Consider the following 71,901-nt stretch of genomic DNA (forward strand, 5'->3'; position numbering starts at 1 on the left):
GCTGCAGGGCGGTGGGGGAAGGATTTGGGGGTGAGAGATTTGGGGTGCAGGATGTGGGGGTGCAGAGTTTTGGGAGGCAAGGACCTGGGGGTGCAGGATTTGGGGGTTCAGTGTTTAGGGCAGCACAATCTTGGGGTGCAGGGGTTTGCAGTGAAAGGTTTGGTAGCAGGATTTGGGGTGCAGGATTCTGGGGTGCTGGGTTTGGGGTACAGGATTTGGTGTTGCAGGGATGGGGTTGAAGGGCTTGGGTTTCCAGGCCTTTGAGGTGCAGGATTTGGAGGTGCAAGGTTTGGGAGGGAATTCTTTGGGGTGCAGGTTTAGGGTTCCAGGAGGTGGGGGAAGGACCTTGGGGTGTAGGGTTTGGGGGGGCAGGGTTTTGGGGGAAGGATTTGGGGGTGCAGGGTTTAGGGGTGCAGGATTTAAGGGTGCGGGGGTTTGGGTGAAGGGCTTGGTAGGGCAGGAATTTGGGGTGCAGGGTTTGGGGGTGCAGGGTGTTTGGGGAACGATCTGGGGCTACAGGGTTTGGGGTGCTGGGTTTGGGGGTTAAAGGATTTGCTGGGGCAGGGTTCAGGTGTTCAGGACCTGGGCGTGCAGGCTTTGCGGGTTCAAGGTTCCAGGTGCATTGTTTGGGGGGAGAGGACTTGGGGGTGCAGAGTTTTGGGGTGCAGGGCTTGTGAGAGAGGAATCGGGGGTGCAGGATTTGGGGGTTCAGGGTTTAGGGTAGCAGGATCTTGGGGCGCAGGATATGGGTGTGCAGTGTTTGTGGGTGCAGGGTTTTGGGGTTCAGGATCTGGGGGTGCATGATTTGGGGGCTCAGGGTTTGGGGATGAAGGGTCTTGGGGTGCTGGGCTTTGGGGTGCAGTGTTGGGGGGCAGGTTTTGGGGTGCAGGGTTTAGGAGGGCAGGATTTGCGTGTTCAGGAACTGGGGGTGCAGGATTTTGCGTTGAAGGGCTCTGGGGTGCCGGGGTTGGCCTGCAGGGATTGGGGTGCAGTATTTTGGGGTGCAGGGGTTTGGGGTTCAGGACCTGTGGCTGCAGGGTCTTAGGGAACAGGATTTCAGGGGTGCAGGGGCTTTGGGAGAGGGATTTGGGCTTCAGGGTCTGAGGGGTGCAGGGTTTGGTGGGGAAGGGTTTGGGGGTGCCTGGTTTAGGGTTGCAGGATTTGGGGGTCAAGGGTTTGGATGTGCCAGGGTTTTGGGGGGCAGGATATAGGGGTGCAGGATTTGAGGGTGCAGGGTTGTGGAGTGCAGAGATTTGCAGGTGCAAGATCTGGGATTGTAGGGTTTTGGGGTGCAGGTTTTGGGGAGGAAGGATTTGGGGTGCAGGGTTTAAAGGTTCACGATCTGGAGGTGCAGCGCTTTGGGGTGCAGGGTTATGGGCCTACGGGTTTTGGGAGGGAAGGATCTGGGGGTCAGGGTGCAGGGATCACAGCATGGGGGTGCAGGATTCTGGGGTGCAGGATCTGGGGAGCAGGATATGGGGGAGCAGGGTTTGGGGTGCAGAACCTTGTTGTTTAGGGTTTAGAGGCAGGATTTAGGGGTGCAGGGCTTTGGGGTGCAGGGTTCAGGTGTTCAGGACTTGGGGGTTGGAGGATTTGGGGGTTGGAGGATTTGGGGGTGCAGCGTTGGGTAAGGAAGGATCTGAGGGCGCAGGGTTTGAAGTTTCAGGACCTGGGGTGCAGGATTTGGGGGTACAGGATTAATGGGTGCAGGGTGTTTAGAGAAAGGATTTGGGGGTGCAGGGTTTTGAAGTGCAGGGTTTAAAGGGGCAGGATGTGGGGTGAACGATTTGGGGGTGCACATTTTTGGGGTGTGTAAGATTTGAGAGTGCAGGGATTTGGGGTGAGCGATTTCAGGGTGCCAGGTCTGGGGGGGAAGGATCTGCGGGTGCAGGGTTTGTCAGTGCATTGATTGGGGGTCAGAATTTGAGGGCGCAGGGTTTGTGGGGCAGGATTTTGGGTGCAGGGTTTGGGGAGCAGGATCTGGGGGTGATGGAATTGGTTGACAAGGTTTCGCAGGCCGGCTTTGGGGGAGCAGAGTTCAGGGGTGCAAGGTTTGGGGGACAGGTTTGGACATAAAAGATTCGGGGGCGAATGGTTTGGGGGAACGATTTTGGGGTGAAGGATTTGGGGGTGCAGGATTTGGGGGTGCAGGATTTGGTATTACAGGTTTTGGGGATTCATGGCTTGGGAAGAAGGATTTAGGGGAGCAGGGTTTCAAGATGCAGGATTTGGGGTGCAGTATTTGGGGTTGCATGTTTGGGGGTGCAAGTTGTGGGGCGGCAGGATATCGGGTAGAGGGTTCTGGGCTGCAGGGTTTGGGGGTGCAGGATTTCAACGTGCAGGGTTCTGGGGTGCAGGATCTGGGGGTCCAGGGTTTGGCAGTGCATTGGCTTTGGGGTTTGAAGGATTTGGGGGTGCAGGATTTGGGGGTGCAGGATTTGGGGGTGCAGAGTTAGGGGGCAGGATTTTCAGTGCAGGGCTTCAGGGCACAGAACTTGGTGGTGCAGGATCTGGGGGTGCAGGTTTTCGGTGGGGAATTTGGGGGTGCAGGGTGTTGAGGAAGGATCTGGGGGTGCAATATTTGGGCTTTAAGGGTTTAGGGGGGCAGGATCTGGCAGTGCAGAGTGTGGGGACAGGACCTGGGGGTGCAGTGTTTGGGGTTACAGGTTTTGGGGGTGCAGGGTTGAGGGAATTGTTTGAGGTGCAGGGTTATGAGAGTGCAGGATTTCTGGGTGCAGAGTTTGGGGTGCTGGGTATGGGGCAGCAGGATCTGGGGGTGCAGGTTTTGGGGGTTCATTCCTTTGGGGGGAGGATCTGGGGGTGCAGGGTTTAAGGGTTCAGGATTTGGAGGTGTAGGGTTTTGGGGTACAGGGTTCTGGGTTGAGGTTTTGGGGTGAAAGATTTGGGGGTGCAGTGTTAAGGGGTGGAGGCTTAGAGGTGCAAGATTTGGGGGTGCAGGGTGTTCGTGTGTCTGATTTGGGGGTGCAGGGTCTGGGGGTGCAAGATCCTGGAATTCAGGATCTGGGGCTTCAGGATTTGGGGGTGCACTGTTTGGGGGTGCAGGGTTTAGAAGTCAGGTCTCAGAGTGCAGCGTTTGGGGTGCAGGGGCTTGGGGGGAGATTTAAGGTTGCAGAGTGTGGGGTGCACAGGACTGGGGCTCAGGATTTGGGGGTGCGGGGTTTCAGGGTTCAGGATTTGGAGGTGTGGAGTTTTCGGGTGTAGGGGTTGGGAGTGCAGGGTGGTGGGGGTGAGAGATTTGGGGTGCAAGATTTGGGGGTGCAGAGTTTTGGGAGGCAAGGATCTGGGGCTGCAGGATTTGGGGGTTCAGTGTTTGGGGCAGCACAATCTTGGGGTGCAGGGGTTTGCAGTGAAAGGTTTGGTAGGCAGGATTTGGGGTGCAGGATTCTGGGGTGCTGGGTTTGGGGTACAGGATTTGGTGTTGCAGGGATGGGGTTGAACGGCTTGGGTTTCCAGGCCTTTGAGGTGCAGGATTTGGAGGTGCAAGGTTTGGGAGGGAATTCTTTGGGGTGCAGGGTTTGGGGGCAGGGTTTGGGGGTGTAGGCAACGAGAAGAGAGGAGGTGGAGAGAACAGTGGGGAGGTGGAGGAGCAGGAGTGGAGGTGAATACCAGAGAGAGCGAGTGTGTGCGGATCAGCAGTGATCACCCCAAACCTGCCCCGCAGACACGGCACCCAAAATCCTGCACCCCAAAATACTCTTCCCAAACCTGCACCCCAGATCCTGACCCCAAGCCCTGCACCAAAACCCTGCCCCTCAATCCTGCACCCCCAAATCCTCCACCCCTGATCCTGTCTTCCCAAACCCTGCACCCCAAATCCTGCACCCCCAAATTCGGCCCTACCAAACTCTGCACCCCTAAACCCTACAACTGAAACCTTGCACCCCCTAATCCTGCCCTCCCTACCTTCCTGAACCCCGAAACCTGCACCCCAAACCCTGCATTCCCAAATCCTTCCGTCCTATACCCTACACCCCTAAACCTGCCCCCAAACCCTGCACCCCAAAGAATTCCCTCCCAAACCTTGCACCTCCAAATCCTGCACCTCAAAGGCCTGGAAACCCAAGCCCTTCAACCCCATCCCTGCAACACCAAATCCTGTACCCCAAAACCCAGCACCCCAGAATCCTGCACCCCAAATCCTGCCTACCAAACCTTTCACTGCAAACCCCTGCACCCCAAGAGTGTGCTGCCCTAAACACTGAACCCCCAAATCCTGCAGCCCCAGATCCTTGCCTCCCAAGACTCTGCACCCCCAAATCCTGCACCCAAATCTCTCACCCCCACCACCCTGCACTCCCAACCCCTGCACCCCAAAACTCCACACCTCCAAATCCTGAACCCTGAAACCCCACACCCCCAAATCCTGTGCCCCAGTCCTGTGCACCCCACGCTCTGCAACCTTAAATTTCCCGCCAAGCCCCTGCACCCCAAACGCTGCACTCTGAGACCTGACTTCTAAACCCTGCACCCCCAAACAGTGCACCCCCAAATCCTGAAGCCCCAGATCCTTCCCTCCCATACCCTGCAGCCCCAAATCCTGAATCCCCAGATCCTGAATTCCAGGATCTTGCACCCCCAGACCCTGCACCCCCAAAACCTGTAACCCCAATCGCTGCACCCCCAGGTCCTGTCCCCACACTCTGCACTGCCAGATCCTGCCCCCCTAAACCCTTAAAGCCCAAATATTGCACCCCCAGATCCTTCCTCAACACCCTGCACCCCCAAATTCCCCACCGAAAACCTGCACCCCAGATCCTGCACCACCAAGTTCTGTACCCTGAAACCCTGCACTGAAAATCCTGCCCCCTAACTCTGCACCCCCAAATCCTGCACCCCCAAATCCTGCATCCCTAAACCCTGCACCCCCAAATCCTTCAACCCCCAAAGCCAATGCACTGCCAAACCCTGGACCCCCAGATACTGCACCCCAGAACCCTGAACGTTGAAATCCTGCACCCCCAAACCCTGCACCCCAGAACCCTATACCCGATATCCTGCTGCCCCACAACTTGCACCCCCAAACATGCAACCCCAAATACTGCACCCCAAATCCTGCCTCTTGAAACCCTGCACCCCTAAATCCTTCCTCCCAAGCCATGAATCCCCAAAACTTGTAATACCAAATCCTGCACCCCCAAAATCGTTCCCTCAAACCATTCACCCCCGAATCTTTTATGTCCAAACCTGTCCCCCAAAACCTTGCACCCCTGAACTCTGCTCCCCCAAAGCCGGCCTGCGAAACCTTGTCAACCAATTCCATCACCCCCAGATCCTGCTCCCCAAACCCTGCACCCAAAATCCTGCCCCACAAACCCTGCGCCCTCAGATCCTTCCTTACCCAACCCTGCACCCCCAAATCTTCCAACCCCCAAGTCCTGAACACCTGAACCCTGCACCCCCAACTCCTCACCCCAAAGCCCTGCACCCCCAAATCCTGCCTCTAAACCCTAAACAACAAGGTTCTGCACCCCAGATCCTGCTCCCCAGATCCTGCACCCCAGAATCCTGCACCCCCATACTGTGATCCCTGCACCCTGCACCCCCAGATCCTTCCCTCCCAAAACCCGTAGCCCGATAACCCTGCACCCCAAAGCGCTGCACCTCCAGATCGTGAACCTTTAAACCCTGCACCCCAAATCCTTCCTCCCCAAAACCTGCACCCCAAAACCCTACAATCCCAGATCTTGCACCTGCAAATCTCTGCACTCCACAACCCTGCACCCTCAAATCCTGCACCCCTATATCCTGCCCCCCAAAACCCTGGCACCTCCAAACCCTTGATCCCCAGATCCTGCAACCCTAAACCAGGCACCCCAAACCCTTCCCCACCAAACCCTGCACCCCTCAGACCCTGAAGCCCCAATCCCTCTCCCAAAGCCCCTGCACCCCTGAAATCCTGTTCCCTAAGACCCTGCAGCCACAGGTCCTGAACCCCAAACCCCTGCACCCCAAAATACTGCACCCCAATCCCTGCAGGCCAACCCCGGCACCCCAGAGCCCTTCAACGCAAAATCCTGCACCCCCAGTTCCTGAACACGCAAATCCTGCCCTCCTAAACCCTGCACCCCAAAACCTGCCCCCCAACACTGCACCCCAAAGCCCAGCACCCCAAGACCCTTCATCCCCAAACCCTGAGCCCCCAAATCATGCACCCCCAGATCCTGACCCCCAAAACCCTGCATTCACAAACACTGCACACCCATATCCTGCACCCCAAGATCCTGCTACCCTAAACCCTGAACCCCCAAATCCTGCACCCCCGATTCCTCTCTCACAAGCCCTGCACCCCAAAACTCTGCACCCCCAAGTCCTCTCCCCCCAAACAATGCACCTGGAACCTTGAACCCGCAAAGCCTGCACGCCCAGGTCCTGAACACCTGAACCCTGCCCCCGCAAATCCTTTAAACCCCAAACCCAGCACCCCAAACCCTGTACCCCCAGATCGTTCCCCAAACACCCTGCACCCCCAAACCCTGCACCCCAAATTCCTGCCCTGCCAAGCCCTTCACCCAAACCCCCGCACCCTTAAATCCTGCACCCCTAAACCCTGCACCCCCAAATCCTGCACCTCCAGATCCTTCTTTCCTTCCTTCCTTCCTAAAGCCTGCACCCCAAATCGTGCCCTACCAAACCCTTCACCCCAAACCCCTGCACCCCACAGTCTTGCTCCCCCTAATCCTGCCATCCCAAACCCTGCACCCCAAATTCTGCCCCCCAAACCCCGATCCCTGAAACACTGCACCTCCAAACCCTGTACCCCCAAATCCTTCCCCAACACCCTGCACCCCCAAACCCTGCACCCCTAAGCCTGAACCCTAAATCCCTCACCCAAAACCCCTGCAGCCCCAAACCCTGCACCCCAAGATCCTGCTCCCCTAAATCTTGAACACCCAAACCTTGCACCCTCAAACCCTGCACCCCTAAATCCTGCAGCACCAAACCCTGCCCCCCAAATCCTGCACCCCTAAATTCATCCCTACCAAACTTTGCACCCCTAACTCCTGAAATCTCACACCCCCTAATGCTGCCCTCCCAAATCCTGAGCCCTGCACCCCCAAAGCCTGCATTCCCAAACGCAGCACCCCCGGTCCTGAACACCCAAACACTGCACCTCCAAATTAGGCAGCCCCAAACCCAGCACCCCAAAATCCTCCATTCACAAACTCTGCACGCCCCGAACCTGGACCCCCACATGTGCACCCCCAAAACCATGCTCCCCTGAAACGCTGCACTTCAAAACCCTGCACCCCCAAATCCTTCCCCCAAAACCCTGCCCCCCCAAACCCTACACCCCAAGGTCCTTCCCCCACCTCCTGGAACCCCAAACCCTGCACCCCAAAGAATTCCCTCCCAAACCTTGCACCTCCAAATCCTGCACCTCAAAGGCCTGGAAACCCAAGCCCTTCAACCCCATCCCTGCAACACCAAATCCTGTACCCCAAACCTAGCACCCCAGAATCCTGCACCCCAAATCCTGCCTACCAAACCTTTCACTGCAAACCCCTGCACCCCAAGATTGTGCTGCCCCAAACACTGAACCCCCAAATCCTGCAGCCCCAGATCCTTGCCTCCCAAAACTCTGCACCCCCAAATCCTGCACCCCAAATCTCTCACCCCCAAATCCTTCCCCCACCACCCTACACCCTCAGATCCTTCACCCCCATCCCCTGCACCCCAAACCTCCACACCTCCAAATCCTGAACCCTGACACCCCACCCCCCCTCTGCACACCCCCAAATCCTGTGCCCCAGTCCTGTGCACCCCACACTCTGCACCCCAAACGCTGCACTCTTAGACCTGACTTCTAAACCCTGCACCCCCAAATCGTGAAGCCCCAGATCCTTCCCTCCCATACTCTGCAGCCCCAAATCCTGAACCCCCAAATCCTGCACCCCTAATCCTCCACCCTCTTAACATTGCACCCCCAAAACCTGAGCCACCAAATCTTTCACCCCCAAAACCTCCCTCCTCCAAACCCTGCACTTCAAAATGCTGCACCCCCAAATCCTTCTCCCCAACACCCTGCACCCCCAGATCCTGACCCCAAAACCCTGCCCCCCAAATCCTGTACCCCAAAGCCCTGCACTCTCAAATCATACATGCCCAGAACGTGCACCCTAAACTGTGCACCCCAAAATCCTAAACCCCTTAACCCTGCACCCCCAAATCCTCCAGACCCATGTGCCGAACCCAGCACCCCAAAATCTACCCCCCCAAACCTACATCCTCAAATCTGGCACCCCCAGGTCCTGAACAGCCAAAATCTGCACCCCCAAGCCCATAACTCCCAAAACCTGCACCCCCAATTCTGCCTCCCCAGGATCTACAACCCAATCCGTGCTCCACTAAATCCTGCACCCACAAACCCTGGACCCCCAATCCCCTGTACCCCAAATCCTGCCCCCACAAGTTGCACCCTAAAAACCTGCACCCCAAATCCTGTCCTACCCACCCTTCACCCCAAACCCCTTTACCCCAAGATCCTGCTGCCCTAAACCCTGCACCCCCAAATCATCCCTCCCAGCCCTGCGCCCCAAACCCTGTCCCCCTAAGGCCTGACCCCGAAACCCTGCTCCCCAAAACCCTGCTACCCCAAACCTTGTACCCTCAGATCCTACACCCAATATCCTGCAATCCCAAACAATGCACCCCCATATTCTGATCCCTACAGCCTGCACCCCCAGCTCCTGCACCCCCAAAACCTGTACCCCTAAATCCTGCACCCTTCAACCCTGCAGCCCACAACGCTGCACCCCCAACCTCTGCAGCCCCAGTTCCTTAACGCGTGAAACCTGCGCCCCCAAGTCCTGCACCTCAAAACCTTACACCCGGAATCCTGCCCCCCAAACCGTGCACCCCAAAATCAAGGCCCCTCAAACTTGCACTCAAAAGTCCGCACCACAAAATCCTGCCCCCCCAGTTCCTAAAGACATGGAACCTGCACCCCCAAAGCCTCACCCTAAAGCCCTGCAGCCCCAAATCCGGCCCTACCAAACCCTTCAGCCCCGCACCCCACGATCCTCCTACCCTAAACCCCAAGAGCCTGCACCCATAAATCCTGGAGCCCCAGATCCTGCACCCGACACCCTGCACCCCAGAACTCTGCACCTCCAGATCTAAACCCTTCAACCCTGCACCCCAAATCCTCCCCAAAACACTCCACCCCCAACGCCTACAGCCCTGAATCCTGCCCCACAAACCATGCACCCCCAGATCTGTCCCCGAAACTCTGTGCCCCAACAGCATGCACGCTCAAATCCTCCAACCCACATCCTGACCCCCAAATCCCTCACCCCAAAATCCTGCACCCCAATACCCCAGACCACCAAATCTTGCACCTCCAAATCCTGCCCCCTTTAGACCTGCACTTCAAACCCTGCACCCCAATTCCTGCAACCAAACCCTGTACCCCAAATCCTGCAACCAGCCCTTGTACCCCTAAATCCCTGACCTCCACGTCCCGAATCTCCAAACGCAGCAACCCCAAAACCCTGCACCCCCAATCCCTGCACCCCCAAATCATTGTCCTTCAAATCCCACACCCAAAGCTCGTACACCCCAAGATCTTGCACCCCCACACACTGCACCCCAAATCCTGCACCCCCAAATCCTCCAGCCCCATGTCCCAAACCCCAAAACCCTGCACCCTCAAGTCTTGCACCCTAACTCTGCCTCCCCAAGACCTGCATCCCCAAACCCTGCACCACTAAACCCTGCACCCCCAAACCCTGTACCCCAAATCCTGACCCCCACAAGTTGCACCCTAAAAACCTGCACCCCAAATCCTGTCCTACCCAACCCTTCACACCAAACCCCTTCACCCCAAGATCCTGCTGCCCTAAACCCTGCACCCCAAAATCATCCCTCCCAACCCTGCCCCCCAAACCCTGTCCCCGTAAAGCCTGACCCCGAAACCCTGCTCCCCAAAACCCTGCTACCCCCAATCTTGCACCCCCCAACTCTGCACCCCCAGATCCTGCTGCTCCAAACCCTGCACCCCAAATCCTCCAGCCCCACGTACCGATCTCCCAAACCCTGCACCCCAGAACCCTGCACCCCACAACCCCTTCACCCCCAAATCCTGCACCCCCAGCCCTACCCAATAAAATTTCCACCCCCAAACCCTGCCCTACCAAGCCCTCAACCCCAAACCCCTGCACCCCAAGATCCTGCTCTCCTATACCCTGCACCCCCATATCCTCCTTCCCCAAACCCTGCATCCCAAAACACTGCACTCCAAACCACTGCACCCCTAAATCCTGCAACCCCAAATCCTGGCCCCCAAACCCGGCACCCCAAACTCCTGCACCCAAATATCCTACTGCCCTAAACCCTGAACCCCCAAATCCTGCACCCCTGGAACCTGCAACCCCAGACTCTGCAGCCACAAATCAGGCCCCGCAAAATCCTTGCACCCCCAAATCCTGCACCACCTAATCCTCCAACCCCCTAACACAACCCCCTAAACCCTTCTCCCCAGGGTCCATTGTGACACCCTGGGGATCCCCCTTGTCCCCAGGGCCCATTGTGACACCATGGGGGACCCCCTTCTCACTGAGGACCCATTGTGACACCATGGGGACCTCCCCTTGTCCTCAGGGCCCATTGTGACATCCTGGGGACTCCCCTTTGTCCCCAGGGCCCATTGTGGCACCATGGGGACCCCCTTTGTCCCCAGGGCCCATTGTGACAGGGTGGAGATCCCCCTTGTCCCCAGGCCTGTTGTGATGTCCCAGGACTCCCAATTGTCCCCAGGGCCCATTGTGACACCTTGGGGACCCCCCTTGTCCTAAGGGCCCATTGTGACATCCTGGGGACCCCCTTGTCCCCAGTGCCCATAGTGAAGTCCCAGGACCCCCTTTGTCCCCAGGGCCCATTGTGACATCCCAGGACCCCCCTTGTCACTGGGGACCCATTGTAACACTATGGGGACCCCCCTTGTCCCCAGAGCCCATTGTGACATCCTGGGGACCCCCTTTTTCCCCAGGACCCATTGTGGCACCGTTGGGACCCCCTTTGTCACTGGGGCCCATTGTGACGTCCTGGGGACCCCCTTTGTCCCCAGGGCCCATTGTGACGTCCCCGGATCCCCCATTGTCCCCAGAGCCCATTGTGACATCCTGGGAACCCCCATTGTCCACAGGGCCCATTGTGACATTCAGGGGACAGCCTTTGTCCCTAGGGCCCATTGTGACACCGTCGGGACCCCCATTGTCCCCAGGGCCCATTGTGACATCCCAGGACCCCCCATTGTCTCCAGGGCCCATTGTGACATACTGGGGAATCCCCTTTGTCCCCAGGGCCCATTGTGACGTCCCAGGACCCCCCGTCATCCCCAGGGCCCATTGTGTCATCCTGGGGACCTCCTTTGTACCCAGAGCTCATTGTGACATCCTGGGGAACCCTTTGTCCCCAGGGCCCATTGTGACGTCCCAGGACCCCCCTTTGTCCCCAGGGTCCATTGTGAAATCCTGGGGACCCCTCTTTGTCCCCACGGCCCACTGTGAGATCCTGGGGACCCCCTTGTCCCCAGGGCCCATTTTGAAACCGTGGGTATCCCCCTTGTCCCCAGGGCCCATTGTGACATCCTGAGGACCCCCTTTGTCCCCAGGGCCCATTGTGACACCGTGGGGACCCCCTTTGTCCCCAGGGCCCATTGTGACATCCCAGGACCCCCTTTGTCCCCAGCCCCATTGTGACATCCAAGGGACCCCCCTTTGTCCCTAGGGACCATTGTGTCATTCCAGGACCCCCCATTGTCCCCAGAGCCCATTGTGATATCCAGGGCACCATCCTTGATCCGCAGGGCCCATTGTGACGTCCCAGGACCCCCCTTTGTCCCCAGGGCCCATTGTGACATCCCAGGACCCCACTTTATACTGAAGGCCCATTGTGACATCCTGGGGACCCCCTTTGTCCCCAGGGCCCATTGTGACATTCAGGGGACAGCCTTTGTCCCAAGGGCCCATTGTGACACCGTCGGGACCCCTGTTGTCCCCAGAGCCCATTGTGACATCCTGGAAACCCCCTTTGTGCCCAGGGCACATTGTGACCTCCCAGGACCCCACTTTGTCCCCAGGGCCCATTGTGACATCCTCGGGACGCCCCTGGTCCCCAGAGCCCGTTGTGACATCCTGGGGACTCCCCTCTGTCCCCTGGGCCCATTGTGACACCGTGGGGACCCCCTTTGTCCCCAGGGCCCATTGTGACATTTAGGGACCTTCCAGTTGTGCCCAGGGCTCATTGTGACATCCCAAGACCCCCCATTGTCCCCAGGGCCCATTGTGACGTCCCAGGACCCCCCGTCATCCCCAGGGCCCATTGTGACATCCTGGGGACCCCCCTTGTCTCCAGGACCCACCGTGGCACCGTGGGGACCACCCTTGTCACTGGGACCCATTGTAACACTATGGGGATCCCCCCTTGTCCCCAGAGCCCATTGTGACATCCTGGGGACCCCCTTGTTCCCCATGGCCCACTGTGATGTCCCAGGACCCCCCCTTGTCCCCAGAGCCCATTGTGACATCCTGGGGATGCCCTTTTTCCCCAGGACCCATTGTGGCACCATTGGGACCCCCTTTGTCACTGGGGCCCATTGTGACTTCCCAGGACCTCACTTTGTCCCCAGGGCCCATTGTGACTTCTGGGGGATCCCCTTTGTCACCAGGGCCCATTGTGACGTCCCAGGACCCCCCTTTGTCCCCAGGGCCCATTGTGACGTCCCCGGACCCCCCATTGTCCCCAGACCCATTGTGACATCCTGGGGACCCCCTTTGTCCCCAGGGCCCATTGTGACATTCAGGGGACAGCCTTTGTCCCAAGGGCCCATTGTGACACCGTTGGAATCCCCGTTGTCCTCAGAGCCCATTGTGACATCCTGGGAACCCCCTTTGTGCCCAGGGCCCATTGTGACATTTCAGGACCCCACTTTGTCCCCAGGGCCCATTGTGACATCCTGGAGACGCCCTTTGTCCCCAGAGCCCGTTGTGACATCTAAGGACCCCCCAATTGTGCCCAGGGCTCATTGTGACATCCCAGGACCCCCCATTGTCCCCAGGGCCCATTGTGACGTCCCAGGCCCCCTCTTTGTCCCCAGGGCCTATTTTGACATCCTGGGGACCCCCCTTTGTCCCTAGGGCCCGTTGTGACATCCTGGGGACCTCGTTTGTCACTAGGGTCCATTGTGGCACCATGGGGATGCCCTTTGTCCCCAGGACCCATTGTGACATCCTGGGCACCCCCTTTGTCCCCAGGGCCTATTGTGACAGGGTGGGGACTCCCTTTGTCCCTAGGGCCCATTGTGACATCCTGGGGACCTCGTTTGTCCCTAGGGTCCATTGTGGCACCATGGGGACCCCCTTTGTCCCCAGGGCCCATTGTGACATCACAGGACCCCCTTTGTCCCCAGGACCCATTGTGACATCCTGGGCACACCCTTTGTCCCCAGGGCCTATTGTGACAGTGTGGGGACTCCCTTTGTCCCCAGGGTCCATTGTGAAATTCTGGGGACCCCCTTTGTCCCCAGGGCCCATTGTGACATCCTGGGGACCCCACTTTGTTCCCAGGACCCATTGTGATGTCCACAATGGCCCCGTTGTCCCAAGGGGTCATTGTGACATCCTGGGGACCTCCTTTGTCCCCAGGGCCCATTGTGACGTCCCTGGACCCTCCATTTTTCCAAGAGCCCATTGTGACATCCTGGCGACCCTGCTTTTTCCTCAGGGCCCATTGTGGAACCATGGGGAGCCCCTCTGTCTCCAGGGCCCATTGTGACATTTAGGGGACTCATCTTTGTCCCCAGGGCCCATTGTGACATCCCAGGATCCCCCAATTGTCCCCAGGGCCCATTGTGACATCCTCGGGACCCCCCTTTGTCCCCAGGGCCCATTGTGACACCGTGGGTACCCTGCTTGTCCCCAGGGCTCATTGTGACATCCTGGGGACCCCCCGTTGTCCCAGGTCCCATTGTGACATCCCAGGACCCCCCTTTCTCCCCAGGGCCCGTTGTGACATCCTGGGGACCTCGTTTGTCACTAGGGTCCATTGTGGCACCATGAGGATGCCCTTTGTCCCCGGGACCCATTGTGACATCCTGGGGACCCCCTTTGTCCCCAGGGCCCATTTTGGCACCACAGGGACGCCCTTTGTCACTGGGGCCCATTGTGACATCCCAGGACACCCCTTGTCTCCAGGGCCCATTGTGATATTCAGGGAACTGCTATTTGTCCCCAGGGTCCATTGTGACATCCCAGGGCACCCCCTTGTCCCCAGGGCCCTTTGTGACATTCAGGGGACCCCTCTTTGTCCCCAGGGCCCGTTGTTGCATCCTGGGGTCCCCCCTTGTCCCCAGGGCCCATTTTGACATTCAGGAGAGCCCTCTTTGTCCCCAGGGCCTGTTGTGACATCCTGGGGACCCCCTTTGTCACTGGGGCCCATTGTGACATCCCAGGACCCCCCTTTGTCTGCAGGTCCCATTGTGACATTCAGGGGACCCCACTTTGTCCCCTGGGCCCACTGTGACGTCCTAGGACCTCCCTTTGTCCCCAGGGCCCATTGTGACATCTGGTGGACCCCCTTGTCCCCAGGGCCCATCGTGGAACCGTGGGGACCCTCCTTGTCACTAGGGCCCATTGTGACACCATGGGGACCACCCTTTTCTCCCCAGTGCCCATTGTGACATCCTGGGGACCCCACTTGTCCCCAGAGCCCATTATCACATCCTTGGGACCCCTGTGTCCCCAGGGCCCATTGTGACGTCCCAGGACCCCCCATTGTCCCCAGGGTGCATTGTGACACCGTGGGGACCCCCTCTTTCCCCAGAGCCCATTGTGACATCCTGGGGAGCCCCCTTTGTCCCCAGGGCCCATTGTGACATTTCTGGACCCCCCACTGTCTCCAGGGCCCATTGTGAACATCCTGGGGACCCCTCTTTGTCCCCAGGGCCCATTGTGACATCCTGGGCTGCCCCGTATGTCACCAGGGCCCATTTTGACACCGTGGGGACCCCCTGTTGTCCTCAGGGCCCATTGTGACATCCCAGGACCCCCAATTGTCCCCAGGGCCCATTGTGACACCATGGGGAACCCTCTTGTCACTGGGGATGCATTGTGACACAATGGGGACCCCACGTTTGTCTCAAGTGCCCATTGTGACATCCTGGGGACCCCCTTTATCCCCAGGACCCCTTGTGACGTCCCAGGACCCCATTTGTCCCCAGGGCCCATTGTGACATCCCAGGGCCCCACTTTGTCCCCAGGGCCCATTGTTACAGGGTGGGACCCCCCTTGTCCCCAGGGCCCATTGTGACATCCTGGTGACTCCCTTTGTCCCCAGGGCCCATTGTGGCACCATGGGGACCCCCTTTGTCCCCAGGGCCCATTGTGACATCCCAGGACCCCACTTTGCCTTAGAAGGTCACTGATCGGACTACTGGTACATCCTGACTCTGCTTTCTCAATAAACATTGAAGAACACCTGGGGTTTGTTTGCTCCAAGGGAAAACTTCCCTCCCACGGTTCCTGGTTCCCGGTCCTGTTTCCCGGTCCGGTTTGGCTTCGCTATCAGAACAGCTGCTGCCTCCACAGCCGCGCTCGAAGTCCCCGTTGTGACACCGGGATGGCGGGAGAAGGGGGGTGGCGGGGGCGGCAGCGGCGGCGATTGGATGGGGGCAGTCGGGGCTGGGTGGACAAGCGGCGGCTGCTGCGGCTCCTCAGGCAGCGACAGCAGCAGCGATCGGGGGGACGTGGGGGGCGGACAAGCGGCGGCTGCTGCGGCTCCTCAGGCAGCGACAGCAGCAGCGATCGGGGGGACGTGGGGGGGCGGACAAGCGGCGGCTGCTGCGGCTCCTCAGGCAGCGACAGCAGCAGCGATCGGGGGGACGTGGGGGGGCGGACAAGCGGCGGCTGCTGCGGCTCCTCAGGCAGCGACAGCAGCAGCGATCGGGGGGACGTGGGGGGGCGGACAAGCGGCGGCTGCTGCGGCTCCTCAGGCAGCGACAGCAGCAGCGATCGGGGGGACGTGGGGGGGCGGACAAGCGGCGGCTGCTGCGGCTCCTCAGGCAGCGACAGCAGCAGCGATCGGGGGGACGTGGGGGGGCGGACAAGCGGCGGCTCCTGCGGCTCCTCAGGCAGCGACAGCAGCAGCGATCGGGGGGACGTGGGGGGGCGGACAAGCGGCGGCTCCTGCGGCTCCTCAGGCAGCGACAGCAGCAGCGATCGGGGGGACGTGGGGGGCGGACAAGCGGCGGCTCCTGCGGCTCCTCAGGCAGCGACAGCAGCAGCGATCGGGGGGACGTGGGGGGCGGACAAGCGGCGGCTCCTCCGGCCGCAGCCAGGACGTGGCTTCGCCGGCACCGGGGCCCGAGACCGCGCGCTGTGGGGCTGCGGGGCGGGTGTGGGGCCGGGGGGCTCCGGGGGTCCGAATAGTGACCTTCTAAGACAAAGTGGGGTCCTGGGATGTCACAATGGGCCCCAGTGACAAAGAGGGTCCCCATGGTGCCACAATGGGCCCTGGGAACAAAGAGGGGTCCCCTGAATGTCACAATGGTCCCTGGGGACAAGGGGGGTCCTACCCTGTAGTAATGGGCCCTGGGGACAAACTGGGGTCCTGGGATATCACAATGGGCCCTGGGGACAAACGGGGTGCCCAGGATGTCATAATGGGCCCAGGGGACAAAGAGGAGTCCCCAGGATGTGACATTAGGCCCTAGGGGAAAGAGGGGTCCCCAGGATGTCACAATGGCCTCTGGGGACTATGAGGGGTCCTGGGACGTCACAATGGGTCCTGGGGATAAAGGAGGTCCCCAGGATGTCACAATAGACCCTGGGGACAAGGGGGGTCTCCAGGATGTCACAATGGGCACCTGAGACAAAGAGGGGGTCCCCATTGTGTCACAATGCATCCCCAGTGACAAGGGGGTTCCCCATGGTGTCACAATGGGCCTTGGGGACAATTGGGGGTCCTGGGATGTCACTATGGGCCCTGGGGACAAAGGGAGGTTGCCAGGATGTCACAATGGGCCCTGGGGACAATGAGGGGTTCTGGGACGGCACAATGGGCCCTGGGCACAACTGGGGGGTCCTTAGATGGGGGGTCCTTATGTGGGGGGTGATGGTTAAAGTGTAAGTATGGAGAAGCTTGGCAGATTGATTATATTACACTTCCACAAACACGTCAAGGTAAGCGTTATGTACTTACAATGGTGGAAGCAACCACTGGATGGTTGGAAACATCTGCCGTACCTCATGCTACAGCCCGAAATACCATCTTGGGCCTTGAGAAGCAAGTCCTTTGGCGGCACGGTACGCCAGAAAGAATTGAATCAGACAATGGTACTCATTTCAAAAACAGTATTATAGACAATTGGGCCAAAGAACATGGTATTGAGTGGGTATATCATATTGCATATCATGCACCAGCCTCTGGGAAAACTGAAAGGTGCAATGGTTTGTTAAAAACTACACTAAAGGCACTTGGTGGTGGAGCCTTTAAAAACTGGGATTCACATTTAGCAAAAGCCACTTGGTTGGGCAACACCAGGGGATCAACCAATCGAGCCGGGCCTGCCCAATCAGAAATTCTATGGACTGTAGAAGGAGATAAAGTCCCTGTAGTACACATGAAAAATATGTTAGGAAAGGCAGTCTGGGTTCCTCCTGCCTCAGGCACAGGCAAACCTATTCGTGGGATTGTTTTTGCCCAGGGACCTGGCAGCACCTGGTGGGTGATGCTCAAGGATGGAGAAGTTCGGTGTGCACCTCAAGGGGATTTGATTTTAGGTGAAAATGTGCAATGCTGAACTGTACGATGTGAATTGCCGCACTAACAATGTTTAATAAGTGTCTTTCAGATCAAGACAATGGCGATGAAACCAGCGCTGGCTTCTTCGAGTGGCGCCCGACACCTTCTTGGAAGTTGGTGTCCTTAACCCACAAACAGGGGCCATGAGATGCACTTGGACCATTTTCCCTCCCTCGGAGACTGTGGTGACAAAATGAACTTAATGAACTTTTCAAAGGATGGTCCACTGATTAATTACTCCTGTGTATATATGTACATATGTATATATATATATATAGTAGTAGTGATTAATTAGATTGTATTGATAGATTGTATTGATAAGGTTTAAGTATTCAGTGAATGTCATATTATAAGGGGTGGAATGTCCTGGTTTTGTTAAAAAACAAGTTTCTCTTTTAGTGAATTTGCCTGTCAGCTCAAGCTTCATATCAGCTGCATTTTCCTGGAGAACCGGACACATGTTTTGGCAAACCCAGCAATGGAATGAAAACTTATTGATAAGCACGGATGCACATCTCGCGAGAGGGGCAACGAGAAACCGGTGACCAACTGTGTATAACATTCCGTTCACGTGAATGCTTCATATAAAAGTGGGAGATCACGAGGATCTCGGCCCTTTTCTCCTCATGGATGACATTAGGAGAGGACCTTGCTGGTCGTCCCTGCGAACGGAGGCCTAGTGAGAGACTGAATCCAGCTCCGGTTGGCTACAGAGTCTAATCCAGGACTTTGGGTGCTGGCTCTGCAGTTGCTGAGACTTACAAGATTGGTTTTGTATATTTTGTATTATTTTCCCTGTTCTTATCAGTAGCATCAGTAAAACATCTTTAACTTTTCCAACTCTCTTCCCTCTGTGCTTCTTCCCCTCCCAATCGCCTGTGCTGAGTGGGAAGGGGGAGAGGGACAGGAAAAAGGGGGAATTGGGGGGGGAGAGGACGTTGACAACACATCTGGCAGGGTTTGATTGTCACCCCGCAATCCTAACCCTCGACAGGGACAAAGAGGGTCCTGGGATGTCACAATGGGCCCTGGGGACAAAGGGCGGTCCTCAGGATATCACAATGGGCCCTGGGGACAAAGGGTGGTCGCCAGGATATCACAATGGGCTCTGGTGACAATGGGGTCCCCAGGATGTCACAATGGGCCCTGGGGACAAGTTGGGGTCCCCTGAATTTCACAATGGGCCCTGGGGACAAAGAGGGCTCCCCAGCATATCACAATGGGCCCTGGGGACAATGGGGGGTCCTGGGACGTGACAATGGGCCCTGGGGACAAGGGGGGGTCCCCAGGATGTCACAATGGGCTCTGGGGACAAGGAGGGTCCCCAGGATGTCACAATGGGCGCTGGGGACAAAGAGAGTCCCCAGCATGTCACAATGGGCCCTGGGGACAAAGGGGGTCCCCACGGTATCAGAATGGGCCCTGGGGACAAAGGGGGGTCCCCTGAATGTCACAATGGGCCCTGGGGACAATGGGGGGTCCTGGGATGTCTCAATGAGCCCTGCGGACAAGGGTGGTACCCACGGTGTCACAATGGGCCCTGGGCACAAGGGGGGTCCCCATAGTGTCACAATGGGCCCTGGGGACAATGGGGGGTCCTGGGACGTCACAATGGGCCCTGGGGACAAGGGGGGGTCCCCAGGATGTCACAATGGGCCCTGGGGACAAAGAGGGGTCCCCTGAATGTCACAATGGGCCCTGGGGACAAGGGGGTGCAGTGGATGTCACAATGGGCCCTGGGGACAATGGGGGGTGTCCAGGATGTCAGAATGAGTCCTGAGGACAAGGGGGTTCCCCATGGTGTCACAATGGGTCCCCAGTGACAAGGAGGGGTCCCCATGGTGTCACAATAGGCCCTGGGGACAAAGTGGGGTCCAAGAATGTCACAATGGGCCCTGGGGACAAAAGGGGTTGCCATGGTGCCACAATGGGCCCTGGGGTCAAAGGGGGTCCCCATGGTGCTACAATGGGCCCTGGGGACAAAGGGGGGTCCTGTGATGTCACAATGGGCCCTGGGGACAAAGGGGGTGTCCCCATGGTGCCACAACGGGCCCTGCGAGCAAGGGGGTGGCCAGGATGTCACAATGGGTCCTGGGGAAAATGGGGGGTGCCCAGGATGTCACAATGGACCCTGAGGACAAGCGGGGGTCTCCATGGTGTCACAATGGGCCCCAGTGACAAAGGGGGTCCCTTGAATTTCACAATAGGTCCTGCGGACAATGGGGGGTCCTGGGACGTCACAATGGGCCCTGGGGACAAGGAGGGATCCCCAGGATGTCACAATGGGCCCTGGGGACAATGGGGGGTCCTGGGACGTCACAATGGGCCCTGGGGATAAGGGGGGGTCCCCAGGATGTCACAATGGGCCCTGGGGACAAAGAGGGGTTCCCTGAATGTCACAATGAGCTCTGGGGACAAGGGGGTGCAGAGGATGTCACAATGGGCCCTGGGGACAATGGGGGGTCCTGGGATGTCACAATGGGCCCTGGGGACAAGGAGGGATCCCCAGGATGTCACAATGGGCCCTGGGGACAATGGGGGGTCCTGGGACGTCACAATGGGCCCGGGGGACAAGGAGGGATTCCCAAAATGTCACAATGGGCCCTGGGGACAAAGTAAGGTCCTGGGATGTCACAATGGGCCCTGGGGACAAGGGGGGGTCCCCAGGATGTCACAATGGGCCTTGGGAACAAGGGGGTCCCCCAGATATCACAATGGGCCCTGGGGACAATGTAAGGTCCTGGGCTGTCACAATGGACCCTGAGGACAAGGGGGGTCCCCAGGATGTCACAATGAAGTCTTGGGACAAAGGGGTCCCCAGGATGTCACAATGGGCCCTGGAGACCAGGTGGGGTCCTGGGATGTCACAATGAGCCCCAGTGACAAAGGGGGTCCCTATGGTGCCACAATGGGCCCTGGGGACAAAGGGGGTCCCCTGGATGTCACAATGGGCTCTGGGGACAAGGAGGGTCCCCAGGATGTCACAATGGGCCCTGGGAACAAAGAGCATCCCCAGCATGTCACAATGGGCCCTGGGGACAAAGGGGGTCCCCACGGTATCAGAATGGGCCCTAGGGACAAGGGGGGTCCTCTGAATGTCACAATGGGCCCTGGGGACAATGGGGGGTCCTGGGACCTCACAATGGGCCCTGAGGACAATGGTGGGTCCCCTGAATGTCAAAATGGGCCCTGGGGACAAAGGGGGGTCCGCAGGATGTCACAATGGGCACTGGGGACAAAGGGGGGGTCCCCAGGATGTTACAATGGGCCCTAGGGACAATGTGGGGTCCTGGGATTTCACAATGGGCCCCAGTGACAAAGGGGGTCCCCTGAATGTCACAATGGGTCCTGGGGACAATGGGGGGTCCTGCGACGTCACAATGGGCCCTGGGGACAAGGAGGGATTCCCAAAATGTCACAATGGGCCCTGGGGACAAGGGGGTGTCCCCAGGATGTCACAATGGGCCCTGCGGACAAGGGTGGTACCCACGGTGTCACAATGGGCACTGGGCACAAGGAGGGGTCCCTATAGTGTCACAATGGGTCCTGGGGACAAGTGGGGTCCCCTGAAAGTCACAATGGGCCCTTGGGACAATGTGGGGTCCTGGGATCTCACAATGGGCCCCAATGACAAACGGGGGCCCCTGAATGTCACAATGGGCCCTGGGGACAATGGGGGGTCCTAGGACGTCACAATGGGCCCTGGGGACAAAGGGCGGTCCTCAGGATATCACAATGGGCCCTGGGGACAAAGGGTGGTCGCCAGGATATCACAATGGGCTCTGGTGACAATGGGGTCCCCAGGATGTCACAATGGGCCCTGGGGACAACAGGCGGTCCTGGCATGTCACAATGGGCCCTGGGGACAAAGAGTGTCCCCAGGATATCAGAATGAGCCCTGAGAACAAGTTGGGGTCCCCTGAATTTCACAATGGGCCCTGGGGACAAAGGGGGGTCCTGGGACGTCACAATGGGCCCTGGGGACAATGGGGGGTCGTGGGACGTCACAATGGGCCCTGGGGACAAGGGGGGGTCCCCAGGATGTCACAATGGGCCCTGGGGACAAAGAGGGGTCCCCTGAATGTCACAATGGGCCCTGGGGACAAGGGGGTGCAGTGAATGTCACAATGGGCCCTGGGGACAATGGGGGGTGTCCAGGATGTCAGAATGAGTCCTGAGGACAAGGCGAGGTCCCCATGGTGTCACAATGGTTCCCCAGTGACAAGGAGGGATCCCCATGGTGTCACAATAGGCCCTGGGGACAAAGTGGGGTCCAAGAATGTCACAATGGGCCCTGGGGACAAAGGGGGTCCCCATGGTGCTACAATGGGCCCTGGGGACAAAGGGGGGTCCTGGGATGTCACAATGGGCCCTGGGGACAAAGAGGGTGTCCCCATGGTGCCACAATGGGCCCTGGGAGCAAGGGGGTGGCCAGGATGTCACAATGGACCCTGAGGACAAGCAGGGGTCTCCATGGTGTCACAATGGGCCCCAGTGACAAAGGGGGTCCCCTGAATGTCACAATAGGTCCTGGGGACAATGGGGGGTCCTGGGACGTCACAATGGGCCCTGGGGACAAGGAGGGATCCCCAGGATGTCACAATGGGCCCTGGGGACAATGGGGGGTCCTGGGACGTCACAATGAGCCCTGGGGACAAGGGGGCGTCCCCAGGATGTCACAATGGGCCCTGGGGACAAAGAGGGGTCCCCTGAATGTCACAATGGGCCCTGGGGACAAGGGGGTGCCGAGGATGTCACAATGGGCCCTGGGGACAATGGAGGGTCCTGGGCTGTCACATTGGACCCTGAGGACAAGGGGGGTCCCCAGGATGTCACAATGAATTCTTGGGACAAAGGGGGTCCCCAGGATTTCAAAATGCGCCCGTGGGACCAGGGCGGGTCCTGGGATGTCACAATGGGCCCCAGTGACAAAGGGGGTCCCTATGGTGCCACAATGGGCCCTGGGGACAAATGGGCTCCCCTGGATGTAACAATGGGCTCTGGGGACAAGGAGGGTCCCCAGGATGTCACAATGGGCCCTGGGGACAAAGAGCGTCCCCAGCATGTCACAATGGGCCCTGGGGACAAAGGGGGTCCCCACCTTATCAGAATGGGCCCTGGGGACAAAGGGGGGTCCCCTGAATGTCACAATGGGCCCTGGGGACAGTGGGGGGTCCTGGGATGTCTCAATGAGCCCTGCAGACAAGGGTGGTACCCACGGTGTCACAATGGGCCCTGGGCACAAGGGGGGGTCCCCATAGTGTCACAATGGGCCCTGTGGACAATGGGGGGTCCTGGGACATCACAATGGGCCCTGGGGACAAGGGGGGGTCCCCAGGATGTCACAATGGGCCCTGGGGACAAAGAGGGGTCCCCTGAATGTCACAATGGGCCCTGGGGACAAGGGGGTGCAGTGGATGTCACAATGGGCCCTGGGGACAATGTGGGGTGTCCAGGATGTGAGAATGAGTCCTGAGGACAAGGGGGGTCCCCATAGTGTCATAATGGGTCCCCAGTGAGAAGGACGGGTCCCCATGGTGTCACAATGTGGCCCAGTGACAAATGGGGGTCCCCTGAATGTCACAATAGGTCCTGGGGACAATGGGGGGTCCTGGGACGTCACAATGGGCCCTGGGGACAAGGAGGGATCTCCAGGATGTCACAATGGGCCCTGGGGACAAGGAGGGATCCCCAGGATGTCACAATGGGCCCTGGGGACAAAGAGGGGTCCCCTGAATGTCACAATGGGCCCTGGGGACAAGGGGGTGCAGAAGATGTCACAATGGGCCCTGGGGACAATGGGGGTCCTCGGACATCACTATGGGCCCTGAAGACAAGGAGGGATCCCCAGGATGTCACAATAGGCCCTGGGGACAATGGGGGGTCCTGGAATGTCACAATGGCCCCCAGTGACAAAGGGGTTCCCCATGGTGTCATAATGGGCCCTGGGGACGAAAGGGGTCCCCAGGATTTCACAATAGCACTGGGGACAAAGGGGGGTCATGGGATGTCACAATGGCCTCCAGTGACAAAGAGGGGCCTCATGGTGCCACAATGGGCCCTGGGGACAAAGGGGGTCCCCTGGATGTCACAATGGGCTCTGGGGACAAGGAGGGTCCCCAGGATGTCACAATGGGCCCTGGGGACAAAGGGGGGTCCCCTGAATGTCACAATGGGCCCTGGGGACAATGGGGGGTCCTGGGACGTCACAATGGGCCCTGGGGACAAGGGGGTGCAGAGGATGTCACAATGGGCCCTGGGGACAATGTCAGGTCCTGGGACGTCACAATGGGCTCTGGGGACAAGGGGGGGTCCCCAGGATGTCACAATGGGCCCTGGGGACAAAGAGGGGTCCCCTGAATGTCACAATGGGCCCTGGGGACAAGGGGGTGCAGTGGATGTCACAATGGGCCCTGGGGACAATGGGGGGTGTCCAGGATGTCAGAATGAGTCCTGAGGACAAGGGGGGGTCCCCATGGTGTCACAATGGGTCCCCAGTGACAAGGAGGGGTCCCCATGGTGTCACAATAGGCCCTGGGGACAAAGTGGGGTCCAAGAATGTCACAATGGGCCCTGGGGACAAAAGGGGTTGCCATGGTGCCACAATGGGCCCTGGGGTCAAAGGGGGTCCCCATGGTGCTACAATGGGCCCTGGGGACAAAGGGGGGTCCTGGGACGTCACAATGGGCCCTGGGGACAAGGAGGGATCCCCAGGATGTCACAATGGGCCCTGGGGACAAGGGGGTGCCGAGGATGTCACAATGGGCCCTGGGGACAAAGGGGGGGTCCCCATGGTGTCACAATGGGCCCAAGTGACAAGGAGGGTCCCCACGGTGCCACGATGGGTCCTGGGGACAAGGGCGTCCCCCAGATGTCACAACGGGCCCTGGGGACAATGGGGTTGCCCAGGATGTCACAATGGGCCCTGGGGACAATGGGAGTCTCCAAGGTGTCAGAACGAGCCCTGGGGTCAAAGTGGAATCCTGGAATGTCGCAATGGCCCCCAGTGACAAAGGGGTTCCCCATGGTGCCACAATGGGCCCTGGGGACAAAAGGGGTCCCCAGGATTTCACAATAGCACTGGGGACAAAGGGGGTCATGGGATGTCACAATGGGTCCTGGGGAAAATGGGGGGTGCCCAGGATGTCACAATGGACTCTGAGGACAAGCGGGGGTCTCCATGGTGTCACAATGGGCCCCAGTGACAAAGGGGGTCCCCTGAATGTCACAATAGGTCCTGGGGACAATGGGGGGTCCTGGGACGTCACAATGGGCTCTGGGGACAAGGAGGGATCCCCAGGATGTCACAATGGGCCCTGGGGACAATGGGGGTTCCTGGGACGTCACAATGGGCCCTGGGGACAAGGGGGGGTCCCCAGGATGTCACAATGGGCCCTGGGGACAAAGAGGGGTTCCCTGAATGTCACAATGAGCTCTGGGGACAAGGGGGTGCAGAGGATGTCACAATGGGCCCTGGGGACAATGGGGGGTCCTGGGACGTCACAATGGGCCCGGGGGACAAGGAGGGATTCCCAAAATGTCACAATGGGCCCTGGGGACAATGGGGGGTCCTGGGATGTCACAATGGGCCCTGGGGACAAGGGTGGGTCCCCAGGATGTCACAATGGGCCTTGGGAACAAGGGGGTCCCCCAGATATCACAATGGGCCCTGGGGACAATGTAAGGTCCTGGGCTGTCACAATGGACCCTGAGGACAAGGGGGGTCCCCAGGATGTCACAATGAAGTCTTGGGACAAAGGGGTCCCTATGGTGCCACAATGGGCCCTGGGGACAAAGGGGGACCCCTGGATGTCACAATGGGCTCTGGGGACAAGGAGGGTCCCCAGGATGTCACAATGGGCCCTGGGAACAAAGAGCATCCCCAGCATGTCACAATGGGCCCTGGGGACAAAGGGCGTCCCCACGGTGTCAGAATGGGCCCTGGGGACAAGTTGGGTCCCCTGAATGTCACAATGGGCCCTGGGGACAATGGGGGGTCCTGGGATGTCACAATGAGCCCTGCAGACAAGGGTGGTACCCACAGTGTCACAATAGGCCCTGGGCACAAGGGGGGGTCCCCATAGTGTCACAATTGACCCTGGGGACAAGGGGGTGCCGAGGATGTCACAATGGGCCCTGGGGACAATGGGGGGTCCTGGGACCTCACAATGGGCCCTGAGGACAATGGTGGGTCCCCTGAATGTCAAAATGGGCCCTGGGGACAAAGGGGGGTCCGCAGGATGTCACAATGGGCCCTGGGGACAATGTGGGGTCCTGGGATTTCACAATGGGCCCCAGTGACAAAGGGGGTCCCCTGAATGTCACAATGGGTCCTGGGGACAATGGGGGGTCCTGGGACGTCACAATGGGCCCTGGGGACAAGGAGGGATTCCCAAAATGTCACAATGGGCCCTGGGGACAAGGGGGTGTCCCCAGGATGTCACAATGGGCCCTGGGGACAAGGGTGGTACCCACGGTGTCACAATGGGCACTGGGCACAAGGAGGGGTCCCTATAGTGTCACAATGGGTCCTGGGGAAAAGTGGAGTCCCCTGAAAGTCACAATGGGCCCTTGGGACAATGTGGGGTCCTGGGATCTCACAATGGGCCCCAATGACAAACGGGGGCCCCTGAATGTCACAATGGGCCCTGGGGACAATGGGGGGTCCTGGGACGTCACAATGGGCCCTGGGGACAAAGGGCGGACCTCAGGATATCACAATGGGCCCTGGGGACAAAGGGTGGTCACCAGGATATCACAATGGGCTCTGGTGACAATGGGGTCCCCAGGATGTCACAATGGGCCCTGGGGACAACAGGCGGTCCTGGGATGTCACAATGGGCCCTGGGGACAAAGAGTGTCCCCAGGATATCAGAATGGGCCCTGAGGACAAGTTGGGGTCCCCTGAATTTCACAATGGGCCCTGGGGACAAAGAGGGCTCCCCAGCATATCACAATGGGCCCTGGAGACAATGGGGGGTCCTGGGACGTCACAATGGGCCCTGGGGACAAGGAGGGATCCACAGGATGTCACAATGGGCCCTGGGGACAATGGGGGGTCCTGGGACGTCACAATGGGCCCTGGGGACAAGGGGGGGTCCCCAGGATGTCACAATGGGCCCTGGGGACAAAGAGGGGTCCCCTGAATGTCACAATGGGCCCTGGGGACAAGGGGGAGCAGTGGATGTCATAATGGGCCCTGGGGACAATGGGGGGCGTCCAGGATGTGAGAATGAGTCCTGAGGACAAGGCGGGGTCCCCATGGTGTCACAATGGGTCCCCAGTGACAAGGAGGGGTCCCCATGGTGTCACAATAGGCCCTGGGGACAAAGTGGGGTCAAAGAATGTCACAATGGGCCCTGGGGACAAAAGGGGTTGCCATAGTGCCACAATGGGCCCTGGGGTCAAAGGGGGTCCCCATGGTGCTACAATGGGCCCTGGGGACAAAGGGGGTGTCCCCATGGTGCCACAACGGGCCCTGGGAGCAAGGGGGTGGCCAGGATTTCACAATGGACCCTGAGGACAAGCGGGGGTCTCCATGGTGTCACAATGGGCCCCAGTGACAAAGGGGGTCCCCTGAATGTCACAATAGGTCCTGGGGACAATGGGGGGTCCTGGGACGTCACAATGGGCCCTGGGGACAAGGGGGGGTCCCCAGGATGTCACAATGGCCCCTGGGGACAAAGAGCCGTCCCCTGAATGTTACAATGGGCCCTGGGGACAAGGGGGTGCAGTGGATGTCACAATGGGCCCTGGGGACAATGTGGGGTGTCCAGGATGTGAGAATGAGTCCTGAGGACAAGGGGGGTCCCCATGGTGTCATAATGGGTCCCCAGTGACAAGGAGGGGTCCCCATGGTGTCACAATGGGCCCCAGTGACAAAGGGGGTCCCCTGAATGTCACAATAGGTCCTGGGGACAATGGGGGGTCCTGGGACGTCACAATGGGCCCTGGGGACAAGGAGGGATCTCCAGGATGTCACAATAAGCCCTGGGGACAAGGAGGGATCCCCAGGATGTCACAATGGGCCCTGGGGACAAAGAGGGGTCCCCTGAATGTCACAATGGGCCCTGGGGACAAGGGGGTGCAGAGGATGTCACAATGGGCCCTGGGGACAATGGGGGTCCTCGGACATCACCATGGGCCCTGAAGACAAGGAGGGATCCCCAGGATGTCACAATGGGCCCTGGGGACAATGGGGGGTCCTGGAATGTCACAATGGCCCCCAGTGACAAAGGGGTTCCCCATGGTGTCATAATGGGCCCTGGGGACGAAAGGGGTCCCCAGGATTTCACAATAGCACTGGGGACAAAGGGGGTCATGGGATGTCACAATGGCCTCCGCTGACAAAGAGGGGCCTCATGGTGCCACAATGGGCCCTGGGGACAAAGGGGGTCCCCTGGATGTCACAATGGGCTCTGGGGACAAGGAGGGTCCCCAGGATGTCACAATGGGCCCTGGGGACAAAGAGCGTCCCCAGCATGTCACAATGGGCCCTGGGGACAAGGGGCGTCCCCACGGTATCAGAATGGGCCCTGGGGACAAAGGGGGGTCCCCTGAATGTCACAATGGGCCCTGGGGACAATGGGGGGTCCTGGGACGTCACAATGGGCCCTGGGGACAAGGGGGTGCAGAGGATGTCACAATGGGCCCTGGGGACAATGTCAGGTCCTGGGACGTCACAATGGGCCCTGGGGACAAGGGGGGGTCCCCAGGATGTCACAATGGGCCCTGGGGACAAAGAGGGGTCCCCTGAATGTCACAATGGGCCCTGGGGACAAGGGGGTGCATTGGATGTCACAATGGGCCCTGGGGACAATTGGGGGTGTCCAGGATGTCAGAATGAGTCCTGAGGACAAGGGGGGGTCCCCATGGTGTCACAATGGGTCCCCAGTGACAAGGAGGGGTCCCCATGGTGTCACAATAGGCCCTGGGGACAAAGTGGGGTCCAAGAATGTCACAATGGGCCCTGGGGACAAAAGGGGTTGCCATGGTGCCACAATGGGCCCTGGGGTCAAAGGGGGTCCCCATGGTGCTACAATGGGCCCTGGGGACAAAGGGGGGTCCTGGGACGTCACAATGGGCCCTGGGGACAAGGAGGGATCCCCAGGATGTCACAATGGGCCCTGGGGACAATGGTAGGTCCCCTGAATGTCACAATGGGCACTGGGGACAAAGGGGGGGTCCCCATGGTGTCACAATGGGCCCAAGTGACAAGGAGGGTCCCCACGGTGCCACGATGGGTCCTGGGGACAAGGGCGTCCCCCAGATGTCACAACGGGCCCTGGGGACAATGGGGTTGCCCAGGATGTCACAATGGGCCCTGGGGACAATGGGAGTCTCCAAGGTGTCAGAACGAGCCCTGGGGTCAAAGTGGAATCCTGGAATGTCACAATGGCCCCCAGTGACAAAGGGGTTCCCCATGGTGCCACAATGGGCCCTGGGGACAAAAGGGGTCCCCAGGATTTCACAATAGCACTGGGGACAAAGGGGGTCATGGGATGTCACAATGGGTCCTGGGGAAAATGGGGGGTGCCCAGGATGTCACAATGGACCCTGAGGACAAGCGGGGGACTCCATGGTGTCACAATGGGCCCCAGTGACAAAGGGGGTCCCCTGAATGTCACAATAGGTCCTGGGGACAATGGGGGGTCCTGGGACGTCACAATGGGCTCTGGGGACAAGGAGGGATCCCCAGGATGTCACAATGGGCCCTGGGGACAATGGGGGTTCCTGGGACGTCACAATGGGCCCTGGGGACAAGGGGGGGTCCCCAGGATGTCACAATGGGCCCTGGGGACAAAGAGGGGTTCCCTGAATGTCACAATGAGCTCTGGGGACAAGGGGGTGCAGAGGATGTCACAATGGGCCCTGGGGACAATGGGGGTCCTCGGACATCACCATGGGCCCTGAAGACAAGGAGGGATCCCCAGGATGTCACAATGGGCCCTGGGGACAATGGGGGGTCCTGGAATGTCACAATGGCCCCCAGTGACAAAGGGGTTCCCCATGGTGTCATAATGGGCCCTGGGGACGAAAGGGGTCCCCAGGATTTCACAATAGCACTGGGGACAAAGGGGGGTCATGGGATGTCACAATGGCCTCCGGTGACAAAGAGGGGCCTCATGGTGCCACAATGGGCCCTGGGGACAAAGGGGGTCCCCTGGATGTCACAATGGGCTCTGGGGACAAGGAGGGTCCCCAGGATGTCACAATGGGCCCTGGGGACAAAGAGCGTCCCCAGCATGTCACAATGGGCCCTGGGGACAAGGGGCGTCCCCACGGTGTCAGAATGGGCCCTAGGGACAAAGGGGGGTCCCCTGAATGTCACAATGGGCCCTGGGGACAATGGGGGGTCTTGGGACGTCACAATGGGCCCTGGGGACAAGGGGGTGCAGAGGATGTCACAATGGGCCCTGGGGACAATGTCAGGTCCTGGGACGTCACAATGGGCCCTGGGGACAAGGGGGGGTCCCCAGGATGTCACAATGGGCCCTGGGGACAAAGAGGGGTCCCCTGAATGTCACAATGGGCCCTGGGGACAAGGGGGTGCATTGGATGTCACAATGGGCCCTGGGGACAATGGGGGGTGTCCAGGATGTCAGAATGAGTCCTGAGGACAAGGGGGGGTCCCCATGGTGTCACAATGGGTCCCCAGTGACAAGGAGGGGTCCCCATGGTGTCACAATAGGCCCTGGGGACAAAGTGGGGTCCAAGAATGTCACAATGGGCCCTGGGGACAAATGGGGTTGCCATGGTGCCACAATGGGCCCTGGGGTCAAAGGGGGTCCCCATGGTGCTACAATGGGCCCTGGGGACAAAGTGGGGTCCTGGGACGTCACAATGGGCCCTGGGGACAAGGAGGGATCCCCAGGATGTCACAATGGGCCCTGGGGACAAGGGGGTGCCGAGGATGTCACAATGGGCCCTGGGGACAATGGTAGGTCCCCTGAATGTCACAATGGGCACTGGGGACAAAGGGGGGGTCCCCATGGTGTCACAATGGGCCCAAGTGACAAGGAGGGTCCCCACGGTGCCACGATGGGTCCTGGGGACAAGGGCGTCCCCCAGATGTCACAATGGGCCCTGGGGACAATGGGGTTGCCCAGGATGTCACAATGGGCCCTGGGGACAATGGGAGTCTCCAAGGTGTCAGAACGAGCCCTGGGGTCAAAGTGGAATCCTGGAATGTCACAATGGCCCCCAGTGACAAAGGGGTTCCCCATGGTGCCACAATGGGCCCTGGGGACAAAAGGGGTCCCCAGGATTTCACAATAGCACTGGGGACAAAGGGGGTCATGGGATGTCACAATGGGTCCTGGGGAAAATGGGGGGTGCCCAGGATGTCACAATGGACCCTGAGGACAAGCGGGGGTCTCCATGGTGTCACAATGGGCCCCAGTGACAAAGGGGGTCCCCTGAATGTCACAATAGGTCCTGGGGACAATGGGGGGTCCTGGGACGTCACAATGGGCTCTGGGGACAAGGAGGGATCCCCAGGATGTCACAATGGGCCCTGGGGACAATGGGGGTTCCTGGGACGTCACAATGGGCCCTGGGGACAAGGGGGGGTCCCCAGGATGTCACAATGGGCCCTGGGGACAAAGAGGGGTTCCCTGAATGTCACAATGAGCTCTGGGGACAAGGGGGTGCAGAGGATGTCACAATGGGCCCTGGGGACAATGGGGGGTCCTGGGACGTCACAATGGGCCCGGGGGACAAGGAGGGATTCCCAAAATGTCACAATGGGCCCTGGGGACAATGGGGGGTCCTGGGATGTCACAATGGGCCCTGGGGACAAGGGTGGGTCCCCAGGATGTCACAATGGGCCTTGGGAACAAGGGGGTCCCCCAGATATCACAATGGGCCCTGGGGACAATGTAAGGTCCTGGGCTGTCACAATGGACCCTGAGGACAAGGGGGGTCCCCAGGATGTCACAATGAAGTCTTGGGACAAAAGGGTCCCCAGGATGTCACAATGGGCCCTGGGGACCAGGGGGGGTCCTGGGATGTCACAATGGGCCCCAGTGACAAAGGGGGTCCCTATGGTGCCACAATGGGCCCTGGGGACAAAGGGGGACCCCTGGATGTCACAATGGGCTCTGGGGACAAGGAGGGTCCCCAGGATGTCACAATGGGCCCTGGGAACAAAGAGCATCCCCAGCATGTCACAATGGGCCCTGGGGACAAAGGGCGTCCCCTGAATGTCACAATGGGCCCTGGGGACAATGGGGGGTCCTGGGACGTCACAATGGGCCCTGGGGACAAGGGGGGGTCCCCAGGATGTCACAATGGGCCCTGGGGACAAAGAGGGGTCCCCTGAATGTTACAATGGGCCCTGGGGACAAGGGGGTGCAGTGGATGTCACAATGGGCCCTGGGGACAATGTGGGGTGTCCAGGATGTGAGAATGAGTCCTGAGGACAAGGGGGGTCCCCATGGTGTCACAATGGGCCCCAGTGACAAAGGGGGTCCCCTGAATGTCACAATAGGTCCTGGGGACAATGGGGGGTCCTGGGACGTCACAATGGGCCCTGGGGACAAGGAGGGATCTCCAGGATGTCACAATAAGCCCTGGGGACAAGGAGGGATCCCCAGGATGTCACAATGGGCCCTGGGGACAAAGAGGGGTCCCCTGAATGTCACAATGGGCCGTGGGGACAATGGTGGGTCCTGGGACGTCACAATGGGCCCCAGTGACAAGGGGGCGCAGAGGATGTCACAATGGGCCCTGGGGACAATGTCGAGTCCTGGGACGTCACAATGGGCCCTGGGGACAAGGGGGGGTCCACAGGATGTCACAATGGGCCCTGGGGACAAAGGGGGGTCTTGGGATGTCAAAATGGGCCCTGGGGACAAAGGGGGTGTCCCCATGGTGCCACAACGGGCCCTGTGAGCAAGGGGATGGCCAGGATGTCACAATGGGTCCTTGGGAAAATGGGGGGTGCCCAGGATGTCACAATGGGCCCTGGGGACAATGGGGGGACCTGGGACGTCACAATGGGCCCTGGGGACAAGGGGGTTCCCCAGGATGTCACAATGGGCCCTGGTACCAAGGGGGTGCCGAGGATGTCACAATGGGCCCTGGGGACAATGGGGGGTCCTGGTATGTCACAATGGGCCCTGGGGACAAGGGGGGGTCCCCAGATATCACAATGGGCCCTGGGGACAATGGGGGGTCCTTGGATGTCACAATGGGCCCCAGTGACAAAGGGGGTCCCTATGGTGCCACAATGGGCCCTGGGGACAAAAGGGGTCCCCTGGATGTCACAATGTGCTCTGGGGACAAGGAGGGTCCCAGGATGTCACAATGGGCCCTGGGGACAAAGGGGGTCCCCTGGATGTCACAATGGGCTCTGGGGACAAGGAGGGTCCCCAGGATGTCACAATGGGCCCTGCGGACAAGGGTGGTACCCACGGTGTCACAATGGGCACTGGGCACAAGGGGGGGTCCCTATAGTGTCACAATGGGTCCTGGGGACAAGTGGGGTCCCCTGAAAGTCACAATGGGCCCTGGGGACAATGTGGGGTCCTGGGATCTCACAATGGGCCCCAGTGACAAACGGGGGCCCCTGAATGTCACAATGGGCCCTGGGGACAAGGGAGATCCCCATGGTGTCACAATAAGCCCTGGGGACAAAGTGGGGTCCTGGGATGTCACAATGGGCCCTGGGGACAATGGGGGTCCTGGGACGTCACAATGGGCCCTGGGGACAATGGGGGTCCCCACGGTGCCACGATGGGTCCTGGGGACAAGGGCGTCCCCCTAGATGTCACAATGGGCCCTGGGGACAATGGGGTTGCCCACGATGTCACAATGGACCCTGGGGACAAAGGGGGGTGCGCAGGATGTCACAATGGGCACTGGGGACAAAGGGGGGGTCCCCATGGTGTCACAATGGGTTCCCAGTGACAAGGAGGGTTCCCCATGGTGTCACAATAGGCCCTGGGGACAAAGTGGGGTCCTAGAATGTCACAATGAGCCCTGGGGACAAAGGGGGGTCCTGGGATGTCACAATGAGCCCTGCGGACAAGGGTGGTACCCACAGTGTCACAATGGGCTCTGGGCACAAGGGGGGGTTCCCATAGTGTAACAATGGGTCCTGGGGACAAGTGGGGTCCCCAGGATGTCACAATGGGCCCTGGGGACAATGTGGGGTCCTGGGATGTCACAATGGGCCCCAGTGACAAAGGGGGTCCCCTGAATGTCACAATGGGTCCTGGGGACAATGAGGGGTCCTGGGACGTCACAATGGGCCCTGGGGACAAGGAGGGATCCCCAGGATGTCACAATGGGTACTGGAGACAAAGGGGGGGTCCCCATGGTGTCACAATGGGCCCAAGTGACAAGGAGGGTCCCCACGGTGCCACGATGGGTCCTGGGGACAAGGGCGTCCCCCAGATTTCACAATGGGCCCTGGGGACAATGGGGTTGCCCAGGATGTCACAATGGACCCTGGGGACAAAGGGGGGCGCACAGGATGTCACAATGGGCACTGGGGACAAAGGGGGGGTCCCCATGGTGTCACAATGGGCCCAAGTGACAAGGAGGGTCCCCACAGTGCCACGATGGCTCCTGGGGACAAGGGCGTTCCCCAGATGTCACAATGGGCCCTGGGGACAATGGGGTTGCCCAGGATGTCACAATGGGCCCTGGGGACAATGGGAGTCCCCAAGGTGTCAGAACGAGCCCGGGGGACAAAGTGGAATCCTGGAATGTCACAATGGCCCCCAGTGACAAAGGGGTTCCCCATGGTGTCACAATGGGCCGTGGGGACAAAAGGGGTCCCCAGGATTTCACAATAGCACTGGGGATAAAGGGGGGTCATGGGATGTCACAATGGGCCCTGGGGACAAGGGAGATCCCCATGGTGTCACAATAAGCCCTGGGGACAAAGTGGGGTCCTCGGATGTCACAATGGGCCCCAGTGACAAAGGGGTTCCCCATGGTGCCACAATGGGCCGTGGGGACAAATGGGGTCCCCAGGATGTCACAATGAACCCTGGGGACAAACGGTGATCCTGGGACATTTCAATGGGCCCTGGGGACAAAGGGGGGACCCCAGGATGTCACAATGGGCCCTGGGGACAAAGGGGGTCTCCAGGAAATCACAATGGGCTCTGGGGACAATGGAGGTTCCCCAGGATGTTCACAATAGGCCCTGAGGACAAGGGGTGGTCCCCATGCTGTCACAATGGGTCTCCAGTGACAAGGGGGTCCCCAAGGTGTCACAATGGGCCCTGGGGACAATGGGGGGTCCTGGGACGTAACAATAGGTCCTGGGGACAAGGGGGTTCCCCACAGTGTCACAATGGGCCCTGGGGACAAAGGGGATCCGCACGGTGTTACAATGGTCCCGGGGGACAGGGGGGATGCCCAGGATGTCACAATGGGCCCTGAGGACAAGGGGGGGTCCCCATGGTGTCACAATGGGTCCCCAGTGACAAGGAGGGTCCCCATGGTGTCATGATGGGTCCCAGTGACAAGGGGGTCCCCAGGATGTAACAATGGAAACTGGGGACAATGCGGGGTCCTGGGACGTCACAATGGGCCCCAGTGACATGGGGATCCCCAGGATGTCACAATGGGCCCTGGGGCAAAGGGGGGTCCTGGGATGTCACAATGGGCCCCAGTGACAAAGGGGGTCCCCTGAATGTCACAATGGGCCCTGGGGACAATGGGGGGTCCTGGGACGTCACAATGGGCCCTGGGGACAAGGAGGGATCCCCAGGATATCACAATGGGCCCTGGGGACAAAGGGGGGACCCCAGGATGTCACAATGGGCCCTGGGGACAAAGGGGGTCCCCTGGATGTCACAATGGCCTCTGGGGACAAGGAGTGTCCCCAGGATGTCACAATGGGCCCTGGGGACAAAGGGGGGTGTCGACGGTGTCAAAATGGGCCCTGGGGACAATGCGGGGTCCTGGGACGTCACAATGGGCCCCAGTGACATGGGGATCCCCAGGATGTCACAATGGGCCCTGGGGACAAAGGGGGGTCCTGGGATGTCTCAATGGGCCCCAGTGACAAAGGGGGTCCCCTGAATGTCACAATGGGCCCTGGGGACAATGGGGGGTCCTGGGACGTCACAATGGGACCTGGGGACAAGGAGGGATCCCCAGGATGTCACAATGGGCCCTGGGGACAATGGGGGGTCCTGGGACGTCACAATGGGCCCTGGGGACAAGAGGGGGTCCCCAGGATGTCACAATGGGCCCTGGGGACAATGTGGGGTCCTGGGATGTCACAATGGGCCCCAGTGACAAAGGGGGTCCCCTGAATGTTACAATAGGTCCTGAGGACAGTGGGGGGTCCTGGGACGTCACAATGGGCCCTGGGGACAAGGAGGGATCCCCAGGATGTCACAATGGGCCCTGGGGACAACGGGGGGTCCTAAGACGTCACAATGGGCCCTGGGGCCAAGCAGGGATCCCCAGGATGTCACAATGGGCCCTGGACACAATGGGGGGTCCTGGGACGTCACAATGGGCCCCGTTGACAAGGGGGCATCCCCAGGATGTCAAAATGCGCCCTGGGGCCCAGGGGGGTCCTGCGATGTCACAATGGGCCCTGGGGACAAAGGGAGTCCCCTGGATGTCACAATGGACTCTGGGGACAAAGGGGATCTCCACGGTATCAGAATGGGCCCTGGGGACAAAGCGGGGTCCTGGGATGTCACAATGAGCCCTGCGGACAAGGGTGGTACCCACGGTGTCACAATGGGCCCTGGGCACAAGGTGGGGTCCCCATAGTGTCACAATGGGTCCTGGGGACAAGTGGGGTCCCCAGGATGTGACAATGTGTCCTGGGGACAATGTGGGGTCCTGGGATGTCACAATGGGCCCCAGTGACAAAGGGGCCCCCTGAATGTCACAATGGGTCCTGGGGACAAAGAGGGGTCCCCTGAATGTCACAATGGGCCCTGGGGACAAGGGGGTGCAGTGGATGTCACAATGGGCCCTGGGGACAATGGGGGGTCCTGGGACGTCACAATGGGCCCCAGTGACAAGGGGGGGTCCCCTGAATGTCGCAATGGGCCCTGGGGACAAAGAGAGGTCCCCTGAATGTCACAATGGGCCCTGGGGACAAGGGGGTGCAGTGGATGTCACAATGGGCCCTGGGGACAATGGGGGGTCCTGGAATGTCACAATGGGCCCTGGGGACAATGGGGGTCCCCAGGATGTCACAATGGGCCCTGGGGACAATGGGGTTGCCCAGGATGTCACAATGGGCCCTGGGGACAATGGGAGTCCCCAAGGTGTCAGAACGAGCCCTGGGGACAAAGTGGAATCCTGGAATGTCACAATGGCCCCCAGTGACAAAGGGGTTCCCCACGGTGTCACAATGGGCCCTGGGGACAAAAGCGGTCCCCAGGATTTCACAATAGCACTGGGGACAAAGGGGGGTCATGGGATGTCACAATGGGCCCCAGTGACAAAGAGGGTCCTCATGGTGCCACAATGGGCCCTGGGGACAAAGGGGGTCCCCAGGATGTCACAAATGGCTCTGGTGACAAGGAGGGTCCCCAGGATGTCACAATGGGCCCTGTGGACAAAGGGGGTCCCCACGGTATCAGAATGGGCCCTGGGGACAAAGGGGGGTCCCCTGAATGTCACAATGGGCCCTGGGGACAGTGGGGGGTCCTGGGACGTCACAATGGGCCCTGGGGACAAGGGGGGGTCCCCAGGATGTCACAATGGGCCCTGGGGACAAAGGGGGGTCCCCTGAATGTCACAATGGGCCCTGGGGACAGTGGGGGTCCTGGGACGTCACAATGGGCCCTGGGGACAAAGGGGGGTCCCCTGAATGTCACAATGGGCCCTGGGGACAGTGGGGGTCCTGGGACGTCACAATGGGCCCTGGGGACAAAGGGGGGTCCCCTGAATGTCACAATGGGCCCTGGGGACAGTGGGGGTCCTGGGACGTCACAATGGGCCCTGGGGACAAGGAGGGGTCCCCATGGTGTCACAATAGGCCCTGGGGACAAAGTGGGGTCCAAGAATGTCACAATGGGCCCTGGGGACAAAAGGGGTTGCCATGGTGCCACAATGGGCCCTGGGGTCAAAGGGGGTCCCCATGGTGCTACAATGGCCCTGGGGACAAAGGGGTACCTGGGATGTCACAATGGGTCCTGGGGACAAAGGGGGTGTCCCCATGGTGCCACAACGGGCCCTGGGAGCAAGGGGGTGGCCAGGATGTCACAATGAAGTCTTGGGACAAAGGGGTCCCCAGGATGTCACAATGGGGCCTGGGGACCAGGGGGGGTCCTGGGATGTCACAATGGGCCCCAGTGACAAAGGGGGTCCCTATGGTGCCACAATGGGCCCTGGGGACAAAGGGGGTCCCCTGGATGTCACAATGGGCCCTGGGGACAAAGGGGGTCCCCACGGTATCAGAATGGGCCCTGGGGACAAAGGGGGGTCCCCTGAATGTCACAATGGGCCCTGGGGACAATGGGGGGTCCTGGGATGAAACAATGAGCCCTGTAGACAAGGGTGGTACCCACGGTGTCACAATGGGCACTGGGCACAAGGGGGGGTCCCCATAGTGTCACAATGGGTCCTGGGGACAAGTGGGGTCCCCAGGATGTCACAATGGGCCCTGGGGACTAAGAGGGGTCCCCTGAATGTCACAATGGGCCCTGGGGACAAGGGGGGGTCCTGGGACGTAACAATAGGCCCTGAGGACAAGGGGTGGTCCCCATGATGTCACAACGGGTCTCCAGTGACAAGGGGGTCCCCAAGGTGTCACAATGGGCCCTGGGGACAATGCGGGGTCGTGGGACGTCACAATGGGCCCCAGTGACATGGGGGTCCCCAGGATGTCACAATGGGCCCTGGGGACAATGTGGGGTCCTGGGATGTCACAATGGGCCCCAGTGACAAAGGCGGTCCCCTGAATGTCACAATGGGTCCTGGGGACAATGGGGGTTCCTGGGACGTCACAATGGGCCCTGGGGACAAGGAGGGATCCCCAGGATGTCACAATGGGCCCTGGGGACAATGGGGGGTCCTGGGACGTCACAATGGGCCCTGGGGACAAGAGGGGGTCCCCAGGATGTCACAATGGGCCCTGGGGACAAAGAGGGGTCCCCTGAATGTCACAATGGGCCCTGGGGACAAGGGCGTGCCGAGGATGTCACAATGGGCCCTGGGGACAATGGGGGTCCTGGGACGTCACAATGGGCCCTGGGGACACAGAGGGGCCCTAGGACGTCACAATCAGTCCTGGGGACAAGGTGGGGTCCCCTGAGAGTCACAATGAGCCCTGGGAAGAGAGGGGGCTCCCAAGGACATCACAATGGGCCCTGGGAACAATGGGGGGTCCTGGGACGTCACAATTGGCCCTGGGGACAAGGGGGGGTACCCATAGTGTCACAATGGGTCCTGGGGAAAATGGGGTCCCCAGGATGTCACAATGGGCCCTGGGGACAATGTGGGGTCCTGGGATGTCACAATGGGCCCCAGTGACAAAGGGGGTCCCCTGAATGTTACAATAGGACCTGAGGACAGTGGGGAGTCCTGGGACGTCACAATGGGCCCTGGGAACAAGGGGGGGTCCCCATAGTGTCACAATGGGTCCTGGGGACAAGTGGGGTCCCCAGGATGTGACAATGTGTCCTGGGGACAATGTGGGGTCCTGGGATGTCACAATGGGCCCCAGTGACAAAGGGGCCACCTGAATGTCACAATGGGTCCTGGGGACAATGGGGGGTCCTGGGACGTCACAATGGGCCCTGGGGACAAGAAGGGATCCCCAGGATGTCACAATGGGCCCTGGCGACAATGGGGGGTCCTGGGACGTCACAATGGGCCCCAGTGACAAGGGGGGGTCCCCAGGATGTCACAGTGTACCCTGGGTACAAAGAGGCGTCCCCGGAATGTCACAATGGGCCGTGGGGACAAGGGGGTGCCCTGAATGTCACAATGGGCCCTGGGGACAATGGGGGGTCCTGGGATGTCACAATGGGCCCCAGTGACAAGTGGGGGTCCCCAGGATGTCACAATGGGCCCTGGGGACAAAGAGGCGTCCCCGGAATGTCACAATGGGCCCTGGGGACAAGGGGGTGCAGTGGATGTCACAATGGGCCTTGGGCCGATGGGGGGTCCTGGAATGTCACAATGGGCCCTGGGGACAATGGGAGTCCCCAAGGTGTCAGAACGAGCCCTGGGGACAAAGTGGAGTCCTGGAATGTCACAATGGCCCCCAGTGACAAAGGGGTTCCCCATGGTGTCATAATGGGCCCTGGGGACATAAGGGGTCCCCAGGATTTCACAATAGCACTGGGGACAAAGGGGGGTCATGGGATGTCACAATGGGCCCTGGGGACAAGGGAGATCCCCATGGTGTCACAATAAGCCCTGGGGACAAAGTGGGGTCCTGGGATGTCACAATGGGCCCTGGGGACAAAGGGGGGTCCTGGGATGTCACAATGGGGCCCAGTGACAAAGAGGGTCCTCATGGTGCCACAATGGGCCCTGGGGACAAAGGGGGTCCCCTGGATGTCACAATGGGCTCTGGGGACAAGGAGGGTCCCCAGGATGTCACAATGGGCCCTGGGGACAAAGAGCGTCCCCAGCATGTCACAATGGGCCCTGGGGACAAAGAGGGGTCCCCTGAATGTCACAATGGGCCCTGGGGACAATGGGGTGCAGTGGATGTCACAATGGGCCCTGGGGACAATGGGGGGTGTCCAGGATGTGAGAATGAGTCCTGAGGACAAGGGGGGGTCCCCATGGTGTCACAATGGGTCCCCAGTGACAAGGAGGGGTCCCCATGGTGTCACAATAGGTCCTGGGGACAAAGTGGGGTCCAAGAATGTCACAATGGGCCCTGGGGACAAAAGGGGTTGCCATGGTGCCACAATGGGTCCTGGGGTCAAAGGGGGTCCCCATGGTGCTACAATGGGCCCTGGGGACAAAGGGGGGTCCTGGGATGTCACAATGGGCCCTGGGGACAAGCGGGGGTCTCCATGGTGTCACAATGGGCCCCAGTGACAAAGGGGGTCCCCTGAATGTCACAATAGGTCCTGGGGACAATGGGGATCCTGGGACGTCAAAATGGGTCCTGGGGACAAGGAGGGATCCCCAGGATGTCACAATGGGCCCTAGGGACAAAGAGGGGTCCCCTGAATGTCACAATGGGCCCTGGGGACAAGGAGGGATCCCTAGGATGTCACAATGGCCCCGGGGGACAATGGGGGGTCCTGGGACGTCACAATGGGCCCTGGGGACAAGGGGGGGTCCCCAGGATGTCACAATGGAGTCCTGGGACAAAGGGGGTCCCCAGGATGTCACAATGGGGCCTGGGGACAAGGGGGTGTCCTGGGATGTCACAATGGGCCCCAGTGACAAAGGGGGTCCCTATGTTGCCACAATGGGCCATGGGGACAAAGGGGGTCCCCTGGAAGTCAGAGTGGGCTCTGGGGACAAGGAGGGTCCCCAGGATGTCACAATGGGCCCTGGGGACAAAGAGCGTCCCCAGCATGTCACAATGTGTCCTGGGGACAATGTGGGGTCCTGGGATGTCACAATGGGCCCCAGTGACAAAGGGGGTCCCCTGAATGTCACAATGGGTCCTGGGGACAATGGGGGGTCCTGGGACGTCACAATGGGACCTGGGGACAAGGGGGTCCCCAGGAACTCACAATGGGCTCTGGGGACAATGGAGGTTCCCCAGGATGTTCACAATAGGCCCTGAGGACAAGGGGTGGTCCCCATGGTGTCACAATGGGTCCCCAGTGACAAGGGGGTCCCCAAGGTGTCACAATGGGCCCTGGGAACAAGGGGGGGTCCTGGGACGTAACAATAGGCCCTAGGGACAAAGGGGGTCCCCACGGTGTTACAATGGTCCCGGGTGACAAAGGGGGATGCCCAGGATGTCACAATGGGCCCTGAGGCAAGGAGGGGTCTCCATGGTGTCACAATGGGTCCCCAGTGACAAGGAGGGTCCCCATGGTGTCACGATGCGTCCTGGGGACAAGGGGGTCCCCAGGATGTAAGAATGAACCCTGGGGACAATGGGGGGTCCTGGGACGTCACAATGGGTCCTGGGGACAAAGGGGGTCTCCAGGATGTCACAATGGGCTCTGGGGACAATGCAGGGTCCTGGGACGTCACAATGGGTCCTTAGGACAAAGAGGGGTCCCCAGGATGTCACAATGGGCCCTGGGGACAATGTGGGGTCCTGGGATGTCACAATGGGCCCCAGTGACAAAGGGGGTGCCCTGAATGTCACAATGGGCCCTGGGGACAATGGGGGGGTCTTGGGACGTCACAATGGGCCCTGGGGACAAGGAGGGATCCCCAGGATGTCACAATGGGCCCTGGGGACAATGGGGGGTCCTGGGACGTCACAATGGGCCCTGGGGACAAGAGGGGGTCCCCAGGATGTCACAATGGGCCCTGGGGACAAAGAGGTGTCCCCTGAATGTCACAATGGGCCCTGGGGACAAGGGGGTGCAGAGGATGTCACAATAGGCCCTGGGGACAATGGGGGGTCCTGGGACGTCACAATGGGCCCTGGGGACAAGGAGGGTTCCCCAGGATGTCACAATGGGCCCTGGGGACACAGAGGGGCCCTACAACATCACAATCAGCCCTGGGTACATGGGGGGATCCCCTGAAAGTCACAATGAGCCTTGGGAGTAGAGGGGGCTCCCCAGGACGTCACAATGGGCCCTGGGAACAATGGGGGTCCCTTGAAGGTCACAATGGGCCCTGGGAACAATGGTGGGTCCCCTGAATGTCAAAATGGGCCCTGGGGACAAAGGGGGGTCCGCAGGATGTCACAATGGGCACTGGGGACAAAGGGGAGGTCCCCATGGTGTCACAATGGGCCCAAGTGACAAGGAGGGTCCCCACGGTGCCACGATGGGTCCTGGGGACAAGGGGGTCCCCCAGATGTCACAATGGGCCCTGGGGACAATGGGGTTGCCCAGGATGTCACAATGGACCCTGGGGACAAAGGGGGATCCCCAGGATGTCACAATGGGCCCTGGGGACCAGGGGGGTCCTGCGATGTCACAATGGGCCCTGGGGAGAAAGGGGGTCCCCTGGATGTCACAATGGGCTCTGGGGACAAGGAGGGATCCCCAGGATGTCACAATGGGCCCTGGGGACAATGGGGGGTCCTGGGACGTCACAATGGGCCCCAGTGACAAGGGGGGGTCCCCAGGATGTCACAATGGGCCCTGAGGACAAAGAGGGGTCCCCTGAATGTCACAATGGGCCCTGGGGACAAGGGCGTGCCGAGGATGTCACAATGGGCCCTGGGGACAATGGGGGGTCCTGGAATGTCACAATGGGCACTGGGGACTATGGGGGTCCCCAGGATGTCACAATGGGCCTTGGGGACAATAGGAGGTTCTGGGATGTCACAATGGGCCCTGGGGACAATGGGGGGTGCCCAGGATGTGAAAATGAGTCCTGAGGACATGGGGGGGTCCCCATGGTGTCACAATGGGTCCCCAGTGACAAGGAGGGGTCCCCATGGTGTCACAATAGGCCCTTGGGACAATGGGGTCCCCTGAATGTCACAATGGGCCCTGGGAACAAAAGTGGTTGCCATGGTGCCACAAGGGGCCCTGGGGTCAAAGGCGGTCCCCATGGTGCTAAAATGGGCCCTGGGAGCAAGGGGGTGGCCAGGATGTCACAATGGGTCCTGGGGACAATGGGGGGTGCCCAGGATGTCACAATGGACCCTGAGGACATGGGGGGGTCCCCATGGTGCCACAATGGGCCCTGGGGACTAATGAGGTCCCCACTATGTCACAATGCGTCCTGGAGAAAAAGATGGGTCCCCAGGATGTTACAATCTGCTCTTGGCACAATGGGGTTCCTGGGATGTCACAATGGGCCCTGGGGACAATGGGGGTCCCCACGGTGCCACGATGGGTCCTGGGGACAAGGGCGTCCCCCTAGATGTCACAATGGGCCCTGGGGACAATGGGGTTGCCCAGGATGTCACAATGGACCCTGGGGACAAAGGGGGGTGGGCAGGATGTCACAATGGGCACTGGGGACAAAGGGGGGGTCCCCATGGTGTCACAATGGGTCCCCAGTGACAAGAAGGGTTCCCCATGGTGTCACAATAGGCCCTGGGGACAAAGTGGGGTCCTAGAATGTCACAATGAGCCCTGGGGACAAAGGGGGGTCCTGGGATGTCACAATGGGCCCTGGGGACAAGAGGGGATTCCTAGGATGTCACAATGGGCCCTGGGGACTAATGTGGTCCCCACGGTGTCACAATATGTCCTGGAGACAAAGAGGGGTCCCCAGGATGTCACAATGGGCCCTTGGGACAATGGGGTTCCTGGGATGTCACAATGGGTCCCCAGTGACAAAGGGGGTCCCCAGGATGTCTCAATGGGCCCTGAGAACAATGGGAGGTCCCCATGGTGTCACAAAGGGTCCCCAGTGACAAGGGAGGTCCCCACGGTGCCACGATGGGTCCTGGGGACAAGGAGGTCCCCAGGATGCCACAATGGGCCCTGGGGACAATGGGGGGTCCTGGGACGTCACAATGGGCCCCAGTGACAAAGGGGGTCCCCAGGATGTCACAATGGGCCCTGGGGACAATCTGGGGTCCTGGGACGTCACAATGGGCCCTGGGGACAAGGAGGGATCCCCAGGATGTCACAATGGGACCTGGGGACAAGGGGGTCCCCAGGACTCACAGTGGGCTCTGGGGACAATGGAGGTTCCCCAGGATGCTCACAATAGGCCCTGAGGACAAGGGGTGGTCCCCATGGTGTCACAATGGGTCCCCACTGACAAGGGGGGTCCCCAAGTGTCACAATGGGCCCTGGGGACAATGGGGGTCCCGGGACGGAATAATAGGCCCTGGGAACAAAGGGGGGGTCCCACAGTGTCACAATGGGCCCTGGGGACAAAGCGGGTCCCCACGGTGTTACAATGGTCCAGGGGGAAAAAGGGGGATGCCCAGGATGTCACAATGGGCCCTGAGGACAAGGGGGGCTCCCCAGGGTGTCGGAATGGGTCCCCAGTGACAAGGAGGGTCCCCATGGTGTCACGATGGGTCCTGGGGACAAGGGGGTCCCCAGGATGTAAGAATGAACCCTGGGGACAATGGGGGGTCCTGGGACGTCACAATGGGCCCTGGAGACAAAGGGGGTCCCCAGATTGTCACAATGGGCCCTGGGGACAATGTGGGGTCCTGGGACGTCACAATGGGCCCCAGTGACAAAGGGGGTCCCCAGGATGTCACAATGGGCCCTGGGGACAATCTGGGGTCCTGGGACGTCACAATGGGCCCTGGGGACAAGGAGGGATCCCCAGGATGTCACAATGGGCCCTGGGGACAATGGGGGGTCCTGGGACGTCACAATGGGCCCTGGGGACAAGAGGGGGTCCCCAGGATGTCACAATGGGCCCTGGCGACAAAGAGGGGTCCCCTGAATGTCACAATGGGCCCTGGGGACAAGGGGGTGCCGAGGATGTCACAATGGGCCCTGGGGACAAGGGGGGGTCCGCAGGATGTCACAATGGGCACTGGGGACAAAGGGGAGGTCCCCATGGTGTCACAATGGGCCCAAGTGACAAGGAGGGTCCCCACGGTGCCACGATGGGTCCTGGGGACAAGGGGGTCCCCCAGATGTCACAATGGGCCCTGGGGACAATGGGGTTGCCCAGGATGTCACAATGGACCCTGGGGACAAAGGGGGATCCCCAGGATGTCACAATGGGCCCTGGGGACCAGGGGGGTCCTGCGATGTCACAATGGGCCCTGGGGAGAAAGGGGGTCCCCTGGATGTCACAATGGGCTCTGGGGACAAGGAGTGTCCCCAGGATGTCACAATGGGCCCTGGGGACAAGGAGGGATCCCCAGGATGTCACAATGGGCCCCAGTGACAAGGGGGGGTCCCCAGGATGTCACAATGGGCCCTGAGGACAAAGAGGGGTCCCCTGAATGTCACAATGGGCCCTGGGGACAAGGGCGTGCCGAGGATGTCACAATGGGCCCTGGGGACAATGGGGGGTCCTGGAATGTCACAATGGGCACTGGGGACTATGGGGGTCCCCAGGATGTCACAATGGGCCTTGGGGACAATAGGAGGTTCTGGGATGTCACAATGGGCCCTGGGGACAATGGGGGGTGCCCAGGATGTGAAAATGAGTCCTGAGGACATGGGGGGGTCCCCATGGTGTCACAATGGGTCCCCAGTGACAAGGAGGGGTCCCCATGGTGTCACAATAGGCCCTTGGGACAATGGGGTCCCCTGAATGTCACAATGGGCCCTGGGAACAAAAGTGGTTGCCATGGTGCCACAAGGGGCCCTGGGGTCAAAGGCGGTCCCCATGGTGCTAAAATGGGCCCTGGGAGCAAGGGGGTGGCCAGGATGTCACAATGGGTCCTGGGGACAATGGGGGGTGCCCAGGATGTCACAATGGACCCTGAGGACATGGGGGGGTCCCCATGGTGCCACAATGGGCCCTGGGGACTAATGAGGTCCCCACTATGTCACAATGCGTCCTGGAGAAAAAGGGGGGTCCCCAGGATGTTACAATCTGCTCTTGGCACAATGGGGTTCCTGGGATGTCACAATGGGCCCTGGGGACAATGGGGGTCCCCACGGTGCCACGATGGGTCCTGGGGACAAGGGCGTCCCCCTAGATGTCACAATGGGCCCTGGGGACAATGGGGTTGCCCAGGATGTCACAATGGACCCTGGGGACAAAGGGGGGTGGGCAGGATGTCACAATGGGCACTGGGGACAAAGGGGGGGTCCCCATGGTGTCACAATGGGTCCCCAGTGACAAGGAGGGTTCCCCATGGTGTCACAATAGGCCCTGGGGACAAAGTGGGGTCCTAGAATGTCACAATGAGCCCTGGGGACAAAGGGGGGTCCTGGGATGTCACAATGGGCCCTGGGGACAAGAGGGGATTCCTAGGATGTCACAATGGGCCCTGGGGACTAATGTGGTCCCCACGGTGTCACAATATGTCCTGGAGACAAAGAGGGGTCCCCAGGATGTCACAATGGGCCCTTGGGACAATGGGGTTCCTGGGATGTCACAATGGGTCCCCAGTGACAAAGGGGGTCCCCAGGATGTCTCAATGGGCCCTGAGAACAATGGGAGGTCCCCATGGTGTCACAAAGGGTCCCCAGTGACAAGGGAGGTCCCCACGGTGCCACGATGGGTCCTGGGGACAAGGAGGTCCCCAGGATGCCACAATGGGCCCTGGGGACAATGGGGGGTCCTGGGACGTCACAATGGGCCCCAGTGACAAAGGGGGTCCCCAGGATGTCACAATGGGCCCTGGGGACAATCTGGGGTCCTGGGACGTCACAATGGGCCCTGGGGACAAGGAGGGATCCCCAGGATGTCACAATGGGACCTGGGGACAAGGGGGTCCCCAGGACTCACAGTGGGCTCTGGGGACAATGGAGGTTCCCCAGGATGCTCACAATAGGCCCTGAGGACAAGGGGTGGTCCCCATGGTGTCACAATGGGTCCCCACTGACAAGGGGGGTCCCCAAGTGTCACAATGGGCCCTGGGGACAATGGGGGTCCCGGGACGGAATAATAGGCCCTGGGAACAAAGGGGGGGTCCCACAGTGTCACAATGGGCCCTGGGGACAAAGCGGGTCCCCACGGTGTTACAATGGTCCAGGGGGAAAAAGGGGGATGCCCAGGATGTCACAATGGGCCCTGAGGACAAGGGGGTTCCCCAGGGTGTCGGAATGGGTCCCCAGTGACAAGGAGGGTCCCCATGGTGTCACGATGGGTCCTGGGGACAAGGGGGTCCCCAGGATGTAAGAATGAACCCTGGGGACAATGGGGGGTACTAGGACGTCACAATGGGCCCTGGAGACAAAGGGGGTCCCCAGATTGTCACAATGGGCCCTGGGGACAATGTGGGGTCCTGGGACGTCACAATGGGCCCCAGTGACAAAGGGGGTCCCCAGGATGTCACAATGGGCCCTGGGGACAATCTGGGGTCCTGGGACGTCACAATGGGCCCTGGGGACAAGGAGGGATCCCCAGGATGTCACAATGGGCCCTGGGGACAATGGGGGGTCCTGGGACGTCACAATGGGCCCTGGGGACAAGAGGGGGTCCCCAGGATGTCACAATGGGCCCTGGGGACAAAGAGGGGTCCCCTGAATGTCACAATGGGCCCTGGGGACAAGGGGGTGCCGAGGATGTCACAATGGGCCCTGGGGACAAGGGGGGGTCCCCAGGATGTCACAATGGGCCCTGGGTACAAAGAGGGGTCTCTAAAGTGTCACAATGGGCCCTGGGGACACAGAGGGGCCCTAGGACGTCACAATCAGCCCTGGGGACAAGGGGGAGGTCCCCTGAAAGTCACAATGAGCCCTGGGAACAGAGGGGGTCCCCAGGACGTCACAATGGGCCCTAGGAACAATGGGGGTCCCTTGAAGGTCACAATGGGCCCTGGGGACAATGGTGGGTGTCCTGAATGTCAAAATGGGCCCTGGGGACAAAGGGGGGGTCCGCAGGATGTCACAATGGGCACTGGGGACAAAGGGGGAGTCCCCATGGTGTCACAATGGGCCCAAGTGACAAGGAGGGCACCCACGGTGCCACGATGGGTCCTGGGGACAAGGTGGTCCCCCAGATGTCACATTGGGCCCTGGGGACATTGGGGTTGCCCAGGATGTCACAATGGGCCCTGGGGACAATGGTGGGTCCCCTGAATGTCAAAATGGGCCCTGGGGACAAAGGGGGGTAGCAGGATGTCACAATGGGTACTGGGGACAAAGGGGGCGTCCCCATGGTGTCACAATGGGCCCTGGGGACAAAGGGGGATCCCCAGGATGTCACAATGGGCCCTGGGGACAATGGGAGTCCCCAAGGTGTCAGAACGAGCCCTGGGGACAAAGTGGAATCCTGGGATGTCACAATGGCCCCCAGTGACAAAGGGGTTCCCCATGGTGCCACAATGGGCCCTGGGCACAAAGGGGGTCCCCAGGATTTCACAATAGCACTGGGGACAAAGGGGGGTCATGGGATGTCACAATGGGCCCTGGGGACAAGGGAGGTCCCCATGGTGTCACAATAAGCCCTGGGGACAAAGTGGGGTCCTGGGATGTCACAATGGGCCCCAGTGACAAAGGGGGTCCCCATGGTGCCACAATGGGCCGTGGGGACAAAAGGGGTCCCCAGGATGTCACAATGGGCCCTGGGGACCAGGGGGGGTCCTGCGATGTCACAATGGGCCCTGGGGACAAAGGGGGTCCCCTGGATGTCACAATGGGCTCTGGGGACAAGGGTGGCACCCACGGTGTCACAATGGGCCCTGGGAACAAGGCGGGGTGCCCATAGTGTCACAATGGGTCCTGGGGACAAGTGGGGTCCCCAGGATGTCACAATGGGCCCTGAGGACAATGTGGGGTCCTGGGATGTCACAATGGGCCCCAGTGACAAAGGGGGTGCCCTGAATGTCACAATGGGTCCTGAAGACAATGGGGGGTCCTGGGACGTCACAATGGGCCCTGGGGACAAGGAGGGATCCCCAGGATGTCACAATGGGCCCTGGGGACAAGGGGGGGTCCCCAGGATGTCACAATGTGCCCTGGGTACAAAGAGGCGTCCCCTGAATGTCGCAATGGGCCCTGGGGACAAGGGGGGGTCCTGGGATGTCACAATGGGCCCTGGGGCCAAACAGGGATCCCCAGGATGTCACAATGGGCCCTGGGGACAATGGGGGGTCCTGGGACGTCACAATGGGCCCCAGTAATAAGGGGGTATCCCCAGGATGTCATAATGGGCCCTGGGGACCAGGGGGGTCCTTCGATGTCACAATGGGCCCTGGGGACAAAGGGGGTCCCCTGGATGTCACAATGGGCCCTGGGGACAAAGGGGGGTCCTGGGATGTCTCAATGAGCCCTGCGGACAAGGGTGGTACCCACGGTGTCACAATGGGCCCTGGGAACAAGGGGGGGACCCCATAGTGTCACAATGGGTCCTGGGGACAATGTGGGGTCCTGGGATGTCACAATGGGCCCCAGTGACAAAGGGGCCCTCTGAATGTCACAATGGGTCCTGGGGAAAATGGGGGGTCCTGGGACGTCACAATGGGCCCTGGGGACAAGGAGGGATCCCCAGGATGTCACAATGGGCCCTGGGGACAAAGAGGCGTCCCCGGAATGTCACAATGGGCCCTGGGGACAAAGAGGAGTCCCCTGAATGTCACAATGGACCCTGGGGACAATGGGGGATCCTGGGACGTCACAATGGGCCCCAGTGACATGGGGGGGTCCCCAGGATGTCACAATGTGCCCTGGGGACAAAGAGGCGTCCCCGGAATGTCACAATGGGCCCTGGGGACAAGGGGGTGCCCTGAATGTTGCAATGGGCCCTGGGGACAATGGGGAGTCCTAAGACGTCACAATGGGCCCTGGGGACAAGGAGGGATCCTGGGACGTCACAATGGGCCCCAGTGACAAGGGGGGGTCCCCAGGATGTCACAATGGGCCCTGGGGACAAAGAGGGGTCCCCTGAATGTCACAATGGGCCCTGGGGACAAGGGGGTGCAGTGGATGTTACAATGGGCCCTGGGGACAATTGGGGGTGTCCAGGATGTGAGAATGAGTCCTGAGGACAAGGGGGGGTCCCCATGGTGTCACAATGGGTCCCCAGTGACAAGGAGGGGTCCCCATGGTGTCACAATAGGCCCTGGGGACAAAGTGGGGTCCAAGAATGTCACAATGGGCCCTGGGGACAAAAGGGGTTGCCATGGTGCCACAATGGGCCCTGGGGTCAAAGGGGGGTCCTGGGATGTCACAATGGGCCCTGGGGACAAAGGGGGTGTCCCCATGGTGCCACAACGGGCCCTGGGAGCAAGGGGGTGGCCAGGATGTCACAATGGGTCCTGGGGAAAATGGGGTTGCCCAGGATGTCACAATGGACCCTGAGGACAAGCGGGGGTCTCCATGGTGTCACAATGGGCCCCAGTGACAAAGGGGGTCCCCTGAATGTCACAATAGGTCCTGGGGACAATGGGGGGTCCTGGGACGTCACAATGGGCCCTGGGGACAAGGAGGGATCCCCAGGATGTCAGAATGGGCCCTGGGGACAATGGGGGGTCCTGGGACGTCACAATGGGCCCTGGGAAGAAGGGGGGGTCCCCAGGATGTCACAATGGGCCCTGGGGACAAGGGGGTGCCGAGGATGTCACAATGGGCTCTGGGGACAATGGGGGGTCCTGGGCTGTCACAATGGACCCTGAGGACAAGGGGGGTCCCCAGGATGTCACAATGGGCCCTGGGGACAAAGGGGGTCCCCACGGTATCAGAATGGGCCCTGGGGACAAGGGGGGTCCCCTGAATGTCACAATGGGCCCTGGGGACAATGGGGGGTCCTGGGATGTCACAATGAGCCCTGCAGACAAGGGTGGTACCCACAGTGTCACAATGGGCCCTGGGCACAAGGGGGGGTCCCCATAGTGTCACAATGGACCCTGGGGACAAGGGGGTGCCGAGGATGTCACAATGGGCCCTGGGGACAATGGGGGGTCCTGGGACCGCACAATGGGCCCTGAGGACAATGGTGGGTCCCCTGAATGTCAAAATGGGCCCTGGGGACAAAGGGGGGTCCGCAGGATGTCACAATGGGCACTGGGGACAAAGGGGGGGTCCCCAGGATGTCACAATGGGCCCTGGGGACAATGTGGGGTCCTGGGATTTCACAATGGGCCCCAGTGACAAAGGGGGTCCCCTGAATGTCACAATGGGTCCTGGGGACAATGGGGGGTCCTGGGACGTCACAATGGGCCCTGGGGACAAGGGGGGGTCCCCAGGATGTCACAATGGGCCCTGGGGACAAAGAGGGGTCCCCTGAATGTCACAATGGGCCCTGGGGACAGGGGGGTGCAGTGGATGTCACAATGGGCCCTGGGGACAATGGGGGGTCCTAAGACGTCACAATGAACCCTGGGGACAACGGGGGGTCCTGGGACGTCACAATGGGCCCCAGTGACAAGGGGCGGTCCCCAGGATGTCACAATGGGCCCTGGGGACAAAGAGGAGTCCCCTGAATGTCACAATGGGCCCTGGGGACAATGGGGGTCCCCAGGATGTCACAATGGGCCCTGGGGACAATAGGAGGTTCTGGGATGTCACAATGGGCCCTTGGGGTTTAGAAGTCAGGTCTAAGAGTGCAGCGTTTGGGGTGCAGGGGCTTGGGGGGAAATTTAAGGTTGCAGAGTGTGGGGTGCACAGGACTGGGGCACAGGATTTGGGGGTGCGGGGTTTCAGGGTTCAGGATTTGGAGGTGTGGAGTTTTGGGGTGCAGGGGTTGGGAGTGCAGGGTGGTGGGGGTGAGAGATTTGGGTGCAGGATTTGGGGGTGCAGAGTCTTGGGAGGCAAGGATCCGGGGCTGCAGGATTTGGGGGTTCAGTGTTTAGGGCAGCACAATCTTGGGGTGCAGGGGTTTGCAGTGAAAGGTTTGGTAGGCAGGATTTGGGGTGCAGGATTCTGGGGTGCTGGGTTTGGGGTACAGGATTTGGTGTTGCAGGGATGGGGTTGAAGGGCTTGGGTTGCCAGGCCTTTGAGGTGCAGGATTTGGAGGTGCAGGGTTTGGGAGGGAATTCTTTGGGGTACAGGGTTTGGGGGCAGGTTTAGGGGTGGAGGATATAGGACGGAAAGATTTGGGAATGCAGGGTTTGGGGTGCAGGTTTCGGGGTTCAGGAAGGTAGGGAGGGCAGGATTAGGGGGTGCAAGGTTTCAGTTGTAGGGTTTAGGGGTGCAGAGTTTGGTAGGGCCGAATTTGGGGGTGCAGGATCTGGGGTGCAGGGTTTGGGAAGACAGGATCGGGGGTGGAGGATTTGGGGATGCAGGATTGAGGGGCAGGGTTTTGGTGCAGGGCTTGGGGTCAGGATCTGGGGTGCAGGTTTGGGAAGAGTATTTTGGGGTGCAGGATTTTGGGTGCCGTGTCTGCGGGGCAGGTTTGGGGTGATCACTGCTGATCCGCACACACTCTCTCTCTCTGTCCCCATTGTCCCCAATGCCCCCTTACCTGTCTCACCTCCCTCTCCAGCTCCGCTCCCACCCCCCCAATCCCCCTCAGCGGGGCCAGCCCGGGGTGCAGCTGCTGCAACGGCTCCTCCTCTGCATTCATTAACAATTAACACCCTCAGCAGCGCTAATTAACACCCCCCCCACCCCCCCGTATCCCCGCTGCCCCCTAATTACCCCCTAATTCGCGCTAATCACCCCTAATTCCCCCTCATTACTCACCCAGCAGCCCCTCGATGTCCGCAGCCGCCATCTTGCCCCGCCGGGAGGGCCACAAACCACCTCAAAATTGACCCAAAATAGCGCTTTTTCAACCCAAAACCCTCCCGCTGAGGCTCCCCGAGCTGTGTCCCCAAAGCCCCCGCTGTTGTCACCTCGGGAAAAGCGCGAAAAAAGCGGCCCCGGGGGTCCCCGCGCTTCGCTTCGCGCTCTGAGGGAAAGCGCGGGAAAACGAGCGGAGACGGAAAGAGCCGAGCGCAGCCGAATGGGCCCGAGCGGAGCCGAATGGGCCCGAGCGGAACCGAACGGCGCCCGAGCGGAGCCGAACGGCGCCCGAGCGGAGCCGAGCGGCGCCCGAGCGGAGCCGAGCGGCGCCCGAGTCCCGGCCGGGGCCGAACGCACCCGAAGGGACCCGAAGTCTTCCCGAAGGGGTCCGAGTGGAGCCGAACGCACCCGAACGCACCCGAAGGGGCCGAACGCACCCGAAGGGACCCGAAGTCTTCCCGAAGGGGTCCGAGTGGAGCCGAACGCACCCGAAGGGACCCGAACCCACCCGAAGGGGCCCGAGTGGAGCCGAACAAACCCGAAGGGACCCGAACCCACCCGAAGGGACCCGAACCCACCCGAAGGGACCCGAACGCACCCGAAGGGACCCGAACGCACCCGAAGGGAGCCGAACGCACCCGAAGGGACCCGAACGCACCCGAAGGGGTCCGAGTGGAGCCGAACGCACCCGAAGGGACCCGAACGCACCCGAAGGGACCCGAAGTCTCCCCGAAGGGGCCCGAACCCACCCGAAGGGGCCCGAAGTCTCCCCGAAGGGACCCGAAGTCTCCCCGAAGGGACCCGAAGTCTCCCCGAAGGGACCCGAACCCACCCGAAAGTGCCCCAAAAGGCGCCAAACTCCCAAATCCCCCCCTTTTTACCCCAAAACCCGTGTTCCGCTCCCCCCCCGGCCCCTCCTCTTCCTCCCCCCGCCCCCTTTCTTCCCCTTTTCCCGCCTCACGATCGTTTCCCGCCGCGGCGGTGGCTGCGAGCGAGGCCACGCCCCCTTCCTCAGGCGGCGGCCAATGGGAAGCGGGGGGGGTGCGTGGCCACGCCCACTGTGCGTGGCGTGCGCGGAGGCGGCTCCGAGAGGAGCCGAAGATACACGAAGGGAGCCGAAGATACACGAAGGGAGCCGAAGGGACCCGAGGGGACCCGAAGGGACCCGAACGCACCCGAAGGGACCCGAACGCACCCGAAGGGACCCGAACGCACCCGAAGGGACCCGAGTGGGGCCCGAACGTACCCGAGGGGACCCGAAGGCACCCGAAGGCACCCAAAGGGACCCGAACGCACCCGAAGGGACCCGAACGCACCCGAAGGGACCCGAGTGGGACCCGAACACACCCGAAGGGACCCGAAGGGACCCGAGTGGGGCCCGCACTCACCCGAAGGGACCCGAAGGGACCCGAACACACTTAGGGGGCTCCATGAGTCACTTATGGGTCACTATGGGGCACTCCTGGGTCCCTAAGGGGGAAATTATGGGGGTCTATGGGGAGTTCAGGAGGGACCCAGGAGTACCCCAAGGGACCCAGGAGTGCCCCAAAGGACCCAGGAGTTCAGGAGGGACCCAGGAGTGCCCCAAAGGACCCAGGAGTTCAGGAGGGACCCAGGAGTGCCCCAAAGGACCCAGGAGTACCCAAATGTGTTGTGTTTTGTTTTTTCTCTCTTGTTTATGTCCTCTTTTACCTGAAATGGGACAATGGGGGCAATGGGGGGCAATGGGGTCAATGGGGGGCAATGGGGTCAGTGGGGGGCAATGGGGTCAGTGGGGGGCAATGGGGGACAATGGGGGACAATGGGGGCAATGGGGGGCAATGGGGGCAATGGGGGGCAATGGGGGGCAATGGGGGGCAATGGGGGGCAATGGGGGCAGTGGGGGGCAATGGGACAATGGGGGGCAATGGGGTCAATGGGGGCAATGGGAGTCAATGCGGTCAATGGGGGCAATGGGAGTCAATGGGGGGCAATGGGGATCAATGGGTCAACGGGGTCAATGGGGGTCAATGGGGGTCAATGGGTCAATGGGGGCAATGGGGGCAATGGGGATCAATGGGGGGCAATGGGGGGCAATGGGGATCAATGGTGATCAATGGGGGGCAATGGGGGTCAATGGGGGGTCAATGAAGTCAATGACTCAATGGGGGTCAATGGGGATCAATGGGTCAATGGGGTCAGTGGGGTCAATGGGAGTCAATGGGGTCAATGGGGGTCAATGGGGTCAATGGGGATCAATGGGTCAATGGGAGTCAATGGGGTCAATGGGTCAATGGGGTCAATGGGGATCAATGGGTCAATGGGGTCAATGGGTCAATAGGGATCAATGGGGGGCAATGGGGATCAATGGGTCAATGGGGTCAATGGGGTCAATGGGTCAATGGGGGTCAATCGGTCAATGGGGATCAATGGGGGTCAATGGGGTCAGTCAATGGGGTCAATGGGGTCAATGGGAGTCAATGGGGTCAATGGGTCCCAGGGTCGCATTCCCGCTGTCCCTGTCCCCGCTGTCCCAGGGCTCAGTGCTCACTCCTCATTGGTTCCTGGCCTTTTGCATTCATTAATATTCGGTTAATTATTCGTTAAGGTTTTCTTGCCATAGTTGAGCCCAGCAGGAACCCCCGGGGTCCTAAAACCCTCCCTCTCTATGGGTCCCTATGGGGCTCTATGGGTCCCTATGGAGCTCTATGGGTCCCTATGGGTCCCTATGGAGCTCTCTAGGTCCCTATGGGGTTCCATGGGGCTCTGTGGTTTCCTATGGGCCTCTATGGGGCTCTATGGGTCCCTATGGGTCCCTATGGGTCCCTATGGGTCTTAATGGGTCTCTATGGGGCTCCTTGGGTCTCTATGGGTCCCTATGGGTCTCTATGGGTCTCTACGGGTCCCTATGGGTCTCTATGGGTCTCTACAGGCTCTATGGGTCCCTATGGGGCTCCTTGATGCTCTATGGGTCTCTATGGAACCCCCAGGGTCCTAAAACCCTCCCTCTCTATGGGTCCCTTTGGGTCTCTATGGGTCCCTATGGGTCTCTATGGGGTTCCATGGGGCTCTGTGGCTCCCTATGGGCCTCTATGGTCTCTATGGGTCCCTATGGGGTCCTACGGAGCTCTATGGGTCCCTATGGGTCTCTACAGGCTCTACGGTCCCTATGGGTCTCTATGGGGTTCCATGGGGCTCTGTGGCTCCCTATGGGCCTCTATGGTCTCTATGGGTCCCTATGGGGTCCTACGGAGCTCTATGGGTCCCTATGGGTCTCTACAGGCTCTACGGTCCCTATGGGTCTCTATGGGGTTCCATGGGGCTCTGTGGCTCCCTATGGGCCTCTATGGTCTCTATGGGTCCCTCTGGGGTCCTATGGAGCTCTATGGGTCCCTATGGGTCTCTACAGGCTCTACGGTCCCTATGGGTCCCTATGGGTCTCTATGGTCTCTATGGGTCCCTTTGGGTCTCTATGGGTCCCTATGGGGTTCCATGGGGCTCTGTGGCTCCCTATGGGCCTCTATGGTCTCTATGGGTCCCTATGGGGTCCTATGGAGCTCTATGGGTCCCTATGGGTCTCTACAGGCTCTACGGTCCCTATGGGTCCCTATGGGTCTCTATGGTCTCTATGGGTCCCTATGGGTCCCTTTGGGTCTCTATGGGTCCCTATGGGGTTCCATGGGGCTCTGCGGCTCCCTATGGGCCTCTATGGTCTCTATGGGTCCCTATGGGGTCCTATGGAGCTCTATGGGTCTCTATGGGTCCCTATGGGTCTCTACAGGCTTTACGGTCCCTATGGGTCTCTATGGGGTTCCATGGGGCTCTGTGGCTCCCTATGGGCCTCTATGGTCTCTATGGGTCCCTATGGGGTCCTATGGAGGTGGGTGCTTTTTTCCAACCAAAGTGATTAATGAGTTTTTAGGGTTTATCCCAAATGATGGGAACCCCCGGTTCCTTCCTTCCTTCCTTCCTTCCTTCCTTCCTTCCTTCCTTCCTTCCTTCCTTCCTTCCTTCCTTCCTTCCTTCCCTCCTTCCTTCCTTCCTTCCTTCCTTACTTCCTTCCCTCCTTCCTTCCCTCCTTGCCCTCTCATAACCGCACGTGAGCCCCGATGCTGAGGGCCCTTGAGCTCCTCCTCGCCTTTGAAAACAACATGGACGACCTCATCTTGTTGATGATGGGGATCTTCTGGAGCAGGCCAGGGATCCTCTGGAGATCCTCGCAACGTGGTGCTTTCCTTTGAGCCCACGACTTCTCTGCCTGGGGCCTCTTCCCATTGGACGCTCTTGGAGGAGCCACTGAGTTTTTGGAGCTCGCCACCTCTTTTGGATGAAGCTGGAGCAGCTGGGGATGGGCCTGGGATGCTGGGCAGGAAGAGCCAGGGCCGGTGCTGGACCCTCCCCAGCCCATTTCTCTCTGTTCGCTCCTCCAGAATCCTCTGAATCTGATGGCGAAGATGACGAAGATGACGAAGATGACGAAGATGACGAAGATGATGAAGATGATGAAGATGACGAGCGTGTCCCCACGCGGGAAGACATCAAGAAGCTGATGGAAAGCAAGAAGAAGCAGCAGTCGCTCCAGGAGAGCTTTGGATACCCCAGACCACCCCTTGTGCTTCAGATGCCCACACCACCCCTTGTGTTTTGGATACCCCAGACCACCCCTTGTGCTTCGGATGCCCACAGCACCCCTTGTGTTTTGGATACCCCAGACCACCCCTTTGGGGAAGACCCTCCGTATGCTGAGGTGTTGCGTCTCCTTCCTCTTCATCCTCTAAAAGGTGTTTGGTGAAGAGCAGAGCTGGAAGCGGGGGTTCCCATCATTTGGGATAAACCCTAAAAACTCATTTTGGTTGGAAAAGACCCTCGAGGTCATGGAGGCCAAGCATAACCCACCCCTGGCACTGACCCGTATCCCTGAGGACGGTGTTTTGTGACACCATGGGGACCCCGCCTTGTCCCCAGAGCCCATTGTGACATCCTGGGGACCCCCTTTGTCCCCAGGGCCCATTGGACGTCCCATGACTCCCCCTTGTCCCCAGGGCCCATTGTGACATCCAGAGGACCCCGCTTTCTCCCCTGGGCGCATTGTGACTTCCTAGGACCCCCCATTGTCCCCAGGGATCATTGGGACACCGTGGGGACCCCCTTTGTCCCCAGGGCCCATTGTGATATTCGGGGGACCCCCTTGTCCCCAGGGCCCATTGTGACATCCCAGGACCCTCCATTGTCCCCAGAGCCCATTGTGACATCCTAGGGACCCCCTTTGTCCCCAGGGCCCATTTTCGCACCATGGGGACCCCCTTTGTTACTGGGTCCCAATGTGACATTCCAGGACCTTACTTTGTCCCCAGGGCCCATTGTGAATTCCCAGGGCCCCATGTTGTCCCCAGGGCCCATTGTGACATCCTGGGGACCCCCTTTGTCCCTGTCGAGGGTTAAGATTCCTAACCCCAACTCCTAACCCCAACTCCTAACCCAGACCATAACGCTAATCCTAATCCTAAACCTAAGCCTAATTCCTAACCCTAAACCCAATCCTAACCCAATCCCTTAACCCTAACCCAATCTCTTAACCCTTATCCCAATCCCTTAACCCTAACCCAAACTCCTAACTCTAAGCCTAAGCCCAACCCAGACGCCTAAGCCCAACCCAGACGCCTAAGCCAAACTCCTAACACTAAGCCTAACCCTAACGGAAACTCCTAACCCTAACCCAAACTCCTAGCCTTAAGACTAACCCTAAATCCTAACTCAAACTCCTAACCCTAAGTCTAAGCCTAAACCAAACTCCTAAGCTTAAGACTAAGCCTAACCCAAACTCCTAAGCCTAACCCTAACCCAAACTCCAAAACCTAAGCCTAACCCTAACCCAAACCCAAACTCAGTGGCCACTAAGCAGGCCTGGAGCTGTCAGGAGAAAGGACTCCCTGGAGCTCACCCAGCTCTAAACTCAGCCCCAACCTGCTGCTGCCTCGGCAGCCGGCACTGCGAGCGGCGCAGAGACGGAGCAGTTGGCAAAGAGCTTTGCAAGGCAGAGCCCTCTGGGGCACAGCACTGAGCTGGACCCACTTCCCCTCTGCGTGACCGAGCGTCAGCCAAGAAAGCAGCAAGCTAAATTTCACAGGAACGGAAAATTAACATGGAAACGCTCATTTGTTCCCAGGTCGTACCTGTGGGATCGCCCCGAGGCTCACGGACACACTCAGGTGAAGCAGTCAAGGAGCCGCTGCCTACAGGGACGGCTGGAATCGAGCAGAAAGGAAAAGCGTTTCCATTTCACGTTGTGAAATGACCTGCAGTGCCTGGACGGGGGTCAGGCAACAACACGGGACCCAGACGCATGCTGAAATTGCCAAAGCTGCAGAGGGGCTGCAGACCCCTTGTCTGGGACCTGGCAGCTTCCAAACTACTGTGTCCAGGCCACATGCAACACCCCTCAAGGACCAGATGGACCAACACGGGGCCTCTCAGGGCCTTCTGACCAGGAGACCTCTCACACACACAAAAGGAAACCCACACTAACGTGGGAGCATGGAGCACCAGGGCAAAAAATGATCATCCATGTTTCTCCTAAATCAGAGCCTGCTGGCTACTGCAAGGCTCAACTATTGCAAGAAAACGTTCACAAATAATAAACCAAATACTAACAAATGCAAAAGGCCAGTAACCAATGAACACTGAACACTGGGCACTGGAGACAGTGGGGGGTCCTGGGATGTCACAATGGGCCCTGGGGACAAAGTAAGGTCCTCGGCTGTCACAATGAGCCCTGAGGACAAGGGGGGTCCCCAGAATTTCACAATGAGCACTGGGGACAAAGTGGGGTCCTGGGATGTCAAAATGGGCCCTGGGGACAAAGGGGGTCCCTTAATTGTCACAATGGGCCCTGGGGACAAAGTGGGGTCCTGGAAAGTCACAATGGGCCCAGAGGACAAAGGGGGTCCCCATGGTGCCACAGTGGGCCCTGGGGATAAAGGGGGTCCTGAGACGTCACAATGGGCCCTGGGGAAAAGGCGGGGTCCCCACGGTGTCACAATGGGCCCTGGGGACAATGGGGGGTCCTGGGATGTCACAATGGGCCCCAGTGACAAAGGGGGTCCCCATGGTGCAACAACGAGCTCTGGGGATAAAGGGGGTCTCCAGGATGTCACAATGCGCCCTGGGGACAAAGGAAGTCCCCAGAATGCCACAATGGGTCCTGGAAAGAAGTGGGGTCCCCACGGTGTCACAATGGGCCTTGGGGACAAAGGGGGGTCCCCAGGATGTCACAATGGGCCCCGGGGACAAAGGGGTCCCCAGGATGTCACAATGGGTACTGGGGACAAAGGCGGGGTCCCCATGGTGTCACAATGGACCCAAGTGACAGGACGAGTCCCCACGGTACCACTATGGGCCCTGGAGACCAGGGGGTTCCCCGGATTTCACAATCGGCCCTGGGGACAAGGGGGGTCCCCCGGATGTCACAAGTGGCCCTGGGGATAAAGGGGGTCCCCATGGTGCCACAATGTGCCCCTGGGACAAAGGGGTCCCCAGGATGTCACAATAAGCCCTGGGGACAAGGGGGGTCCCCAGGATGTCAGAATGGGCACTGGGGACAACGCGGGGTCCTGGGATGTCACAATGGGCCACGGGGACAAAGGCGATCCCCATGGTGTCACAATGGGCCCTGGGGACAAGGGGGTCCCCAGGATGTCACAATGGGCTCATGGGATAAAGGGGGGACCCACGGTGTCACTATAGGCCCTGGGGACAACGGGGGGTCCCCACAGTGCCACGATGGGTCGTGTGGACAAGGGGGTCCCCAGGATGTTCACAACGGGCCCTGAGGACAAAGGGGGTCCCCACGGTGTCACAATGGTCCCTGGGGACAACTTGGGGTCCTGGGATGTCACAATGGGCCCTGGGGACAAAGGCGGTCCCCAGGATGTCACAATAAGCCCTGGGGACAAGGGGGGTCCCCAGGATGTCACAATGGGCACTGGGGACAAAGGGGGTACCCACGGTGTCACTATAGGCCCTGGGGACAACGGGGGGTCCCCACGGTGCCACGATGGGCCCTGGGGACAAGGGGGTCCCCAGGATGTTCACAATGGGCCCTGGAGACAATGGGGTGTCCCCAGGATGTCACAATGGGCCCTGGGGACAAAGAGGGTCCCCAGGATGTCACAATCGGCCCTGGGCACAAAGGGGGGTGCACATGGTGTCAAAATGGGCCCTGGGGACAAAGGGCGTCCCCAGGATGTCACAGTGGGCCCTGGGGACAAAGTGGTCCCCATGGTATCAGAATGGGCCCTGGGGACAAAGAGGGGTGCCCTGAATGTCACAATGGGCCCTGAGGACAAAGGGGGGTCCCCAGGATGTCGCAATGGGCCTTGGGGACAATGGGGGGTCCTAGGATGTCACAATGGGCCCGAGTGACAAATGGGGTCTCTATGGTGTCACAATGGGCCCTGAAGACAAAGGGGGTCCCCTGAATGTCACAATGGGCCCTGAGGACAATGGGGGTTCCTGGAACGTCACAATGGGCCCTGGGGAGAAAGGGAGGTCCCCAGGATGTCACAATGGGCCCTGGAGACAATTGGGGGTTTTGGGATGTCACGATGGGCTCTGACGACAAGGGGAGGTGCCCATGGTGTCACAATGGGTCCTCAGTGACAAGGGGGGTCCCTATAGTGTCACAATGGGCTCTGCAGACAATGGGGGGTCCTGGGATGTCACAATGGGCACCAGTGACAAAGGGGGTCCTCATGGTGCCACAATGGGCCCTGGGGAGTAAGTGGGGTCCTGGGATGTCACAATGGGTCCTGGGGACAAAGGGTGATCCTTTGATGTCACAAGGGGCCCTGGAGGCAAGGGGGTCCCCAGGATGTTACAATGGGCCCTGGGCACAAAGGGGGGTCCCCATAGTGTCACAATGGGTCCCCAGTGACAAGGGGGTCCCCACGGTGCCACGATGGTCCCTGGGGACAAGAGGGGGTCCCCATGGTGTCACAATGGACCCTGGGGTCAAAGGGGGTTCCCAGGACATCACAATGGGCTCTGGGGACAATGGGGATCCTGGGACATCACAATGAGCCCTGGGGACAAGGGGGGGTCCTGGGACGTCACAATGGGTCCTGGGGACAAAGCGGTTCCCCAGGATGTCACAATGGGCCCCGGGGACAAAGCAGGGTCCTGGGACGTCACAATGGGCCCTGGAGACAAAGGGATTCCCCAGGATGTCACAAAGGGCCCTGGAGACAAAGGGGGTCCCCACAGTGTCACAATGGTCCCTGGGGACAAAGGAGATCCCCACAGTGTCACAATGGACCCAGGGGACAAAAGGGGGACCCCAGGATGTCACTATGGGCCCAGGGGACAATGGGGGGTCCTGGGACGTTATAATGGGCCCTCGGGAAAAAGGGGGTCCACATGGTGCCACAATGGGCCCTGGGGACAACGGGGGTCCCAGGATGCCACAATGGACACTGGGGACAAGGGGGTCCCCAGGATGTCACAATGGGCCCTGGGGACACAGGTGGTCCCCAGGATGTCACAATGGGCCCTGGGGACAAAGTGGGGTCCTAAGATGTCACAATGGGCACTGGGGACAAAGGGGGTCCCCATGGTGCCACAATGGGCCTTGGGGACAATGGGGTCTCCCCAGGATGTCACAATGGGCCTTGGGGACAAAGGGGTGTCCCCTGAATGTGCATAATGGGCCCTGGGGACAAAGGGTGGTCGCCGGGATGTCTCAGTGGGCCCTGGGGACAATGGGGGGTCCTGGGATGTCACAATGGGCCCCAGTGACAAAGGGGGTCCCCATGGTGCGACAACGAGCTCTGGGGATAAAGGGGGTCTCCAGGATGTCACAATGGGCCCTGGGGACAAAGGAAGTCCCCAGAATGCCACAATGGGTCCTGGAAAGAAGTGGGGTCCCCAGGATGTCACAATGGGCACTGGGGACAACGAGGGGTCCTGGGACGTCACAATGAGCCCTGGGGAGAAAGGGGGGTCCCCACCCTGTCAGAAGGGACCCTGGGGAGAAGGTGGGGTCCTGGGATGTCACAATGGGCCCTGGGGACAAAGGGGGTGTCCATGGTGCCACAATGGGCCCTGGGGACTAGGTGGGGGGGGTCCCCTCGGTGCCACGATGGGCCCTGGGGACAAGGGGGTCCCCAGGATGTCACAATGGGCCCTGAGGACAAATTGGGGTTCTGGGATGTCACAATGGGCCCTGGGGACAAAGGGGGTCCCCATGGTGCCACAATGGGCCCTGGGGACAAAGAGGGGTCCCCAGAATGTCACAATGGGCCCTGGGGACATTTGGGGTCCCCAGAATGTCACAATGGGCCCTGGGAACAATAGGGGGTCCTGGGACGTCACAATGGGCCCTGGAGTAAAGGGGGGTCCCCAGGATGTCACAATAGGCCCTGGGGACAAAGAGGAGTCCCCTGAATGTCATAATGGGCCCTGAGGACAAGGAGGGTCTCCACGGTGTCACAATGGGCCCTGGGGACAATGGGGGGTCCTGGGATGTCACAATAGGCCCTGGGGACAAAGGGGGTCCCCATGATTTCACAATGGGCCCAGGGGACAATGGGGCATCCTGGGACGTCACAATGGGTCCTGGGGACAAAGGGGGTCCCCATGGTATCACAATGGCCCTGGGGATAAAGGGGGTCCCCATGGTGTCACAATGGCCCTGGGGATAAAGGGGGACCCCATGGTGTCACAATGGGCCCTGGGGACAAAGGGGGTCCCCATGGTGTCACAATGGCCCTGGGGATAAAGGGGGTCCCCATGGTGTCACAATGGGCCCTGGGGACAAAGGGGGACCCCAGGATGTGTATAATGGGGCCTGGGGACAATGGGGGGTCCTGGGATGTCACAATGGGCTCTGGGGACAATAGGGGGTCCTGGGACGTCACAATGGGCCCTGGAGAAAAGGGAAGGTCCTGGCATGTCACAATAGGCCCTGGGGACAAAGGGGGTCTTCAGGATGTCACAATGGGCCCGGGGGACAAAGGGGGTCCCCAGGATGTCACAGTAGGCCCTGGGGAAAAAGAGGGCTCCCCAGGATATCACAATGGGCCCTGGGGACAAAGAGGGGTCCACAGGATGTGCACAATGGGCCCTGGGGACAAAGGGGGCTCCCCAGGATATCACAATGGGCTCTGGTGACATAGGGGTCCCCAAGATGTCACAACGAGTCCTGGGGACAAGGGGGGTCCCAAGGATGTCACAATGGGCACTGGAGACAAAGGGGGGGTCCCCACGGTGCCACGATGGGCACTGGGGACAAGGGGGTCCCCAGGATGTAACAATGTGCCCTTGGGACAATGGGGGCTCCTGCGATGTCACAATGGGCCCTGGGGACAAAGGGAGGCCCCATGATGTCACAATGGACCCTGGGGACAAAAGGGGTCCCCGGGATGTCACAATGGGCCCAGGGGACAACGAAGCATCCTGGGACGCCACAATGGGCCCGGGGAAAAAGGGGGGTCCCCAGGTTGTTCACAATGGGCCCTGGGGACAATGGGGGTCCTGGGATGTCACAATGAACCCTAGGGACAAAGGGGGTCCCCAGGATGTCACAATGGGCCCTGGGGATAAAGGGGGTCCCCAGGATGTCACAACGGGCCCTGGGTACAAGGGGGGTCCCACCCTGTCACAATGAGCACTGGGGACAAAGGGGGTCCCCAGGATGTCACAATGGGCACTGGAGACAAAGGGGGGGTCTCCACGGTGCCACAATGGGCCCTGGGGACAAGAGGGTCCCCACGGTTTCACAATGGGCCCTGGGGACAAGGGGGATCCCCGCCCTGTCACAATGGGCCCTGGGGCCAAAGGGATCCCCAGGATGTCACAATGGGCCCTGGGGACTGCGGGGGGTACTAGGATGTCACAATGGGTCTTGGGGACAAAGGAGGTACCCAGGATGTCACAATGGGCCCTGGGGACAATGGGGTGTCCCTTGAAGGTCACAATGGGCCCATGGGACAAAGAGGGTGCCCACGGTGTCACAGTGGGCCCTGGCGACAAAGGGGGATCCCCAGGATGTCACAATGGGCCCCGGGGACAAAGTAAAATCCTGGAATGTCACAATGGTCCCCAGTGACAAAGGCGCTCCCCATGGTGCCACAATGGGCCCTGGGGACAAAGTGGGTCCCCAGGATTTCACAATGAGCACTGGGGACAAAGGGGGGTCCCAGGATATCACAATGGGCCCTGGGGACAAGGGGGGGTTCCCATGGAGTCACAATGGGTCCTGGGGACAACGAGGCGTCCTGGGACGTCACAATGGGACTTGGGGACAAAGGGGGTCTTCCACAGTCTCACAATGGGCCCTAGAGACAAGGGGAGATCCCCAGGATGACACAATAGGCCCTGGGGACAAAGAGGAGTCCCCCTGAATGTCACAATGGGCCCTGGGGACAAGGGGGTTCCCCATGGTATCACAATAAGCCCTGGGGACAAAGTGGGGTCCTGGGATGTCACAACTGGCCCCAGTGACAAAGGGTGTCCCCATGGTGCCACAATGGGCCCTGGGGACAAAGAGGGTCCCCAGGATGTCACAATGGGCTTTGGGGACAAGGCGGGGTCCCCAGGATGTCACAATGGGGTCTTGGGACAAAGGGGGTCCCCAGGATGTCACAATGGTCCCTGGGGACAATGGGGGGTCCTGGGACATCACAATGGGCCCTGGGGACAAAGGCGGTCCCAGGGTGTCACAATAAGCCATGGGGACAAGGGGGGTCCCCAGGATGTCACAATGGGCACTGGGGACAAAGGGGGGTCCCCACGGTGCCATGATGGGCCCTGGCGACAAGGGGGTCCCCAGGATGTCACAATGGGCCCATGGGACAAAGGGGGTACCCATGGTGTCACAATGGGCCCTGGGGACAACTTGGGGTCCTGGGATGTCACAATGGGCCCCGGTGACAAAGGGGGTCCCCGTGGTGCCACAATGTGCCCCTGGGACAAAGGGGGTCCCCAGAATGTCATAATGGGCACTGGGGACAAGGGGGGTCCCCAGGATGTCACAAGTGGCCCTGGGGATAAAGGGGGTCCCCATGGTGCCACAATGTGCCCCTGGGACAAAGGGGTCCCCAGGATGTCACAATAAGCCCTGGAGACAAGGGAGGTCCCCAGGATGTCAGAATGGGCCCTGGGGACAACGCGGGGTCCTGGGATGTCACAATGGGCCACAGGGACAAAGGCGATCCCCATGGTGTCACAATGGGCCCTGGGGACAAGGGGGTCCCCAGGATGTCACAATGGGCTCATGGGATAAAGGGGGTACCCACGGTGTCACTATAGGCCCTGGGGACAACGGGGGGTCCCCACGGTGCCACGATGGGTCGTGTGGACAAGGGGGTCCCCAGGATGTTCACAACGGGCCCTGAGGACAAAGGGGGTCCCCACGGTGTCACAATGGTCCCTGGGGACAACTTGGGGTCCTGGGATGTCACAATGGGCCCTGGGGACAACTTGGGGTCCTGGGATGTCACAATGGGCCCTGGGGACAAAGGCGGTCCCCAGGATGTCACAATAAGCCCTGGGGACAAGGGGGGTCCCCAGGATGTCACAATGGGCTCATGGGATAAAGGGGGTACCCACGGTGTCACTATAGGCCCTGGGGACAACGGGGGGTCCCCACGGTGCCACGATGGGCCCTGGGGACAAGGGGGTCCCCAGGATGTTCACAATGGGCCCTGGAGACAATGGGGTGTCCCCAGGATGTCACAATGGGCCCTGGGGACAAAGAGGGTCCCCAGGATGTCACAATCGGCCCTGGGCACAAAGGGGGGTGCACATGGTGTCAAAATGGGCCCTGGGGACAAAGGGCGTCCCCAGGATGTCACAGTGGGCCCTGGGGACAAAGTGGTCCCCATGGTATCAGAATGGGCCCTGGGGACAAAGAGGGGTGCCCTGAATGTCACAATGGGCCCTGAGGACAAAGGGGGGTCCCCAGGATGTCGCAATGGGCCTTGGGGACAATGGGGGGTCCTAGGATGTCACAATGGGCCCGAGTGACAAATGGGGTCTCCATGGTGTCACAATGGGCCCTGAAGACAAAGGGGGTCCCCTGAATGTCACAATGGGCCCTGAGGACAATGGGGGTTCCTGGAACGTCACAATGGGCCCTGGGGAGAAAGGGAGGTCCCCAGGATGTCACAATGGGCCCTGGAGACAATTGGGGGTTTTGGGATGTCACGATGGGCTCTGACGACAAGGGGAGGTGCCCATGGTGTCACAATGGCTCCTCAGTGACAAGGGGGGTCCCTATAGTGTCACAATGGGCTCTGCAGACAATGGGGGGTCCTGGGATGTCACAATGGGCACCAGTGACAAAGGGGGTCCTCATGGTGCCACAATGGGCCCTGGGGAGTAAGTGGGGTCCTGGGATGTCACAATGGGTCCTGGGGACAAAGGGTGATCCTTTGATGTCACAAGGGGCCCTGGAGGCAAGGGGGTCCCCAGGATGTTACAATGGGCCCTGGGAACAAAGGGGGGTCCCCATAGTGTCACAATGGGACCCCAGTGACAAGGGGGTCCCCACGGTGCCACGATGGTCCCTGGGGACAAGAGGGGGTCCCCATGGTGTCACAATGGACCCTGGGGTCAAAGGGGGTTCCCAGGACATCACAATGGGCTCTGGGGACAATGGGGATCCTGGGAAATCACAATGAGCCCTGGGGACAAGGGGGGGTCCTGGGATGTTCAATGGGTCCTGGGGACAAAGCGGTTCCCCAGGATGTCACAATGGGCCCCGGGGACAAAGCAGGGTCCTGGGACGTCACAATGGGCCCTGGAGACAAAGGGATTCCCCAGGATGTCACAATGGGCCCTGGGGACAAAGGGGGTCCCCACAGTGTCACAATGGTCCCTGGGGACAAAGGAGATCCCCACAGTGTCACAATGGGCCCAGGGGACAAAAGGGGGACCCCAGGATGTCACAATGGGCCCAGGGGACAATGGGGGGTCCTGGGACGTTATAATGGGCCCTCGGGAAAAATGGGGTCCACATGGTGCCACAATGGGCCCTGGGGACAAGGGGGTCCCCAGGATGTCACAATGGGCCCTGGGGACAAGGGGGTCCCCAGGATGTCACAATGGGCCCTGGGGACAATGTGGGGTCCTAAGATGTCACAATGGGCACTGGGGACAAAGGGGGTCCCCATGGTGCCACAATGGGCCTTGGGGACAATGGGGTCTCCCCAGGATGTCACAATGGGCCTTGGGGACAAAGGGGTGTCCCCTGAATGTGCATAATGGGCCCTGGGGACAAAGGGTGGTCGCCGGGATGTCTCAGTGGGCCCTGGGGACAATGGGGTGTCCTGGGATGTCACAATGGGCCCCAGTGACAAATGGGGTCTCCACGGTGTCACAATGGGCCCTGGGGATAAAGGGGGGTCTCCAGGATGTCACAATGGGCCCAAGTGATGAGTCCCCACAGTGCCACTATGGGCCCTGGAGACAAGGGGGGTCCCCAGGATGTCACGATGGGGCCTGGGGACAACGAGGGGTCCTGGGACGTCACAATGAGCCCTGGGGAAAAAGGGTGGTCCCCATGATGTCACAATGGGCACTGGAGACAGTGGGGGGTCCTGGGATGTCACAATGGGCCCTGGGGACAAAGTAAGGTCCTCGGCTGTCACAATGAGCCCTGAGGACAAGGGGGGTCCCCAGAATTTCACAATGAGCACTGGGGACAAAGTGGGGTCCTGGGATGTCAAAATGGGCCCTGGGGACAAAGGGGGTACCTTAATTGTCACAATGGGCCCTGGGGACAAAGTGGGGTCCTGGAATGTCACAATGGGCCCAGAGGACAAAGGGGGTCCCCATGGTGCCACAGTGGGCCCTGGGGACAAAGGGGGTCCTGAGACGTCACAATGGGCCCTGGGGAAAAGGCGGGGTCCCCACGGTGTCACAATGGGCCCTGGGGACAATGGGGGGTCCTGGGATGTCACAATGGGCCCCAGTGACAAAGGGGGTCCCCATGGTGCGACAACGAGCTCTGGGGATAAAGGGGGTCTCCAGGATGTCACAATGGGCCCTGGGGACAAAGGAAGTCCCCAGAATGCCACAATGGGTCCTGGAAAGAAGTGGGGTCCCCACGGTGTCACAATGGGCCTTGGGGACAAAGGGGGGTCCCCAGGATGTCACAATGGGCCCCGGGGAAAAAGGGGTCCCCAGGATGTCACAATGGGTACTGGGGACAAAGGCGGGGTCCCCATGGTGTCACAATGGACCCAAGTGACAGGACGAGTCCCCACGGTACCACTATGGGCCCTGGAGACCAGGGGGTTCCCCGGATTTCACAATGGGCCCTGGGGACAAGGGGGGTCCCCAGGATGTCACAATGGGCACTGGGGACAACGAGGGGTCCTGGGACGTCACAATGAGCCCTGGGGAGAAAGGGGGGGTCCCCACCCTGTCAGAAGGGACCCTGGGGAGAAGGTGGGGTCCTGGGATGTCACAATGGGCCCTGGGGACAAAGGGGGTGTCCATGGTGCCACAATGGGCCCTGGGGACTGGGGGGGGGGGGGGTCCCCTCGGTGCCACGATGGGCCCTGGGGACAAGGGGGTCCCCAGGATGTCACAATGGGCCCTGAGGACAAATTGGGGTTCTGGGATGTCACAATGGGCCCTGGGGACAAAGGGGGGTCCCCAGGATGTCACAATGGGCCCCGGGGACAAAGGGGTCCCCAGGATGTCACAATGGGTACTGGAGACAAAGGCGGGGTCCCCATGGTGTCACAATGGACCCAAGTGACAGGACGAGTCCCCACGGTACCACTATGGGCCCTGGAGACCAGGGGGTTCCCCGGATTTCACAATGGGCCCTGGGGACAAGGGGGGTCCCCAGGATGTCACAATGGGCCCTGGGGACAAAGGGGGTCCCCACAGTGTCACAATGGTCCCTGGGGACAAAGGAGATCCCCACAGTGTCATAATGGTCCCTGGGGATAAAGGGTACTCCCCAGGATGTCACAATAGGCCCTGGGGACAAAGGGGGTCCCCAGGATGTCACAACGGGCCCTGGGGACATTTGGGGTCCCCAGAATGTCACAATGGGCCCTGGGAACAATAGGGGGTCCTGGGACGTCACAATGGGCCCTGGAGTAAAGGGGGGTCCCCAGGATGTCACAATAGTCCCTGGGGACAAAGAGGAGTCCCCTGAATGTCATAATGGGCCCTGAGGACAAGGAGGGTCTCCACGGTGTCACAATGGGCCCTGGGGACAATGGGGGGTCCTGGGATGTCACAATAGGCCCTGGGGACAAAGGGGGTCCCCATGATTTCACAATGGGCCCAGGGGACAATGGGGCATCCTGGGACGTCACAATGGGCCCTGGGGACAAAGGGGGTCCCCATGGTGTCACAATGGCCCTGGGGATAAAGGGGGACCCCAGGATGTGTATAATGGGGCCTGGGGACAATGGGGGGTCCTGGGATGTCACAATGGGCTCTGGGGACAATAGGGGGTCCTGGGACGTCACAATGGGCCCTGGAGAAAAGGGGGGGTCCTGGGATGTCACAATAGGCCCTGGGGACAAAGGGGGTCTTCAGGATGTCACAATGGGCCCATGGGCCAAAGGGGGTACCCATGGTGTCACAATGGGCCCAGGGGACAAAAGGGGGACCCCAGGATGTCACAATGGGCCCAGGGGACAATGGGGGGTCCTGGGACGTTATAATGGGCCCTCGGGTAAAAGGGGGTCCACATGGTGCCAGAATGGGCCCTGGGGACAACGGGGGTCCCAGGATGCCACAATGGACACTGGGGACAAGGGGGTCCCCAGGATGTCACAATGGGCCCTGGGGACAACGGTGGCTCCTGGGATGTCACAATGGGCCCTGGGGACACAGGTGGTCCCCAGGATGTCACAATGGGCCCTGGGGACAAAGTGGGGTCCTAAGATGTCACAATGGGCACTGGGGACAAAGGGGGTCCCCATGGTGCCACAATGGGCCTTGGGGACAATGGGGTCTCCCCAGGATGTCACAATGGGCCTTGGGGACAAAGGGGTGTCCCCTGAATGTGCATAATGGGCCCTGGGGACAAAGGGTGGTCGCCGGGATGTCTCAGTGGGCCCTGGGGACAATGGGGTGTCCTGGGATGTCACAATGGGCCCCAGTGACAAATGGGGTCTCCACGGTGTCACAATGGGCCCTGGAGTAAAGGGGGGTCCCCAGGATGTCACAATAGGCCCTGGGGACAAAGAGGAGTCCCCTGAATGTCATAATGGGCCCTGAGGACAAGGAGGGTCTCCACGGTGTCACAATGGGCCCTGGGGACAATGGGGGGTCCTGGGATGTCACAATAGGCCCTGGGGACAAAGGGGGTCCCCATGATTTCACAATGGGCCCAGGGGACAATGGGGCATCCTGGGACGTCACAATGGGTCCTGGGGACAAAGGGGGTCCCCATGGTGTCACAATGGCCCTGGGGATAAAGCGGGACCCCAGGATGTGTATAATGGGGCCTGGGGACAATGGGGGTCCTGGGATGTCACAATGGGCTCTGGGGACAATAGGGGGTCCTGGGACGTCACAATGGGCCCTGGAGAAAAGGGGGGGTCCTGGGATGTCACAATAGGCCCTGGGGACAAAGGGGGTCTTCAGGATGTCACAATGGGCCCGGGGGACAAAGGGGGTCCCCAGGATGTCACAATAGGCCCTGGGGAAAAAGAGGGCTCCCCAGGATATCACAATGGGCCCTGGGGACAAAGAGGGGTCCACAGGATGTGCACAATGGGTCCTGGGGACAAGGGGGGTCCCAAGGATGTCACAATGGGCACTGGAGACAAAGGGGGGGTCCCCACGGTGCCACGATGGG

The 71,901-nt window shown here is 60.2% G+C and overlaps 1 long non-coding RNA gene across 1 annotated transcript; it reads right to left on the bottom strand.

Annotated features, from left to right (window-relative positions):
• Positions 1–17,709: 17,709 nt before the first annotated feature.
• Positions 17,710–54,103, bottom strand: LOC139826802 (uncharacterized). Its single transcript, XR_011736938.1, has 3 exons — positions 54,052–54,103; positions 53,049–53,108; positions 17,710–18,000 (listed from the first exon to the last, which is right to left on the bottom strand). It is a non-coding gene; the product is annotated as an uncharacterized lncRNA (long non-coding RNA).
• Positions 54,104–71,901: the final 17,798 nt, after the last annotated feature.

Source organism: Patagioenas fasciata, unplaced genomic scaffold (genome assembly GCF_037038585.1).
Source record: "Patagioenas fasciata isolate bPatFas1 unplaced genomic scaffold, bPatFas1.hap1 Unplaced_227, whole genome shotgun sequence".
Taxonomy (NCBI): Eukaryota; Metazoa; Chordata; class Aves; order Columbiformes; family Columbidae; genus Patagioenas; species Patagioenas fasciata.